At 40.6% G+C, this 72,089-nt stretch overlaps 2 protein-coding genes across 3 annotated transcripts; one reads left to right on the forward strand and one right to left on the reverse strand.

The window, feature by feature from the left end:
• The first annotated feature begins 12,552 nt into the window (after positions 1 to 12,552).
• On the forward strand, positions 12,553 to 26,926 carry LOC118801611. 2 transcript variants are annotated; one of them, XM_036561972.1, is made up of 8 exons: positions 12,553 to 12,779; positions 13,625 to 13,681; positions 16,557 to 17,536; positions 17,699 to 18,539; positions 20,947 to 21,046; positions 21,135 to 21,303; positions 23,193 to 23,337; positions 25,395 to 26,926. In XM_036561972.1, the coding sequence occupies exons 1-8, from the start codon at positions 12,755 to 12,757 to the stop codon at positions 25,406 to 25,408; spliced, it is 2,331 nt and encodes a 776-aa protein (XP_036417865.1). In that variant the 5' UTR covers positions 12,553 to 12,754; the 3' UTR covers positions 25,409 to 26,926. The 2 variants fall into 2 exon arrangements, with proteins under 2 accessions (XP_036417865.1, XP_036417864.1); XM_036561971.1 differs by having other exon boundaries at positions 16,557 to 18,539; positions 25,395 to 26,925.
• A 5,987-nt stretch (positions 26,927 to 32,913) lies between these two features.
• Positions 32,914 to 57,588, reverse strand: LOC118801610 (sperm flagellar protein 2-like). Its single transcript, XM_036561970.1, has 24 exons — positions 57,412 to 57,588; positions 55,261 to 55,433; positions 54,738 to 54,912; positions 52,404 to 52,626; positions 51,836 to 51,909; positions 50,445 to 50,545; positions 49,813 to 50,066; positions 49,531 to 49,660; positions 45,979 to 46,147; positions 44,481 to 44,618; positions 44,164 to 44,321; positions 43,214 to 43,297; positions 42,802 to 42,895; positions 42,397 to 42,529; positions 40,642 to 40,767; positions 40,053 to 40,191; positions 38,902 to 39,131; positions 37,353 to 37,459; positions 36,756 to 36,938; positions 36,490 to 36,582; positions 35,609 to 35,779; positions 35,297 to 35,470; positions 33,234 to 33,356; positions 32,914 to 33,044 (listed from the first exon to the last, which is right to left on the reverse strand). Exons 1-24 carry the CDS (start codon positions 57,586 to 57,588, stop codon positions 32,979 to 32,981), a joined length of 3,495 nt encoding a protein of 1,164 aa, XP_036417863.1. The 3' UTR covers positions 32,914 to 32,978.
• Between the last annotated feature and the right edge of the window lie 14,501 nt (positions 57,589 to 72,089).

Below are 72,089 nucleotides of genomic sequence, written 5' to 3' on the forward strand. Positions count from 1 at the left end.
GAGTAGAGATGGAACGATCGATTGGCTATTTATCGGTGCGGGCTGATTTCCAGCCCAAATTCGTGATCAGCAATCGGCCGATATTGCCCTAACTTAGCGGATCCTGAGAGCTGATTGGTGGTGTAAAACGTATGAGGTAAGGGCTGCTGCAGCCCTGCACGAGGCTCCTCCGTCACAGGACCCTACACTTCCTTGTTCAAACGCTAGATGGAAATACAGACCTTTTGACCATGGGACCTATTCACACCGACTTTCACACATGTAAAAAATGTACATCAAGTAATGTATATTAAAGCCACCTTTCACACTGAGTCCAAAACTGATGGACTGCGACAATGCATAACTTTTTTTTGAGATTTACTTTTTATTAAGTTTAAATTTGAATGATGCGTCATTTTTTTATTGGAACCTGCTCTATTTTCTGTACTATACAGATGCATTAAAATCAGGCTGACCAATTAGAGCTGCACTGTCATCACTGCAGCCCAAACAGATGTGTATCAGGATGGCGGCCCAACATAAGTTTATACAGCAAACAAAACGTACTTTGTAAATCAGTTAAGTAAATAATTTGAATCTAACACAATGTCAGCAACAATATTTTTCTATAAAATCATTTTACATCAGGCCTAGTTATTATTTTTTCTCTCTCAATTGTTTGCAATATTTCTCAAAGTTTATTTTCTAAAATAAAAAGTTCTGGGTATTATTGTTTTAGGAGATTAAAAAACAGTTACAGATTGTATGCAGGACAGTAATCTGGGTGGTCCGAGGGGGGACCAGCAATGAGAAAACAGACAGTGGGGTTCATGTGCTGGCTATCTACGAAACGAGTCATTTACAGCTCAAAACAGCACCAATGAACAAACGAGTCATTTACAGCTCAAAACAGCACCAATGAACAAACGAGTCATTTACAGCTCAATACAGCACTAATGAACAAACGAGTCATTTACAGCTCAATACAGCACTAATGAACAAACGAGTCATCCACAGATCCGCTACAGCACGAACCAACGAGTCATCCACAGATCTGGTACAGCACGAACGAACGAGTCATCCACAGATCCGCTACAGCACGAACGAACAAACGAGTCATTTACAGCTCAATACAGCACTAATGAACAAACGAGTCATTCACAGCTCAACTACAGCACGAACGAACGAGTCATCCACAGATCCGCTACAGCACGAACGAACGAGTCATCCACAGATCCGCCGCAGCACGAACGAACAAATGCGTCACCCAGCCGTTAGCATGTAGCTGTTAGCCGCTGGGTTCTGCCCATAGTAAAGTCAGTAAGAAGCGCCCATACTGACCTGTTCATAACCGAAGTGCGGTGATTTCCATAAACTAAAGGTTCTCCTCACCGAAAGAAGCTCTGAGGCTCCAAAAGCTCCAACATCTCTCTGGGTTTACTGGCTACCTGAGCGTTAGCTTAGCTTAGCTTCAGTTATCCGACTTTATCAAACAGAGCCTTTCAGCAGAACCTAAAGCAGAACCCAGCAGCTGTTCCTCTCAGATCAGTGTGGTTCTCCTTGTTCTCCTCAGTGAACTGTGAGTGTGGATGTTCAGTGATGACCTCTGAGCTTTTCTGTTTATGGTCTTCTCTCCGCCGAGCAGACGCGGCTCCGCTTTCACTTTCACTCTGAACCGGTTTGGACTGGATTAGTGCTCCGCCACAGAGGAAGCGCTGAGGGTGGAACAGGGTGGAGTCATGTGTAGCTCAGCCAATCAGAGCGCTCTCTTCACCGAGAGCAGCAGATATAAACATTCTGTTCTCAGTGAAACACAGCTTTGTTTACAGGGTGAAGTGAAGAGGCTTTTAAAGTCATTCCATCTGTATACAAGTACACAGTGGAGCGACATTACGAGGCAACATGGAACAAAACAGACTACAAAGTGCAAACATGCAGACATGAGTGTACAAAAAAAATTAGACTAGAAACAACACACTAAATATGATAAACAGACATTGGACAGTGCAGCACCGACACAACACTCATTTCTGAGCATGAGGTAGTGGAATAAGGTACTTAGGTATTAGGTATGACATGCTGTGATCTGAACGTTCCAGATAGTGTGTGTGTAGAATATGTGTGTAGAGTATGTGTGTGAGGGGGTGTTTCAGTTCAGTCCTTGTGAGTTTAGAAACCTGATCGTTTGAGGATCAAAGCTGTTGCAGAGTCTGGCAGTGATGGCACGGATGCTCTGGTACCTTCTGCCAGACGGCAGCAGTGAGAAAAGTCTGTGTGAGGGACGGATGGGGTCGTTCACGATGCTGGTGGCTTTTGTGGATGCAGCGTGTGGTGTAGATGTCCGTGATGGAGGGGAGAGAGACCCCAGTGATCTTCTCAGCTGTCCTCATTATTCGCTGTAGGGTCTTGCGGTCGGAGACGGTTGCCTCGCACTCTTCGGAGGTCAACAACCGTCTCCTTAGTTTTGTCCACATTCAGAGACAGGTTGTTGGTTCTGCACCAGTCTGTTAGCCGCTTCACCTCCTTTCTGTACGCTGACTCGTCGTTTTTGCTGATCAGACCCACCACAGTCGTGTCATCAGCAAACTTGATGATGTGGTTTGAGCTGTATGTTGCAGTACAGTCGTGAGTCAGCAGGGTGAACAGCAGCGGACTGAGCACACAACCCTGAGGGGCACCGGTGCTGAGTATGGTGGTGCTGGAGATGTTATTAACTATCCTAAAGTAAAAGCTGCTGATGCTGTAATAACAACTCAGTGTTTCTCAGTTCTTCCCAAAAGTTCAGTCAGTGGACCGACATATATGCTCGCTATCTAGTCCACTGATTTCAGTGTTTCATTATGTGAGTTTGAGTTCCACTGTATCTCTAAATAAACTGTCCCAGAGCTGAAGGAACGGATAGAGAACACTAAAGACCAGAGGAGGATGAGTTCCCCTTTTGAGTCTTGGTTCCTCTCAAAGTTTCTTCCTCTTAGGGAGTTTTTCCTTGCCACTGTCACCATTGGCGACGCTCATGGGGGCTTGGACCCGGATTAATCTGTAAGGATGCTTTGTGACAACACCTGTTGTAAAAGCCTGATTTGAAGTTCAGATCAAAGGTAGGAGCATCTGTTCATGAAATTCTTCAGTGTCACATCATTCTGAGCTGAACTCTGAGATTTAGGAGCCTCCATCAGATTCAAACACAGATCTGCAGACCACCAGAGATGGACTACTGGCTGGATTACTAACGCTCCAAAACCAGAGTTGGCCTAATTCTCACTTTATGATGCAGAGTTTATCAGCCTGGCTGATCTGAGCCTCTCTGTCAGCTTTTTAAGTTATACTTAGTTTAATGCAGTGGAGTGTGAGGTTTCAGTGTGATTCACCTGGGTGGAATTAACTTCTGAAGTTATAAGCTTCAGAAAATCCATCCATCCATCATCTAAACCGCATATCCTTCTGGGTCGCGGTGAGCTTCAGAAAATAAATCCCTGAATTGTGTTTTTTACTGCAGTTGATCACTTATTCAGTTTAATTTGCTCAGTTAAGCAGTTGAATTTGATCAGTTTTATAAATGTTGTTTCCTGAGTCTCATTAGAAGTTGTTTTTAGAGAGTTATCTTATTATCCTTTACAATCTAAGACAAGTCTGAAGCTGCTGTAACGAAATCTTTAAGAAGGTGTTTTTCACAGAACGGCTCTTGTTCTTAGTTTTGAACTGAATAGAAAAGCTCAGAAACAAAGAGAAATTCTTATTTATCTGAACTGTTTCCAAAGATGTTCTTTATTGATCTTTACTGATTGTGTGAATTTCTTAAAAGGGTTCATTTCAGTTCTAAGCAGTTCTCTGCTGAACTCATATGGTGCACTGGGAGGGTATTAGGCTCCCTGAAGTATCTGTGTGAGTTCTTGATGCTAAAATAGTGAAAGATCAGTTATCAGAGTCAAGGCCATGATATTGATGTAAATAATGAAATGTTTGTTCTCAAATGCGTCTTCAGTGTCCATATGTGGTGGGATAATGTGGTTGGAGGATGGGGTGGGCGATATGAGCTCAAATTTATATCATGGTATTTTCTACTATTTAGATGATGATGAAATCATGATATCACAAAAAAATGAAACAAATTACAATTGTAGTTAGTTATAATAACAATAGCATACCCTCATAATAATGATAATATAATAATAATAATAATAATAATAATAATAGTAATATACACTGCATGGATGGACAGGTGTTCAAATCTTGATGATTGACTACAAAGAGTTCCATGATGACTACTTGCATAAACCAGTACTAAACTATCCAATATTTTTGTCATTGTTTTATTTTACTAAATTGTGAAAATTACTAACACATATCTAGTAACATATATTATTGTTGTATAATCCTGAGTTACTGAGGTGAATCTAGGTAAGATTAGTTAATGTGGATACGTCCTATAGACTGAAGTGTCTTGTGACCAAAAAGCTTCTCTGCCTTTTTAGCAGTTTTGTTAGTTTCTGTTAAAAAAAAAGTTAATCTCTTTTTTTTCTAATGTATGAGTAATTTTCTTTACAAAAAAGGTTATTTTAGGGTCAGGCCATACTCGCATCTTAAATGAAGTATGCATTTTACATGTTGTTGGTATTCTCACCATCTGCACTGCAATGGACTGGCGACCTGTCCAGGGTGTTTCTCAGAGTGATAGCCTCAAGTGGATCAGACACAGCAGTGCTGCTGGAGTTTTTAAACACTGTGTCCACTCACTGTCCACTCTATTAGACACTCCTACCTTGTCGGTCCACCTTTTTTGATGTAAAGTCAGAGACGATAGCTCATCTGCTGCTGCACAGTTTGTGTTGGTCATCCTCTAGTCCTTCATCAGTGGTCACAGGACGCTGCCCACAGGACGCTGTTGGCTGGATATTTTTGGTTGGTGGACTATTCTCAGTCCAGCAGTGACACTGAGGTGTTTAAAAACTCCAGCAGCACTGCTGTGTCTGATCCACTCAGACCAGCGCAACACACACTAACACACCACCACCACGTCAGTGTTACTGCAGTGCTGAGAATGATTCACCACCCAAATAGTACCTGCTCTGTGAGGGTCCATGGGGGTCCTGACCACTGAAGAACAGGGTAAAAGGGGACTAACAAAGTATGCAGAGAAACAGATGGACTACAGTCTGTAACTGTAGAACTACAGAGTGCACCTATTTAGTAAGTGGAGCTGATAAAATGGACAATGAGTGTAATTTCAGTTGGGTTTTAGACCACATCATATAAATGAAGTTCTTTATATAGGAATAGAGCCTGTCTTTCATTTGAAAGTAGAAAGTTGTTCAAGCAGGAGGTTTTTGTTATGGTGATGTAATCTAAACGAATACAGCTCTTTTTTAATACTTATGTTTATTATACTGTCTATTACAATGCCCTTTTTTATTATTGGCAACAAACACATCACTGTGAGCTACACTGTAAAGCGGACTTGTCATCTTTATATTACAAATAATGCCTGGCTGGTGCTGAGGGTACCTATCTACCTATATCTTACCTTTTAGTCAGTCTAAAATGCTTTTAAATAATTTGATAGATGGGAGTTATAGGTGTAATATTGTGTAATTTCTGTTTGTTTATGAATATTTGTTCTATTTGATTAATTAATTTAGATATGTTATTATTTTTTTTTTGTTTATTTAATCTATTTTTGTAAAGTTTTATGTATGTTTTACGGGGCTCCACTGTAAAAAAGACTTACTTGTGGTCATAAAAAAAAAATAAACTTATCATAAAAAAAAGTAATAATAATAATAGACTATCAGAATTGGTATTGGTTCATACTCAGTATTACTGGAGTCCGACTGGAGGAAAAAAAAGAATTTAGATATATGTAATTAAATTGGATGATTACGCATAAACACCACTGAATTTAAAGGTTGTGTGCAGCAACTTTGTTACAAACAGACTATTCTCATCTACCTAAATATGAAGGCATCTTTGTAGACGATGTCCAATATACATTGTACCCTAGACTGATTCGGGGTTACAGTTTGTGGAGAATAGGTGTAATGTGTACAGAGTGTTTGGTGTTTGTTCAGTAGTGAGTGTTGAGTACAGATGGAGACAGTAATCAGTACGGTTTGTAGAGAATAGGTGTAATAGCTGTAATCAATCATTTCTCCTGTAATCAATCATTCTTTGTTCACTGATCAATATGTATATGGAAGAAAAAGGAAAATAACAGCTTGAAGAATTACATTACTAAAACAGCAGCTTAAAAGATGGTGAAGTAGCTACTTTGTTTTATGATTAGTAATTATTTATTGCGAATGCGTCCTACCTTCTTAGCTGCTGCTGTCTCTCTGCAGGGCTAAAGTTTGAGCTGATTATCTGGTATATTTTCTAAATACCCCAAAAGTAGTCTATCAGCCAGGACATGTTTGGAACTCACTATTTGATAAGAAACAAACCACTCTTGCCCTTTATAGTTATGTCATATGATTGCTTATTGATGATTTCAAGGTGTTTATCACCTAATCAATAACAATAACGAAACATAAATTAATTTTAAATTATTCATAAACTCTTCATTAGGGGAATCTCATTGTGAAGTGCTACTAAATTAATGTAAACTTTGGTGTCATCACATGTCATTTGATTAATAAAGAATTTTGCAAATGCATCCTGCCCCCTCAGCTGCTGCTCTCTCACTACAGGATCAAGGTTTGAGCTGATTGAGGTCAATTTCTATTATAAATGGATTTCTGCTATATTTTTTTGTTTACCCCCAAATTGTTCAATCATCCAGGATATATTTGCCACCATTTCACTGTTGCTCTTTTTATTTATGCTATAACATTTTTTTAAATGAATGTTTATGTCCTAATCCATAACCATTACAAACAGTTTCAAACCACTCATCCATTCATTTATGGGGTGATCTTATTCTGAAGTAATACTGATGAATGATAATCATCTTTAATTAGTTGTACTTGTAAAGTAGCTCACCTGAAAGAGCTGGACCTCAGTAAAAATGACCTGCAGGATTCAGGAGTGGATCAGTTCTTTGGTGGGCTGAAGAGTTCTTACCGTAAACTGGAGATTCTCAGGTGAACTTTTCTTTCTGAAAACAAGTTAAGCTGATAAAGCACAATAAGAATCAAAGATTTACAGCATTATATAGGTTCAAATTTTCCTGTTCCACCTTAAATAGTGCCCGAGGAGCCAGAATGTAAATGTTGCATGACTTTGTAGTGTTTGTCAGTTACTCATTACAGACTGAACATAGTAGGAAACCAGCTGGAGTGATTATAAATGCAAATACGTCCATTGTTCATCATAAATCTTTTACATTAAGCATTTAAGACCGTTTATTGTTAAAACTGTGTTAGAACAAACAGAGCTTTATAATTCTCTCAAACATCAAGTCATACTCTCTCAAACATACCATTATATTCTCTCACACACAATGCATAATATACTGATTTTATACTGTTCATAAACTCTACAATGAGATTACCTTCATAAAAAGTGCTAATAATTAATTATTAATAATATATATTTATAATTAATAATTGCAAGAAATAACAATCAGGTTTTATCACTGTATCAGAGAAGAGTATGCTCCACACAGCATTAGTACAGCACAAGCACTGCTCTGTAACTCTGCACAAATGGCAGAAATAAACTTAAGAGTAAAAATGTGGTTTACCTTTTGATGTACATAGGATGGGTCTAACAAAACTATTTTTAAAATGACGTGAAGGCATTAGTTTCCCTCATCGTTCCCCTTTTTAATTGTTAAATATTCAAATATATTCTTATCTTAAACACATTACTGTTCAGTACTGGGTGTTAAAAGATGGTAGTCACAAAGATACATTGGCCATTTCTGATGTATATTTCCAAATGAGTTTTCCAGAAAACCTCCCCTATTAATAACATACTCTTGGCGTGAGCTAAAACGCATGGTCGGATTTGTGAAAATGCGTGCATGGCAAGTGTAGATAATAGTGCTGTAACTGTTGCGCGTGGCTGCAGTAGCTGTGCAGCAGCTCTCAGCCAAGCAGCTGACCTCCTGACCAGGATTATACTGGGAGCCACAGCAGAGTGAGACTCAGGTATTAGCAAAATTAATCTCTGCTGTACGTCTATAAGTAGAGCTCCACATGAAAAATTTTGACCCACGGTGTCCACTTTAAATACAGCTCTCATTAGTAGAGCACTAGAGGTGTGTCTGATGTTTTATAGAAGCCATTTTCATTCTGACTTTATTTTCCCTTTGTGTTTTACAGAACCTAAAGCTTGAGATGAAACATCAGACGCTCCTGCAGCATGAAGTAGAACTGAATCCTGTTTACCTTTACAAGATTCATTCTGTTATCCATCTGTTCTTCATGGTTCTCTATGTCTCTACATCTGTTGATTAGCACATGCTGTTTACATGTATCTGTTATTTTGCTGAGATTATCTCATACTCAAATGTTGATCATTGTAGAATTGTATGTGTTTAAGGATCAGGGGCTCTCTCTCTTTCTTTGTGCCCAAAAAGTTATTAACTGTTCAAAAGGAATAGCATGTATCATCTTTCTAATGCATATAGAAGGTATAAAAAAAATACTTCAAGGTGATTGGGCAGTGGCTCACAGATGATGTAGGAGAGACAGGCTTAAAAATTCAGAGAGAGCAGCTGGATATTCTGGAGGTCAACAGTAGCAGGCAGCTGTGTCTTGAAAACAAAAAGAGAGAAAGAGAGAAAAAAGGGAGAGAGAGAGAGAGAGATAGAAAGATGCCTTAGTGTTGTAGCAATGCTGCTCTTGCCTTTTATTTGTTTATTCTTTCATTTTTTATTCTCCTTTTTTAACCAATCAATGATTTTTCTGCATGATCATAATTTTCTTCAAGCATCATAAAACTTGTTTTTGTCTGATGAATTCTTTGAATAAATCTGGTAAAGGCATTACTGACTGCACTATCACTTCATTTCTGCACCAATTCAACCCTTATTTACAGGCATTTCTGGATTCCTTGTGTTTATTCATCACTGATTAATCAATTACTCTATACTTTAACATGTAGCTAAATCTCCATCTCATCTGGCTTTACTTTAATCAGGAAATGTTATTTCTAGAACTCAAGACTTCAGGCTACAACATTGATATAACTCAGCTTTTACTTTTTACTGAACACATATTGAGCAGAGCTACTGACTGAAGGACAACATAACATTATATGAATGAGATGAATATTAACGAATCTTGATTGTTCAAAGCATTTGCACTGCAAAATGTTGTGTGCAATATTAATATCTCCTACTGGACTATCCAATTAAAGTGAAAATTATTAGCCTATAGAATATCTACTAAACATCTGTCATGGACTGGACTATCCAAATAAAGTGAAAGGTTAAAGGAGCAATAAGCAGTTTTATTCTTTGCCTTAATAAAACAAAATAAACAGTATGGCTATGCTGTATACTGACCCCTATTGGCGTGGGTGACACGGAGCATCTGTACCACCTCCAGTGTTGCGGAGAGACCGTCATCCTTTACACAACACTGGGAAATACCTGGAAAATTTCTGTCATTTTACAGTTGGTCTGTATTTAAAGAAATGTATATTTTCCTTAAATTTAAAGAAAAATTCTGTTTAAAAACAGAACACCACAAAGGTTGAAAATTCCATAAAAATATATATTAATTTATGAAAATATCTATTATTTTACAGTCAGTGAATTCTTTGATGGCTACAACATTCTGACTGGTTCTAACGTAGGAGGCATTGAGGCTGGATGTGAGTGTGAGTTGCTTTTATTTAAATGAGATTTAATGAGAGTCCAAAAACACAGTGGCAGAGGTGAGTGGACCAAATAAATCCATAAGACAAAACAAAGTAAATAGGGGTATAAATACCAACAGAGTAAACGAGAATCATCTGAGACCAATGAGAGGGCGGGGCTAGGAGACAAAGAACAGGTGAAGACAAGGCGGGACAGGGGAGGAGCTATCATAACAACAAAAGCACATGTCACAGGAAACCAAAGGCACATGGCAGATATACAAAAACACACAGACCTGGGAAACCAAGAAAAAGACAAAAACAGAGAAAAACCAGGACAAAGAGTGAACAGATGTTACACTGGAACAATATCCTGCCTTTACTGATACCTGTTTCTATATCCTGCAATATCCATTTAACTTAGAATGAAGACATATTAAACAGCTAATTAAGGTAAGGAACACATAAAACAAGTACTGTAGATGTACTCGCATTTATTCAAATTTATTGCAAAAAACTAGTTCAGGTCATTATAAAGTACAGAAAATTTAAGTACCAAATTGCGAAAGACATTCTTGTTCATACTGTAAACATTGGTTAAAATTATAATTTCATATCCATTCTGAATAAAAGCTTCAAAACTTCACAAATGTACTAATTCAGAACATACACAAATATGTTAAATGGGAATTCAACCATTTTCTCACAATCTATGCATAATTAATGGTTTAGATGTAGAAAAGAAAAAAAAAGTAATGCCAATTATGTCAAATTAAAAATTTTATTCATTGTGAAATATGTTACTCTTTTCAATAAATCCATTAAACACATCTGGCAAGATCTGGCAATAATAAGCAATTGCAGCCATTCAGCAAATTAAACGTACACAATTTTCCCCCAAATGTAATAGTACATTTATCAGTCCAAACATGTTTAACTTGATGCTTCAAAGCAACTGCACTTGAGCTTTAGGTCATGAACTGAAGGGCGGACATTCTCCTTCAGGATTTTCTGATAGAGAGCATAATTTGTGGTTTCATGAATTATGACAAGCTGTCCGGGTTCTCCAGAAGCAAAGCAGCCCCAGACCATCACGCTACCACCACCATGTTTCACTGTTGGTATGAAGTTCTTATGGTGGAATGCAGTGTTAGCTTTATGCCAGATGTAACTGGACCCACATCTTCCAGAAAGTTCCACATTTGACACATCAGTCCACAGAATATTATCCCAAAAGTCTTGGGGGTCATCTACATTCGTTTTGGCAAATGCAAGGCTTTGTGTTCTTTTTGGTCAGCAGTGGTTTGCACCGAGCAGCTCTCCCATGGATGCCATTTTTGCCCAGTGTCTTTCCTATAGTGAAATCATGTACATTGACCTCAACTGAGGCATGCAGCTCTTAAGATGTTTGTCCGGTATCTTTTATGACCTCCGATGCGCTCCTGGTGAAATTTTTGTTGGTTGGTCACTCCTGGGAAGGTTCACCACAGTCCTATGTTTTCTCCATGTGGGGATCATGGCTCTCACTGTGGTTCTCTGGGGTCCCAGATCCTCAGCAATGGCTTTGTAACCCTCAGTGACTTTGTTTCACATGTGTATTTGAATCTCTTTAGAACGTGGCATCATGTGCTGCTTCTTCAACCTTCTAGTCTGCTTCACACAGCCAGACAGGTTCTATTGAAGTGATGTTTAGATTCAGCAGGTCTGGCAGTGATCATGTTTGGGTGTAGCAGTAAAATTGAACCATATAGTCGATTGAATCGGGTCACCTGGTTGATTTAGTAGCACTGAGCAGCATTTTTCTTGCAATAAATGAAATCATTTAAAAACAGCATTTGGTCAAAGTCATAGCAGTCATGCGTGACACTTTCACACTCTACTCTCTGTGGCTCTTTCAGCAGTTCGTCTTTATCCGTTTTCATTGGGATGCCAAGGTCTGAAGGAATGACCTTTCTGACCCCTGACTGGGTGGTGTCATTAGGCTTTCACCATCTTCTTACTCTTCACAGTGGTGACCCTGACTATTAGAGCTGGGCCTTCGGTGTGGACCAATACTGTCAAAACGTGGTTACAAACCTAAAAGATAATCACACTGAAAATGTTTTGCTTAAAATGTGTACAAACAAACATGATTATGCTAAAAAATAATGAACTAAGAATTTCATTTGCTACATTTATGTTTTTGCATTTAGTGGTAGCTTCCATTAAGCACTATTTTACTGCATTTTTCCTTCTTATTCACAAACTGACTGATCACCATTAAACACATAAAAACAACGTTACTTTTTAATGGCACTGGTTTTCAGAGACCATTACGTTATTTTTTTGGACACAAACGTTTATATGACAAGATAATGTCAATGCAGAGTTTGCAATTCATGGATGGAATAATTGAGGTTGATGAATGAATTCTAAAATTGGGTGTAAACAGGTTACTTGGTACCATAGTGTTTTAAAATAATTCACTTTATCAATGTCTTTAAAATACTTATAACAAAACTAAATTGAATTGAATAATGAAATGTCACAGCCTAAAGGTCACTGATATTGATCGAGACTGATGTCTACATTTGGGAAATCAATCGATTGAAGACTTTAACCGTAGTAGACTAACAATCTTGCATACTGATACCCAAACACAATGATAATAATAATGCAAGACAGTTGGTATGACTTCCTCTGCTCGGTGTATGAATGATGAAGAAACAAAAATAAAGAGCTGCACTGCAGTAGCTGTAGATGCACTAGATGGCAGCACATTTGCTGCGTAGGTGTGTCTAGTAGTGGGAGTATCTTATAGTGGAAATGTCTTGTGGTGGGTGTGTCTTAAAGAGGTAGTCTTGTAGTGGGAGTACCTTGCAGTGGGAGTGCCTCCTTTTATTTAGCTTTATTTAGTGTATAATCACTTTATACAGGGTATCATTTGAAACTGCTGTTCATTGGTCAGTGAGGTCAGACTGTTAGGAAATTGTGCTGGGTGGTTCTGACTGTTCAAGTCCATTCAAGCTGCATTCCACAAGTTCCTGAGAACATGAGACCATCCACTTGCAAACAAGGTAAGTGAAATTTACTTACAATCATTAGATGTGTTTGTAGTAACTGCTGCAGTGAAACAAAGCAGATGTGGAGCTCAGTGTTTTACTGAACACTACAGCCATAATGGAACAACAGATTCAATGATTTTAGATCAACATGTAAAGATTAACTGCTCTGTGTGTTTGGGCTGTGAATTGATGTAAAACATTAGCTTTGCATTGTTTCATTTAAAGTATTTGAGTTTTAAACACTCTGATACATTTTGGTTACCACAGTAATACTTACAGTGCAGCAACATCATTTCAGTAAACTGCACTATAAAATATTTTTTGTTGACATCTGAACTATGCAGTTTTGATCTGCTGATGTTTAAAATCAATGATGTTACTGAAAGGTATTAAACAGTGTCTCCCAGTAAAAACAGCTCTGACGGGTTTTGGAGAAACAGGTTTCAAACTGATATTTTGATAGAACACATAGCTGTAAACTGTAAAGCGCATAAAAAAAAAAAAACAGTCTGTCTGTGTAGCTTCTGAACTGCAAACAGAAGATCTTAGCTGAAGAAGCTGTGGATGGGTCATGAGTCCATCTTTAGCTAAAGATTTATTTTCTGTTAAACCATTAGTGAGAGTTTTCACTGCTTTAACTCTGAGTTTAACATGAGCTCAAACTTTAATCATTCACTAAACTTCCCTCCTTTCACTGAACAGCAGGAACACCAGCAGAAATATCACGAGATGACTGTGTAGCTCAGCCACTCATTTTCAAAGAAGTCCTTTCAACATTAAAAGGCCTTAAAGGGAGGCTTTGACCGAGCTGAATTAAATGGTTATATTTTAAATGATCCTTATTTATTTACTTACAGCTGCTGTGAAGAACTTTAGTCTGGGAAACAATCCGCTGCAAATCATGGCCCAAAACGGTGAGTTGTCAAATACAATATACAAGTATTTACCATGTTTACAGGATTTGATGATGTAGATTAGATGTTCGGTAACTCTTTATGCAGAGTGTATTATTGTTTTGATTGAATATGTTTGTGATCTGCACTTTCCTTTTCAATGTTTATTGAGCTTCTGAAATTTGTTCACAAACTCAGAATGGATGTGAATATTGTTTCTAAGTGTGTGTTGCCGTGACCTTCAATCACTAATGTCGAAACAAAAAATGCATAGAGAGGGACCGACCGGACTCTGTGCTCCTGTGTCTGCTTCTAACACACACACCGTGACTTATACCTCATGACCTTAGAAGGCAATGGACAGAAAGTATGGACATATGTTACTCATTAAACCCAAACCCTCATGCAGGGCTTATGTTAGACTGCAGTTTCTTGGGAACACAGACAGCTCGTGGACTGATGAAAATGTGGTTCATTTGCAAATACAGAAGGTCATCAGAGAGAAAACCTTAAGCTCTGAAGCTGAGGAGCAACAAGTCCAGGCTTTATACAGACACAGATCTAACAAAGGCATCATGGATAGGTGTGAAGCCAAGGCCCCGACTGTCTAGATGATTTGACAGTGAATGTGGATTCAAAAAACTGTGATGTGAACATAAATGGCAAATTTCTCAATGGTGTATGGAGCTATTAGAATTACAGTATAGCACACTTTCCAAAACCAATGTCTAAATAACATATATCTAAATGACATATACAAAAATGTTTGCATGAGCCCAAAAACACAGAATCTAACACATACATTTATACATACCAAACCCTACTAATGAATAAGGGCCCATCAGTGGAGCCAGAACGTCTGTTCTGCTCCACAGGACAGAAATAGAGCATTGTGGTTGGTGGTGGTGGACGGTGGTTGATGGTGAAAGTGACAATATTGGTTATGAAGGGGTCCCAACTGGACATTAGGAATCAACAAAACAGTAGCCTAACTAGAATCTAACATTTAAGAAAACTGCTACGGCCATGAATACTGTGGCACTGTGCAGAAGAAGAGTCAGCTGGAAAAATGCTCTTTCATTAAAACAAGGCAAAAAAATGGCCCTGAAAAGCAACTGAAAATAGAAGTAGGTCATTCCTAGCCGTACTCTTTCCCTACTGGTTACCAGCACAAACCCACTCTAACTACCCCAAAGCTCTAGATCTACACTCTATTGGTCTGTACTGTCTCCAGATCTACTCTCTATTGGTCTGTACTATCTCCAGATCTACTCTCTATTGGTCTGTACTGTCTCCAGATCTACTCTCTATTGGTCTGTACTGCCTCCAGATCTACACTCTATTGGTCTGTACTGCCTCCAGATCTACACTCTATTGGTCTGTACTGTCTCCAGATCTACACTCTATTGGTCTGTACTGTCTCCAGATCTACTCTCTATTGGTCTGTACTGCCTCCAGATCTACACTCTATTGGTCTGTACTGTCTCCAGATCTACTCTCTATTGGTCTGTACTGTCTCTAGATCTACTCTCTATTGGTCTGTACTGTCTCCAAATCTACACTCTATTGGTCTGTACTGTCTCCAGATCTACTCTCTATTGGTCTGTACTGTCTCCAGATCTACTCTCTATTGGTCTGTACTGCCTCCAGATCTACACTCTATTGGTCTGTACTGTCTCCAGATCTACACTCTATTGGTCTGTACTGTCTCCAGATCTACACTCTATTGGTCTGTACTGTCTCCAGATCTACTCTCTATTGGTCTGTACTGCCTCCAGATCTACACTCTATTGGTCTGTACTGTCTCCAGATCTACTCTCTATTGGTCTGTACTGTCTCTAGATCTACTCTCTATTGGTCTGTACTGTCTCCAAATCTACACTCTATTAGTCTGTACTGTCTCCAGATCTACTCTCTATTGGTCTGTACTGTCTCCAGATCTACTCTCTATTGGTCTGTACTGTCTCCAAATCTATACTTTATTGGTCTGTACTGTCTCCAGATCTACTCTCTATTGGTCTGTACTGTCTCCAGATCTACTCTCTATTGGTCTGTACTGCCTCCAGATCTACACTCTATTGGTCTGTACTGTCTCCAGATCTACACTCTATTGGTCTGTACTGTCTCCAGATCTACACTCTATTGGTCTGTACTGTCTCCAGATCTACTCTCTATTGGTCTGTACTGCCTCCAGATCTACACTCTATTGGTCTGTACTGTCTCCAGATCTACTCTCTATTGGTCTGTACTGTCTCTAGATCTACTCTCTATTGGTCTGTACTGTCTCCAAATCTACACTCTATTAGTCTGTACTGTCTCCAGATCTACTCTCTATTGGTCTGTACTGTCTCCAGATCTACTCTCTATTGGTCTGTACTGTCTCCAAATCTATACTTTATTGGTCTGTACTGTCTCCAGATCTACTCTCTATTGGTCTGTACTGTCTCCAGATTTACACTCTACTGGTCTGCACTGTCTCCAGATCTACACTCTATCATTTACAGCAACACTGTCCAATTACATTAAATGCACAATAATGTTAGCGTGGGATGACATTCTTGTACAGAGCATCCTTTAGAAATTCATTTATCAGAATTCTTTCAGTTCACAAAGCTAACGCCTTTTAGATAGACTTGAAAAAACAGTGACTGACTGAACGAGTGTGACTGACCTTTGATAATGTTAACAGTGCACAAGTTAATCTACAAGTTATAATGAATATTTGTCCCTTAGATGCATAGAGCCATTTCCTTTCTAAGAAACATTACAAATGTGGTACATTTGCTTACAAATATTTTGATTCTACTCAGTAAGGCAATTATGACTTATATGATGAAGATTTAGTATTATGAAGAAGCTGACTGTAAACTAAAGTGCTATCTAATTTTCTTTACAGGAGCCACTGACTGTATTCCAAATTTTCAAAATATAAGCACCTCAGAGGCTGTGGACATTCTGTGCACTGAGTTTGGTTGTTTGTTGGAGCAGCTGAAGCAGCGAGAGAGTCTAACTGAAGACGCCGCAGTGCAGACATTCTTGAGAAAGAAGTACAATGAAAGTGCTCACAGCTTCTCTGAGATGAAGACGGTGAAACTCCTAACGAAGGTGTCTGACTCCGTCTGCCTGATCTGTGTAGAAGGTGCTGCAAGAGGAACCGGATTCCTGCTGTTTGACAGGTTCATCCTCACCAATGGTCATGTGATTGAACACAAATTTGACAAGGAGACACGGAAGCTGTACAACACTGTTACTGCTGTATTCGGCTTTGAAGATCAGGGCATGGGGAAGGAACTACAAGTGAAAGACCACATTGTTGCCTACTGTCATGGAAAGGATGATACAGGGAAACTTCTGGACTTCGCTCTGCTGGAACTGAGTGATGATGCAGAACTTCCTGTTTGTTGCTTATTGCTAAGCAGCTACAGTCCCCCTCCCACCAAGGGAGGGATCTGCATAGTTGGCCACCCTGATGGAGGGGTCAAACTAATGGATCCCTGTTTCATCATTGAGAAACATCCTGAGGAAACAGCTGAGAAAAAGTCTGAGAACATCCTTCATATAATGTCAAAGAAGTGCTTGGAGGAAATGAAGTCTGAGATCAACTACAGTTCTTGGTTCTTACATGGATCGTCTGGCTCACCAGTCTTTAACGTGTCATGTGAGCTAATCGGTGTTCACTCTGGTGGATATGCGTACAAAGACGAAAGAGGAGAAACCCAGAGGGTCGTGGAATACGCTCTCCCCATGCTGCCCATCCTGGCACACATCCTTAAACAAGTGAAGGAGAAAAGAAGAACGGATGTGGTGAAGTACTTTGAGTCTCAGACCAATATGGAAGATGTGCTTCAGGCAGCAGATCATCTGAAGGATCATCCAGCAGATGAAGAGCAGGAAGCTAGTGAAGTTTGTGATTCAGAAAAGATCAGTCCTAGACATTTAGAACAAACCCAATCTAAAATAACAAGAAGATCCTCACCTAATAACTTACTCAAAGTTCTGTATGCTGAGTTTGATTTGTTGCTCAAAGTGCTGAAAGAGCGAGAGAACCTAAGCAGTGACTCAGAAGTGCGTAGGTTTTTCAGAGAGGAGTACGATAAGAGTGTTGAGACTTTTAATGAGGTGCACAAAGTGAAGCAGCTGATGAAGCTCTCCAATTCTGTCTGTCTAATCTACAGTAAGGATTCAAAAGGAAATAAAACTCCACTAGGGACTGGTTTTCTGTTCACCAGAAACTGCATCCTCACCAACGCACATGTTATTGGGAACAATCCCCAAAGCACAATGAAACTATCACAGCCTATCACTGCTGTATTTGGTTATGAAGCACCAGACAGCGACATCACTGAAGTGCAAGTGAAGGAGAAAATTGTTGCTTTCTATCAGCACAAAAGGGATGGAGAAAACGGTAAACATGTGGACTTTGTCCTGCTGGAGCTGAGCAGAGGTGTTAAATATATTGAACTACTCCAGACCTGTGCTGGGGACACCTTCAGTAGCAATGTACCTGAGGTCTCAGGAGGAACCTGTATCATTGGGCACCCTGATGGTGGGATCAAGAAGCTGGACTTCAGTTTCATCATTCAAAAAGCGGAACGAGATCAAGCTGTTCAGAAGCACCTCGCTGAGAACCCAGATTATGTCCATATAATCACCCAGAAATCTATCACAGAGAAATGGCAATTCTATGACTCCCAGTTCACCTACGATTCCTGTTTATTCTATGGTTCTTCTGGCTCTCCAGTCTTTAACGAGTCCTGCGAGCTGATTGGTGTTCACACTGGTGGCTATGTTTACCCAGGTGATGGAGGGAAAACCAGGAGTGTCATAGAATACGGTCTCTCCATGAGGAGCATCCTCATACATCTTAGTGATTTGAAAGGTATGTTCTAAAATCTTACAAATCAGAAGAGGTACGCTCTTTTACATGCCCTCCAATTATAGCTATAAAGACCAAAAAAAAAAAGACAGAGGGGTGATGTATGGGGCGGTTCCTAGTTAACCTTCTGAACTCCCTGAAAGACGCAAAATCTCAGGTTGGTCCCTGAAAATAGACATATGGCACTGTCATTATGAATAAGTCAATCAACCAACTGTTATTTAAATTTTTGAGGCACACTGAAGGTGACCATCATTTACAACAGTGTCAAGCATCAGAACAAAGGACAAGGACTGAAAAATAAACTTTGACATAAACAGGTAAAACATACGAACATACACTATATTGCCAAAAGTATTCACTCACCCATCCAAATCATTGAATTCAGGTGTTCCAACCACTTCCGTGGCCACAGGTGTATAAAACCAAGCACCTAGGCCTGCAGACTGCTTCTACAGACATTAGTGAAAGAATGGGTCGCTCTCAGAGCTCAATGAATACCAGCATGGTACTGTGATAGGATGCCACCTGTGCAACAAGTCCAGTAAGGAAATTTCCTCTCTACTAAATATTCCACAGTCAACTGTCAGTGGTATTATAACAAAGTGGAAGCGATTGGTAACGACAGCAACTCAGCCACGAAGTGGTCGGCCACGTAAAATGACAGAGCAGGGTCAGCGGATGCTGAGGCGCATAGTGTGCAGAGGTCACCAACTTCCTGCAGAGTCAATCGCTACAGACCTCCAAACTTCATGTGGCCTTCAGATTAGCTCAAGCACAGCGTAGAGAGCTTCATGGAATGGGCTTCCATGGCTGAGCAGCTGCATCCAAGCCTTACATCACCAAGCACAATGCAAAGCGTCGAATGCAGTGGTGTAAAGCGCCGACACTGGACTCTACAGCAGTGGAGACATGTTCTCTGGAGTGTCCAATCACGCTTCTCCGTCTGGCAATCCGATGGACGAGTCTGGATTTGGCGGTTGCCAGGAGACGGTACTTGTCTGACTGCATTGTGCCAAGTGTAAAGTTTGGTGGAGGGGGATTATGGTGTGGGGTTGTTTTTCAGGAGTTGGGCTCGGCCCCTTAGTTCAAGTGAAAGGAGCTCTTAATGCTTCAGCACCAAGAGATTTTGGACAATTTCATGCTCCCAACTTTGTGGGAACAGTTTGGGTAGTTTTGACCCTTCCTGTTCCAACATGACTGCGCACCAGTGCACAAAGCAAGGACCATGAAGACATGGATGAGCGAGTTTGGTGTGGAAGAACTTGAGTGGCCTGCACAGAGTCCTGACCTCAACCCGATAGAACACCTTTGGGATGAATTAGAGCGGAGACTGCGAGCCAGGCCTTCTCGTCCAACATCAGTGTCTGACCTCACAAATGGGCTTCTGGAAGAATGGTCAGAAATTCCCATAAACACACTCCTAAACCTTGTGGAAAGCCTTCCCAGAAGAGTTGAAGCTGTTATAGCTGCAAAGGGTGGGCCGACATCATATTAAACCCTATGGATTAAGAATGGGATGTCACTCAAATTCATATCCGTGTGAAGCCAAACAAGCGAATAATTTTGGCAATATAATGTATCAAAACAGCAAAAAGATAAATTCCAGCTGGTTTTCACTCTGCAGCTAACAGTAGATTTTCGAAGTTCAGTAAAAGCTCTCAGCAACCTGTTTGATCATTTCTGTTATTTACAGTGAGCATTGATGTATAGTGGCATATGGCCAATAAGCACTTATAAATAAACAAAAGACAGTGTGTTTCCCAAAGCACTAAAATAAATAAATAAATAAATAATAATGTTATTTATATAGCATACATAAAAATCCAGCTCCTTCACAATGAAATTAAATAAAACATTAAAGTCAGTTATGGAAAATAGTAATTAGCAAAATAAAAACATCTGAAGCACATGTTTGATTAAAATATTTGTAATAATAATAAAGCGTTAACATTAATTCCTCAGCTGAATAAATGTAAGCCAGTGGTCTCTGTGCCCTGGTCTTCGGGGGGCCCAGGCTTCACTTCTTGCTTTAAGCAAAGAAGAAAGTTCAGAAATGATTTAGGGACTGGATTTTTCTTTCATGGAAATCCATGATGTGACCTGCCACGTTTAAGGGGAGTTGGTGGAAAATGATCCAGACACTTTAGTAACTGAAGGCTCAACTCAGAGCTCCAATAACTGGTTTTCTTTTTCCATTTTAACCTCACAAACATGAAAAGTAAAGATTACATTCAGTGACTGCTGAATGAGTGTCAGGTCAACTGTACTCAGCAACAAGTGTTAAATAAAGCCCAACATCATTATCTCTCCAGCTTTGGTAAGAGTGATGTGTGCAGCACACAGAGCAGGAAGAGCAGAACTCATCCTTTCATTTTCAACACTTTAGTCTCTCCTGCATTCTTTCTAGACTTCTTCCCAGAAGTTCCTTATAGGCAGGTTCTGCCTGAAGGACTCAAGGACCAAACACTGATCACTGTCTGCGGAGAGCCCAAACAAAATGCTGATAGGTAAGAGTATAATAAACAGTACACAGAGAAGGACACATCTAAAAATAAAATGGTTAAAGTGATTTTGTTTCATTTTCTCTCCCTTTAGATTTATGATTGACATCTGTAAAGGCACTGATATAGCCTTTCATTTCAACCCTCGCTTCAATGACAATGGGAAGCAGGTGATTGTGAGGAACAGCTGGATTAAAGGTGTTTGGGGTCCCGAGGAAAGACACCCTCCTTTCTTTCCTTTCACACCTGGAAAACCTTTTGAGGTGAGTGTTGTGAACAGACAGTCCTGCTCTGCTCATTTAAACACTTTCACTCTATATTAAGTGAGAGTCTGTTCACTGAGGGATCATGTTCACTAGTGAAAGCCACAGACAGAGATTCAGGAGACCAGGGTTTCCAGAAAATATGATTTTATTCAGAGTGCTCTGTACATGCTCTGTTCCAGTCTTCACCCAGTCTGAACAGTTATTATCCCTTGCCATCGACCCCCCTCAGGACCCTTACTCATAACACTAAATCAGGGGTGTCCAATCTTATCCACAAAGGGCGGGTGTGGCAGCAGGGTTTCACTCAAAACAAGCTGGAGCTCACCTGATTCCGCTTGTTTAATCAGTTGGTATTAGTCTTCTCACTGATGATCAGGTGATCTCCTGCTTTGCTGGAATAAAAACCTGCAGCCACACCTGGCCTCTGTGGATACGATTAGACACCCCTGCACTAGATGAAGAGAACCAAATGAAACTAATAACGCAAAGGTGTACAGTTTTTCTTTCATTTACTGAACTAAGTTATCTAACAATAAATTTCTTTATTGGCAAAAGTATGAGAACCTCTGCTTTCAGGAACTGGTTTGACCCCCTTGAGCAGCAATGACTTCAACCAACGGTTCTTATAAATGTTGTTCAGCCCTCACATTGACTTGGAGGACTCTGGGCCCGTTCCTCCTTACAGAACTGCGTTAACTCTGTTATGTTGGTGGGCTTTCTTGCATGCATGCACACCTCAGGTTCTGCCTCAACTTTTCTACTGGATTAGCTCTGGATTTTGATGAGCCATTCCAAATGCAACATTACTTCTGCTTCCACCATTCTTTGTACAATAATTGGTGTTTTTAGGTTCTTTGTTTTTCTGCAGGACCCACCTTCTGTTGAGGTAAAGTTCACGGATAGACAACCTAACATCCTCCTGTAGAATTTCTTGATACAATCAGAATTCATAACTCCATCAAATGATGGCAAGCTGTCCTGGTCCAATAGCAGCAAAATAGCTCCAAACAATGATGCTGCCACCACCATGTTTCAAAGTTGGAATGAGGTTTTTATTCTGGAATGCAGTGTTCAGTTCTGCCAAATATCTTGCATTTAAGCCATAAAGATCCTCAGAAGTTACCCTGGGGTTCCTTGTGCTCTCCCGGAATTTTTTAGGCCTTAATCTTGGAGTCATTTTTGTTGGAAGACCACTCCAAGGAAGGGTAACAATGGTGTTAAATCTGCCTGGTAGTGGACTGATGTAGTCCAAACTCAGTAGAAATAGTTGTGGGACTTTTTCCAGCATAATGAGAAATGACCTGAGAAATCTCCTTTGACTGAGACACAGCAGGCACTAACAAATGTTAATGTAAAGACAAGACTTTTATGGTAAATATTCAGGTTTAAGTTTTCTAAATGGAGCAGGTTCAGCTCCCCTCACGCCTGATTGTCAACCAATTGATTGAACATCCTGACCCTCATTATCCCCCTATATTAAACTGATAATTCTATAGGTTCACAAACGTTTGCCAACAGACAATTTAATGTTTAACTTTGTTCAATGAATAATAATAATATTTGTTTATTATTATTAATTATTGTTATGTTTATCTACTGTTTTGAGTTCAATGAAAATCTGATCATATTTTAAGTCACATTTTTGTAGAAATTCACAAAATGATAAACAGTTCACAAACGGTTCACAGCACTGTATAATGTAGCATAATGTAGTTACTGTAATTATAGTAGATACTCAGTACTGTAACTGAGCGTCTACTATGAGCTCCTCAGATTGTGCTATTGTGTTATTCAGTGAATCTAATGTGTTAGATCTGTAGAGAGAGTAAAGAACCGGACCCTCATACAGATCCTTACAGTTTGAGCTAACTTTTTCTGTTTTTCAGATCAAGATTTTGTGCACATCCTCTGAATACAGAGTTGAAGTTGATGATAGGCATGTGCTGAATTATTCACATCGTATGAAGGAGCTTGACCAGATAACACACCTCCTCATTCATCATGACGTTGTCCTCAAATATGTTCACATAGGTATGTAATTGTACACGGAACCTTGGTGCTTTCTTTGAATTCCATGTCTATAAGAAACTATGATCACTGTCCAAATTCACAGCAAACACACCACATCAGCATTAGGTGATTAGCAGTAAGCTGCCAAAGTGAAGCTCATGCTGTTTCCAATCCACACTGTCCCCAGTAGAGCCTTCCTAGGCAGGAATGTCAGCTTTTTTCATATTTCTTTTCTAAACAGTTTTATATCAGAGTCAAATTTGACAGCACAAACAACAAAACTCTCTGTCAAAAATAAATCACAGTCAAATTGTACCACTGCATCAGAGAAGAGTTTCCTCCACACAGCACTAGTACTGTTGAAGGGCTGATCTGTCACTCTGTAGAAATGGAAGAAACAGACTTGAAAATAAATGAATGTTGATGGACGTAGGGATGGGTCTATCACAGCCATGTTAAAATGAAGTGAAGGCATTTTGGTTCCATCATTGTTCTTCTTTTTTGTTGTTACCCTAAACGCAGCCAAAGCATCCTTTTTTCGTCGCTAATTGAGAATAACAAAAATAGTCCTAAGATCCCGTTCATAACTATATCCAAACTAACTGGTAATATTAAACATTTTGAAAACATTTTGAACAGCAATGATTTTAGCAGTTTCTTCAATGATCAAATAGAAAATATTAGACTACAAATCCAAAACCTGCCTATAGATCTATTACCACAACATGATGAGTGCCCTGCCAGCCCTAAAGTCCAGTTGCTTTTTTTGCTCTCTTTATCTTTTTTTCCTATCTAAACAAATGAATCAGTCACACTGATTAGCTCATCTAAATCATCAACATGCATTCTTGACCCAGTACCCACAAAACTGCTCAAACAGATCGTCCTCTTTGTTGTTAAACCTCTGCAGTCTATAATAAATATCCCTCAGTCTGGGTACCAAAATCATTAAAACTTGCAGTCGTTAAACCCCTACTTAAAAAGCCAGATCTTGATCCCAATGAACTCGCCAACTATAGACCAATTTCCAATCTCCCTTTCATTGCTAAGATCTTAGAAAAAGTGGTCTCACATCAACTGAGCTCCTACCTACAAGAACATCCTCTTCATGAGACATTTCAGTCTGGCTTTAGACCCTTTCATGGTACTGAAACAGCACTAACTACAGTAGTAAATGATCTCCTTGTGTCTCTCAATAATGGCCATATTTGCATACTAGTCCTTCTTGACGCAGTATTCGATACCATCGACCACAAGATCCTCCTTGATAGGCTGGAAAATCTGGTTTCAAAGGACAGGCTTTGTCCTGGTTCCGATTTTCTCTGGCAGACCGTTATCAATTTGTCAGTGTTAACAATAAACACTCTGATCACACATTAGTACAATATGGTGTCCCCCAAGGATCAGTGCTCGGGCCTCTGCTTTTCTCTCTTTACATGCAAACTCTTGGTAAAATAATTCACAGGTTCAGCATTAGTTTTCACTGCTATGCAGACGACACAAAACGTTACATATCTGCTAAACCAAATGAGGCTCTAAATCTAAATACTCTTGAAAAATGTGTTAAAAATATCAAAAGCTGGATGACCAATAATTTCCTTCTTCTTAATAACTGCAGTAAACGTAAATAAATTTGTAAATCTGGGTCTTGAGAGATGGTGGTCAAACATAAGATACATCTTTCACACTAGTTATCTATATCTCCCCTATCAATAACACACTCTTCGTATGAGCTAAACAAATGGCTGTGTTTGTGAAAAAGAGTAAGTAGTATCAACACTAGGGTAGATAATAAGGCTGTAACTGGTGCGACTGGCTGCAGTAGCTGTGCAGCAGCTCTCAGCCAAGCAGCTCACTTCCTGACTAGGATTATACTGGGAGCCACAGCAGAGTGAGACTCAGATATTAGCAAAATGAAACTCTGCTGCACGTCTATAAGTAGAGCTCCACTATGAAAAATCCTGACCTAAAGTGTTCATAGTTAATGTAGCTCTCGCTAGTAGAGCACTAGAGGTCTGTCTGATGTTTGTTTATAGGTGCCATTTTCCTTCTGACTTTATTTTCTCTGTGTTTTGCAGAATTTAAAGCTTGAGGTGAAACATCAGACGCTCCTGCAGCATGAAGGACTGAACTGAATCCTGTCTACCTTTACAAGATTCATTGTGTTATTCATCTGTTCTTCATGGTTCTCTATGTATCTGTTGATTTACTGATTAGTGTATACTGTATACTCATATCTGTTGATTTGCTATGATTAGTGTATACTGTATACTCATGTCTGTTGATTTGCTGTGATTAGTGTATACTGTATACTCATGTCTGTTGATTTGCTATGATTAGTGTATACTGTATACTCATGTCTGTTGATTTGCTGTGATTAGTGTATACTGTATACTCATATCTGTTGATTTGCTGTGATTATTGTATACTGTATACTCATATCTGTTGATTTGCTGTGATTAGTGTATACTGTATACTCATGTCTGTTGATTTGCTGTGATTAGTGTATACTGTATACTCATGTCTGTTGATTTGCTATGATTAGTGTATACTGTTTACTCATGTCTGTTGATTTGCTATGATTAGTGTATACTGTATACTCATATCTGTTGATTTGCTGTGATTAGTGTATACTGTATACTCATGTCTGTTGATTTGCTATGATTAGTGTATACTGTATACTCATATCTGTTGAATTGCTATGATTAGTGTATACTGTATACTCATGTCTGTTGATTTGCTGTGATTAGTGTATACTGTATACTCATATCTGTTGAATTGCTATGATTAGTGTATACTGTATACTCATGTCTGTTGATTTGCTATGATTATCTCATACTCAAGTGTTGATTGTTGTAGAATTGTATGTGTTTAAGGATCAGGGGCTCTCTCTCTTTCTCTGTGGCCAAAAAGTAGGTATAAAAAATACTTCAAGGTGATTGGACAGTGGCTCACAGATGATGTACGAGAGACAGGCATAAAATGTTCATAAGGGCAGCTGGATATTCTGGAGGTCAACAGTAGCAGGCAGCTGGTTTTTGAGAGAGAGACAGAGAGAGACAGAGAGAGAGAGAGAGAGAGAGAGACAGAGAGAAAGATAAAGAGAGAGAGACAGAGAGAGAAACACACAGAGAGAGAGAGAGAGAGAGAGAGAGAGAGAGAGAGAGAGAGAGAGAGAGAGAGAAGCCTTAGTTTTAGGGCAGTGCTGCTCTGGCCTTTTAATTGCTTTTATATTTCTTCATTCTTTCATTTTTTTTTTTAATTCTCCTTTTTACTTTTAGCCAATCAGTGATTTTTCTATATGATCATAATTTTCTTCAAGCATCATAAAACTTGTTTTTGTCTGATGAATTCTTTGAATAAATCTGGTAAAGGCATTGCTGACTGTGCTATGACTTCATTTCTGCACCAATTCAACCCTTATTTTACAGGCATTTCTGGATTACTTGTGTTTACTCATCACTGATTAATCAATCATTCTGTGATTTAACTTAATCTGCATCTAAATCTCCATCTAAATTCTCATCTGGCTTTACTTAAATCAGGAAATGTTATTTCTAGACTTCAGGCTACAACATTGATATAACTAACATTTTACTTTTTACTGAACATATATTTAGCAGAGCTACTGACTGAGGGACAAAATAACATTACAGAGCTGAATATTAACGAATCTTGATTGTTCAAAGCATTTGCATTGCAAAATGTTGTGTGCAATATTAATATCTCCTACACATCTATGACCATAGACTGGACTATCCAATTAAAGTGAAAATTGTTAGCCTATAGAATATTTACTAAACATCTACTGTCATGGACTGGACTGTCCAAATAAAGTGAAAGGTTAAAGGAGCAATAAGCAGTTTTATTCTTTGCCTTTTAAAATGAACAGTATTGCTATGCTGTATACTGACCCCTATTGGCGTGGGTGACACGGAGCATCTGTACCACCTCCAGTGTTGTGAAGAGGCATTCATCCTTTACACAACACTGGGAAATACCTGGAAAATTTCTGTCATTTTACAGTTGGTCTGTATTTAAAGAAATGTATATTTTCCTTAAATTTAAAGAAAAATTCTGTTTAAAAACAGAACACCACAAGGGTTGAAAATTCCATAAAAATATATATTAATTTATGAAAATTTCTATTATTTTACAATCAGTGAATTCTTTGATGGCTGCAACATTCTGACTGGTTCTAACGTAGGAGGCATTGAGGCCGGATGCAAGTGTGAGTTGCTTTTATTTAAATGAGATTTAATGAGAGTCCAAAAACACAGTGGCAGAGGTGAGTGGAACAGATACATCCAAAACAAGACAGAACAAAGTAAAACAGAACTAAACCAGGAACAGCAACTGGATATATAGACAAAGCAAGACAACAGGACTGAGCGACCACAGGGGTATAAATACCAACAGAGTAAACGAGAATCACCTGAGATCAATGAGAGGGCGGGGCTAGGAGACAAAGAACAGGTGAAGACAGGGCAGGACAGGGGAGGAGCTATCATAACAACAAAAGCACATGTTACAGGAAAACAAAGGCACATGGCAGATATACAAAAACACACAGACCTGGGAAACCAAGAAAAAGACAAAAACAGAGAAAAACCAGGACAAAGAGTGAACAGATGTTACACTGGAACAATATCCTGCCTTTACTGATACCTGTTTCTATATCCTGCAATATCCATTTAACGTAGAATGAAGACATATTAAACAGCTAATTAAGGTAAGGAACACATAAAACAAGTACTGTAGATTTATGCTCATTTATTCAAATTTATTGCAAATTTTGATTCAGAACATGAAAAATTCACTAGTTCAATTCATTATAAAGTACAGAAAATGTAAGTACCAAATTGAGAAAGACATTCTTGTTAATCCTGTAAACATTAGCTAAATTTTTAATATTTTATATCCATTCAAAATAAAAACTTCAGAACTTCAAAAATCTACCTATTCAGAACATACACAAATATGTTGAATGGGAAATTAGCCACTTTCTCACAATCTATGCATAATTAATGGTTTAGATGTAGAAAAAAAGTAATGCCAATTATGTCAAATTAAAGTCATTATGAAATATGTTACCCTTTTCTGGCAAGAATAAACAATTGCAGCAGTTCAGCAAATTAAATGTACACAATTTTCCCGCAAATGTAATAGTAAATGTATCAGTCCAAACATGCTTAGTGTCTAAAGTTTGCTTCCTTAGTTCCACAAAGGAACTAATGTAGCTTACAAGTAATGCCCCACCAAATAGCATGGTGCTAACTTGATGTTTCAAAACAAGTTGAATTCAGTCTCAAATAGACTCAAACATATGTGTAAATTTTTTCAATATCTGTATAAAACCACACAAAGTATGTCATTTTTGATAAAATGGTTTTAGAAAGTAAAAATAATGCTTTGATTGTGGGTGCAACCCAGAAAACATCTCAGATTAGTGAACTAACTAGTTTTGCTCTTTCAGTCCTAAATTAAAACGTACAATCGAACAGGAACTCCAGCAATTCAGTGTTCAGTGTGAATGCAGTCTGTATTTTTCCTTACAAAAAGCAAAAAATTACAAAAATACAACAAAAAGCAACTACAGTGCTGTGAAAAAGTATCATCCACTCCTAATTCCTTCTATTTCTGTCATGTTTAAATGTTTCAGATCATCCAACTAATTTTAATATAAGAAAAAGACAACATGAGTAAACACAAAACACAGCTTTTAAAAGATCGTTCCATTTACTGAAGATAAAGATTTGTTCAAAACCTGTCACCCATGTAAAAAAGTAATTGCTCACCTAATAACTGGTTATGCTGCCCTCAGCAGTAACAACTGCAATCAAACATCACTGTGGAGGAATTCTGGCCCTGCTCTTCTTTATAGAACTGTTTTAAAACGGCTACATTAGAGGGTTTTCAAGCTTGAACTGCCTGTTTAATGTCCTGCCACAGTGTCTCAATTGGGTTCAAGTCAGGACTTTGACTAGGCCACTCCAAAACCTTTGATTCATAACCCAACTGCACTTGAGCTTTAGGTCATGAACTGGACATTCTCCTTCAGGATTTTCTGATAGAGAGCAGAATTCATGGTTCCATCAATTATGACAAGGCGTCCAGGCCCTTCAGAAGCAAAGCAGCCCCAGACCATCACACTACCACCACCATGTTTCACTGTTGGTATGAAGTTCTTATGGTGGAATGCAGTGTTAGCTTTAGGCCAGATGTGACTGGACCCATGTCTTCCATAAAGTTCCACATTTGACAAATAAGTCCACAGAATATTATCCCAAAAGTCTTGGTGCACTCCTGGTAATATTTTTGGTGGTTGGCCGCTCCTGGGAAGGTTCACCACAGTCCCATGTTTTCTCCATGTGGGGATCATGGCTCTCACTGTGGTTCTCTGGGGTCCCAGATCCTCAGCAATGGCTCTGTAACCCTCAGTGACTTTGTTTCACATGTGTATTTGAATCTCTTTAGAACGTGGCATCATGTGCTGCTTCTTTCATCCTTCTAGTCTGCTTCACACAGCCAGACAGGTTCTATTGAAGTGATGTTTAGATTCAGCAGGTCTGGCAGTGATCATGTTTGGGTGTAGCAGTGAAATTGAACCATATAGTGGATTGAATCGGGTTACCTGGTTGATTTAGTAGCTAAGGGGGAGAATTACTTTTTCACAAAGGTCCAGGTAAGGCTGACCAGCACTTTTCCTACAATAAATGAAATCATCATTTAAAAACAGCATTTGGTCAAAGTCGTGGCAGTCATGTGTGTCACTTTCACACTCTACTCTCTGTGGCTCTTTCAGCAGTTCGTCTTTATTAGTTTTCATTGGGATGCTAAGGTCTGAAGGAATGACCTTTCTGACCACTGTCCAGGTGGTGTCATTAGGCTTTCACCATCTTCTTACACTTTACAGTGGTGACCCTGACTATTAGAGCTGGGCCTTCGGTGTGGACCAAAACTGTGGAAACGTGGTTACAAACCTAAAAGATAATCACACTGAAAATGCATAAAGAAGAAAAACGTCTGACTGTGTAGCTTCTGAACTGCTGACAATAAAATAAATAAATCTTAGCTGTGGATGGGTCATCAGAGTCCATCTTCTTTTCTGTTAAACTGCTTTAACTCTGAGTTTAACATGAGCTCAAACTAAATCCATCACTAAACTTCCCTCCTTTCACTGAACAGCAGAAACACCAGCAGAAATATCACAAGATGACTGTGTGGCTCAGGCATTCATTTTCAAAGAACTCCTTTCAGCATTAAAGGGCCTTAAGGGAAGCTTTGACCGAGCTGAATTAAATGGTTCTATTTTAAATTATCCTTTTTTTATTTACTTACAGCTGGTGAGAAGAACTTTAGTCTGGGAAATAATCCGCTGCAAATCATGGCAATAAACGGTACGTTGTAATATAAAATATGCAAGTATTTACCATGTTTACAGGATTTAATGATGTAGATTAGATGTTCGGTAACTCTTTATGCAGAGTGTATTATTGTTTTGATTGAATATGTTTGTGATCTGCACTTTCCTTTTCAACGTTTATTGAACTTCTGCTCTGAAATTTGGTCACAAACTCAGATTGGATGTGAATATTGTTGCAGATGCAGACGTTAATCAACAATGTATAATGTATATTTGTAGATTTAGTATCTTAAAGAAGCTGACTGTAAACTAAAGTGTTATCTAATTTTCTTTACAGAAGCCACTGACTGTATTCCAAGTTTTCAATATATCAGCACCTCAGAGGCTGTGGACATTCTGTGCACTGAGTTTGGTTGTTTGTTGGAGCAGCTGAAGCAGCGAGAGAGTCATGGAATCTCTGTTCAAGCTGCTGTAGCTCAGCTTCGTAAAGAAAAGTATGAAAAATGATTTCTCTCGAGGTTAAGTTTTATATCACCTTCTAAAAAATCAATAAGAACAGTGAAAAGCTGCTTTTTACAGTGGCAGGTTTGGTTCCATTGTTTGTCACTGAAATACATTGAAATACATTCAGTTCTTAACATTAGTCAACCTGTGATCACTGTAAACAGGTTGTGAGCTGTTTGTCCTTTGACCCTACCTTACTGTTTCAGAGATCAATCTTAGATGTGTTGATAGATGTTCTTTTATTGTAATCATGTACCTGACTTATTTGATTAACATCTGCATATTTGTATCTGTATATTTGTCCTGGGAGTGGAGCAAGAGAGAGAGAGAGAGACAGAGAGGGAAAGAAATAGAGAGAGAGAGAGAGAAAGTGGGTGTTCCCTCACCCACTTCCTCTCACCGCTCTGATGTGCATCACACCTGCCTTCCACAGGTGTCCACAGATGCAGAAGGGGAGGAGAGGTCAGTAACGCTGGGTCATGCCTGTAAGGCTGACATGATTCTTCAAGTAAATTTACAGTCTTACACTCTGACCTCTGACTCCTGGTCTTCTCTTTTTGCCTTTTTTATAGAAATGATAAGGAGGTACTTTTGTGTATTTCTGTGTTTTCACTTTTTCACTTTAACCACTCTTTTAAAATCTCTCTAGCTGTGATGTCACCCAACACTTTCAATCTAAGCTGCTGTGTGGACTGGATCTACACTCTGTCCTCCATTAAATCAGGGGGAAACGGGCCAGAGGACAGGTAATGACCCGTGTAAATTACAGGACGGGTTATATTTCCTGATGCTGGTATCACTGATAATGGATTTGTGTAATTTATATTCATTTTACTTCTACACAGTTTCACTTGTAAATCTAACTGCTTTGCGACTATCAGTGTTATTAAACTAGAGTAGAAATGTTTTACCATTTTTGTTTGATTGTAATTTTTTTTTATTTTATTTTATTACATTTTATCGTAACATTTTCATTTTCAACATTAAACACAGCAGTGATACTAATGTTGTCAGTAGGTTAAAACCAGCTGAATAATCAGGCTAATTCTGTGCTAACAGTAATAGCATACATTTTCCAGTGTACAATATATCAACTACAGACCAGATCAGAACACATGACAGATTGTTTATATTTTATAAGTTTACAGCTGTGTAGAGTACAGAGAATATTCATGTATACAGTTCAGTTCTATCTGTATGTTCAGTATTTGGCATCACTTTACTGTGTCTTTATCAGTAAAACCTAGAACCAGTTTAGCAACTGCAGATCCTGCTAGAACAGCTCCAGCTACAACTAGGTTACTGACTGAAGGCAAGAGCTGCACTTCTGAAATATAGAAATGACATATGTGTAGATAACCAAATACATATGAACAATTCAAATAAACAGAGGTTAGTGTTTTACTGAAGGACTGAAGGGTTTACTGAAGGGTTTTTGTTGTGTTGTTTCTGGTTCTCAGAATATGTAGGATCCACCACAAACCAGCAGAGAGGAATAACAGCAGAACCATATATTCAACTACTAATATTCTTTGGTAGAACATCTTACATCAGCACAGTTTACCACTAAAGATGGGTTTAGGAAATATGAACAATTGTTTTATATATAATAACATATTTAAGTAACATTACAGAGAGCATTACAGAGAAATTTGCAATTTGTAATTTTAATTCTACTGTAATTTGTGTAATTCATGTTTCTGTTTAGTGTGTGAGCTCCTGTGTTTGTGACTAATGGATTTGGAAGTCCTTTCTTTATCCTGAAGCTCTCTGTGTTCACGTGAATGCGAGTCTATGATGTGGTGAAGCTTGAAGGTTCTCCATCACTCTTCGGGATGTGTAGAAGTCTGTGAATATCCTGCAGGTAAACAGCAGCATCAAAAACTGTTCACAAAAACGCTTCATTCTAAAATATTTAAATGTATTATTAATGTAGCATGAAAAAATGAACTTAAAAGCAGACACAGTTAACTCAGTTTTTAATTTATTTTTATGAAGAACTGTATTTGTGTATCACTTTCAAGAGTCTGTGTGTTACAGCACTCACTGTTAGCAGATACTGTGAAGAGCCTTCCATCAGGTCTTGCAGGAACGGATGCTGGGATAGCATTGAGAATGGAATCTTCTCCTCCGCATCAAAGCCCAACTCCTTAAAGACCTTCACCAGATCCTAAACACACAATTACACCGAAACATCGGCTGTAGTTGGGTTCAGACTGAATTTTTGAGCTACAGTTGTATTCAGACTGAATTTTGTCAGTTCAGACTGAATTTTGTGAGCTACAGTCAGTTCAGACTGAACTTTGTCAGTTCAGACTGAATTTTGTGGGGCTACAGTCCGTTAAGACTGAATTTTGTCAGTTCAGACTGAATTTTGTCAGTTCAGACTGAATTTTGTGGGCTACAGTCCGTTAAGACTGAATTTTGTCAGTTCAGACTGAATTTTGTCAGTTCAGACTGAATTTTGTCAGTTCAGACTGAATTTTGTGGGCTACAGTCCGTTGAGACTGAATTTTGTGGGCTACAGTCAGTTCAGACTGAACTTTGTCAGTTCAGACTGAATTTTGTCAGTTCAGACTGAATTTTGTGGGCTACAGTCCGTTAAGACTGAATTTTGTCAGTTCAGACTGAATTTTGTGGGCTACAGTCCGTTGAGACTGAATTTTGTGGGCTACAGTCAGTTCAGACTGAACTTTGTCAGTTCAGACTGAATTTTGTCAGTTCAGACTGAATTTTGTGGGCTACAGTCCGTTGAGACTGAATTTTGTGGGCTACAGTCAGTTCAGACTGAACTTTGTCAGTTCAGACTGAATTTTGTGGGCTACAGTCCGTTTTTTGTCAGTTCAGACTGAATTTTGTGGGCTACAGTCCATTGAGACTGAATTTTGTGGGCTACAGTCAGTTCAGACTGAACTTTGTCAGTTCAGACTGAATTTTGTGGGGCTACAGTCCGTTAAGACTGAATTTTGTCAGTTCAGACTGAATTTTGTGGGCTACAGTCGGTTGAGACTGAATTTTGTGGGCTATAGTAAGTTGAGACTGAATTTTGTCAGTTCAGACTGAATTTTGTGGGGCTACAGTCGGTTGAGACTGAATTTTGTGGGGCTACAGTCAGTTGAGACTGAATTTTGTCAGTTCAGACTGAATTTTGTGGGGCTACAGTCGGTTAAGACTGAATTTTGTCAGTTCAGACTGAATTTTGTGGGCTACAGTCGGTTGAGACTGAATTTTGTGGGCTACAGTACGTTGAGACTGCATTTTGTCAGTTCAGACTGAATTTTGTGGGCTATAGTCAGTTCAGACTGAATTTTGTGGGCTACAGTCAGTTGAGACTGAACTTTGTCAGTTCAGACTGAATTTTGTGGGGCTACAGTCTGTTAAGACTGAACTTTGTCAGTTCAGACTGAATTTTGTGGGCTACAGTCGGTTCAGACTGAACTTTGTCAGTTCAGACTGAATTTTGTGGGCTACAGTCGGTTCAGACTGAATTTTGTCAGTTCAGACTGAATTTTGTCAGTTCAGACTGAATTTTGTGGGCTACAGTCGGTTCAGACTGAATTTTGTCAGTTCAGACTGAATTTTGTGGGCTACAGTCGGTTCAGACTGAATTTTGTCAGTTCAGACTGAATTTTGTGGGGCTACAGTCAGTTCAGACTGAATTTTGTGGGGCTACAGTCAGTTCAGACTGAATTTTTGAGCTACAGTTGTATTCAGACTGAATTTTGTCAGTTCAGACTGAATTTTGTCGGTTCAGACAGAATTTTGTCAGTTCAGACAGAATTTTGTCATTTCAGACTGAATTTTGTCGGTTCAGACTGAATTTTGTCAGTTCAGACTGAATTTTGTCGGTTCAGACTGAATTTTGTCAGTTCAGAGTGAATTTTGTCGGTTCAGACTGAATTTTGTCATTTCAGACTGAATTTTGTCGGTTCAGACTGAATTTTGTCAGTTCAGACTGAATTTTGTCGGTTCAGACTGAATTTTGTCAGTTCAGACTGAATTTTGTCATTTCAGACTGAATTTTGTCGGTTCAGACTGAATTGTGGGCTACAGTGAGGTTAGAATTGTAAACATTGGGTCAGTGAGTATAGCTGGATTATGAAGGTGTACCTGCTGTAACTCCTCTCTGCTGTTAGACTCTATGCGGTGGTGTGATGTCACTCGTGTTCCTCCGTGGCTCAGAACTCTAAGAAGCTCATCCACCAACACACCATCATCTTTACGCACAGACTCGTCCTCTTCCTCAGCTTCACACTCCTCAGCACCGTCCATGTAGGGCAGTGACTACAGAGACAGAGGCTGATCACTGCTGGGTGGTTTGGAGTCTTTAGCTAAGCTACAACTAGTGGTGTTGGTTACTGTCTACAGGTTTAGTGATGCTGTTATTTATTAGTGGTTAACATCTGATTAAATGTAGGGTACCTGCAGCAGGGGGCTGGTGTGTCTGTACTGATGTTTGTGCTGGGTCACTATGCTGAGTGCTCTGGTGAAGCCCTGCGCTGGATCAGGATGGCAGCAGAAGTACAGCAGCATGGTCAGATAGTCCAGAACAGCCGGGGATGAACCAGAGTCCGCAAACAGGGCAAAGAAAAACTGCACACATGAACACATAAAGTCCATACACATAAAAGAGGTCAGTATGGCTTTACACGAACCCAGCTCTCAACAAAATCTCAACAAATCTGTGGGCCAGATGTTTATTTTTACTTGACGTTTTTCGATGAACCCAACTGGCCACTGCTTATTAAAAATATGTCAAAACTACAAAGACAAAAAACAGGCACTGAATACTTAAATGATTCAAAAATCATTTGAAATCAAACCGAACTGTTTTATATAAAACAATAAATTATATTAGCTGCACAAATCTGTTAAACTTCTTTAAATGTCCCCAGTGTACAGTAGGTTGTTGTTGAGGGGGTGGGAGCACACATTATGTTGCAGTGCATGCTGGGAACTGTAGTACAGTTCATGGTGAAAAGGGCTAATATTAATAGAAAATTTAAATAATTTTGCGGGCCGAATAGGACTGTACCACGGGCTGGACTTGGCCCGCCGGCCCTGTGTTTGACACTTGGGACATAGACGCATCATATGAGTTTATGTCAAGTAATATCATGTTATCATTACAGCTGATTGACATTATACATGCCATTCTGTTTGAACTCGACTGTAGCTGGACAAATCATAAGACCATCTCCCATGACGTGTTTATGAGATGGTTATGCCAATGAGTGTTACTGAGATTTCTAACTCTGAGTAAGACTATCATAACATATCCGCACACACAGACTACGCAGTACCTCCTTGAGGTTGGCCAGCCGGTCGAATGGCAGAGGTTCAGTGGGGTCATCAGGAACAGGAACATCTCTCTGGCTGGAAAACCACAACTCAACCTGCACAACCACACACAACTCCTAATTACACAAAGCTCTCACTGACCCACTCACCCTGCCGATCACAGCAGCGTTTATCACCAAGTTACAGTCCATTCCTAGTGGTCCTCCAGTATCTGATGCCTTGTATCATGACGGAAGGTCTCAGAGCTGACCCCTCTGTGTGTTTATACCTGCTTGTATTGCTCCAGTGTAAGGACTCCGCTGGCCGCAGTGTCTCTCTCTCTGAAGCGTCTGAGTGTTTTCAGCAGTTGGTTCTGAGAGGGTAAAGGCCACGGCTGAGCCGCACTCAGTAAAAACTGACGCCAGTCCACTACCTCACGGTCCTGAGACAGCACACACACCAGCTCCTGGACCTACACACACACACAGCACCATAAAACACACCGTCCGACACACTGATATCTGTAAACATGCACTAAAGCACAGACGAAATTCAGGTTTCAGGAAAGCAAAATACGAATGTTCCGTTCCACCTTAAATACATGCAGCAGTTACATTGTGGCCATTTAAGGTGGAACAGATACTTCAAAGAAGAAGCTGCTGAATAGGAAGCCAACTTCACTAACATGTTTAAGCGAGTGATGAGTTAGGCATACCGTTAGCACCATGCTAATTGGTGGGATATAAGCTTCCATTACTTGTTAGCTCCAATGCTAAATTTCAGACACCTGATCAATTTGGATCAATTTGGAGTAAGGGGGATTTGGGGGGGGGTGATTTTTTCTTCAACTATTGCAGTGGTAAGATGTGCGAGGTCAGTGTTGCACCTGTGAGTCTGTGAGGTTCATCCAGGCTTCAGGTAGAGCATCAGAGCCCATAGTGAGTGAGGTCAGCTCCTGCAGGACCTTACAGAGCTCGGTACTGGACACCAGACCTACATAGAACAAGAAGAACACTCGGATTAGAGTCAGAAGGCTGAACGATTTGGGGAAAATGTCTAATTATGATTTCTCTGACTGCTATTGTGATATTGTGTATGATTTTTCTGACTGATATCTCTGACTGAGATTTAAACTGAGACTATTTTAATTGAGGTTCAGGCCTTCTACGTCTTTTCACCAAGAAGATCAGAATATCCACCTTTCCTGGTTTGAGGCTCGACCCCTCAATGTAGTGAGCCAGACAGCCAGAAAGTTGTGACTGTGATGTCTCAACACACGGAGGTTTGGCTGCCTCTGAGTGATCTAACTCTACAGGCAGTACACAGTGTTATTGTGTTAAATTGTGTTAAATCTGATCTAGTGTGACTTTTTCAGATAATTAGATAAATATTCGCCTGTGGTCACGTGTATAAAACGTGAAAATTTTGGCCTTAGGTTTTCACTTACACGTCCCATCACTGAAGGAAAAGTGGGGACAAAATATATACATACAAACATCATCTAAACCGCTTATCCTTCTGGGTCACGGTGGGGTGCTGGAGCCTATCCCAGCTGTCATTGGGCGGAAGCCAGGATACACCCTGGACAGGTCGCCAGTCCATCGCAGGGCAGACAGACAGACATACACAATCACACACACACTCATACCTAGGGGCAATTCAGCATGTCCAATTGGCCTGACTGCATGTCTTTGGACTGTGGGAGGAAACCGGAGTACCCGGAGGAAACCCACGCAGACACGGGGAGAACAGGCAAACTCCACACAGAAATGACCCTGGTCACCCGGCCGGGAATCGAACCCAGGCCATTCTCGCTGTGAGGCGACAGCGCTACCCACTGCTCCACCGTGCTGCCCGGGTCGAAATATTTACATCCAAATTTCATCTGAAGTTCAGACATTAAGTGTCTTTAAATAACTGTTTTAAAAAAACATGACATGTTAACATTTATATAAATACAACTTTAAACAAAGAAAACAGATGAATGTAACGGTTTTAATTACAGATCTTTTTTTTTTTATTAAAGATCTTTTTTCCTGTATTAAACATAAGGCTGGCTTCACACGGTAAAACTGTAAATATGCAAGTTTAGTTTGGAGCGATGCTAAAACCGACTACACTCTCAGCGGAATGAAGGATTTAAATACTCTTCGTCTTCTAGATGATGTATGTTCATATTTTCAGGTAAAGTGGTGTGGTGTGTGTTTTTTTAAACCGCTCATGAGTTTCACGTCTCCTTCTGTGAATTTATTGGCTGGTTGCAAACCAGAAATCTGATTACTGTCTGACTCATGTAGACCCGGAGTTTCCCCATTATCTGATTACTCAAGTGCATGTAAACACGTTGATCAGATTACTGACAAAATCTGATGTTCTGCAGTTATCAGATTATTAAGTGCATGTAAATGCGCTCAATGTTAGGAGCTCCTCCAGACCTGTGGGGGCGATCTTGTGCAGCTGGGCGTGCAGACCGTGCAGCTGCAGGATGGTGAGAGTGCTGTGATTGGTTTGTTCCAGCGGTGGTGGGCGGGGCGGAGTGGGCGGAGTGGGTAACACCCGCGTCTCCCCGTCTATGAAGAAGTCGGTGCAGTCCAGCACCAGCTGGTGAGGGACCTTCAGACTGTTCTCGATGTGGTGCTGAACCACCTCAGACAGCTGCTGTATACTGCACACACACACACACATACACAGTAACACACACACACACACACACACACACACACACACAGTAACACACACACACACACACACACACACAGTAACACACACACAGTAACACACACACACACACAAAAATACACATAAAAGACATAACACACACAGACAGTGCAGCTGTACACTAATACAGCTATATTCATATTCCAGTACAGTACAGACGCCCTCTGAGCCTCTACTCCTCTCCTCTGACCTAAAGCAGTGGTTTAACCGTGACTGTGGAGACGTGACCCACTGTGTCCAACTGAGTATTAATGAACTGTATTGAAGTGTTTATACTGAAGGTGTCTGAAAGTACAGATCAATGTCAGTGTTTGTGTAATAATAAATGTGTAGTGATGTTCGCTGCAGCTCTAGCTGGTTTAAAGAACAGTAATATGGAGTAAAAGTGGGATTAAAGGACTTTTTGTGGTTGTTTTACTGCTTTGAGGACCAAAACTACCTTTACACTCCAGCGCAAAACAAACAGGGCCCATCTCAAAAATTAAGCTTTTAGTGGTCTTATCAACAAATCATCAAACACAGATAAAGTGAGTTAATACACTTTAATTTCTTTAAGTGTTGGAGTTTAGTGTGTGAATGTTCAGACAGTCTTCTACAGAAAGAAGAGTCAGTACTGATCCACTCAGCACTGACGGCTCCACACAGCTGAAAAACACTGCAGAGCTGGTTTGAGTTGAATGTGAGACCAAATACTCACTATAGGGTTTAAATCTGGACTCTGACCAGCCAGAACCAGCAGTAAACAGCATTATATTTTGGGTTTGGCTCTTTTTTTTGGCACAAAGGTGTTTATGGGGGTCTGAAAAAGTTTGGCCTGTTGTAAACCCTCCTTTTTCTCTGTGTTACGTCTCTCTCTGTGTTTTCTGACCTGTCCATCTCGGAGGTGAAGCGGTGGTCCAGCCACTCCTGCATCTCTGTGTGGGTCTGTTCTGCTCTGTGCTGGACGCTGTGGACGAAGGACAAAGCGTGAAGCTTCACCAGCTCCAAACGCTGCCTCGCCGCCCCCTCTACACACACACACACACACACACACACACAGAGAAATGCTGACATATATATGTGTACTTTTTTAAAAATATAGATGAATCCAAATAGATAAGTGCACCTATATTTATATATGGTACTAATAGTATCTTAGTGTCATACTATTATTAGTGTCATACTGTATTGTTACTTATACATATAGAATATATGTTACTGTTACATATAGATATTTGCATATATACGTTCCATAAATGATCATATTATTATTATTACAATATTGTAGCTGTCACACAAAAAAATATTGTATCTCCGCTCTTTTTAAAATATTTTCCATAACTGAAAAACTCCAGTTCCATTTACATTAAGTTAACCTGTATTATGAGTTGAGCTGCTGTACAGTGTCTGATTGGAGATCTGAGGTTTTGATATGTTTATATAACACATACAGGACGTATGTATGTGTCTGTAAGTACCTTCATGCTGCAGTGCTCTGCTGTACTCCTGTCTGATTCTGCTCCTCACCGCTCTCCCCAGCACCTCCTCCGGGCTCTCCTCTATCAGAGGTGGAGGGGTGGGCTCCTGGGTCGGGGACGGGGGGCCTTTAGCACACACACACACACACACACACACACACGGCAGCAATGACAATGGAAGCAATAAAGAGTTTATTACTGGAAGTTTTCACAAAACAGGGCACATTAGTGCCTCCTAGTGGTTAAATGCACAAAGTACAGCTGTTATTGTGGAGCTTTAGGCTAAAACTGACCAAACAGTCTCTTCTACTGATCTGTTATTTGTTTTAAAATAATAAACTTAATTAGCAAAGTAAGAATGTCTTTGGGTGTTTTACATAATAAACGTAGCTCACCTGCTGAATCCACACAGATTATTATTCAGATTATTCACTATTCACAGTCAAGGTCTAAGCGTGCAGAACCAGGGAGGCCCTGCACGTCTCTGAAATCAGATTCTAAAGCGGTGACCTGGTCAGTGCTGAGTGAAAGCTGGGTTGTAGTAAAATAAAGCATCGATGCAGTGAAATAGACCCTGATCACACTTACAGATAAACATCTGTCTCAGTGATCTGAGTGGACAGTGAGACGTATAGCCGTTTATATCTGTTTACTATCAGACTGGGTGAGTGGAGGAGTTACCACATCAGTCTCTCTCTGTGTTTGTTATCAGACTGAAATGAGCTGTGGGTCCTTGTTCATGTAAACATACAGACTGTTAGACACATTTAGATCACAGGGAGCACTAATACAACTGATAAACGAACGTCCCTGACTGCCTTTATTTAAGTAATAATACATAACAGTGTGTTGGCATTTATCTAAACAAAGCATGGTGCACAGACTCCGTCGCTGATGATACCCACTGCTCTGCTGATCTGAAATTCCTGATTATTAAATGCAGACCCTTCTATCTTCCCTATCTTCTTTGTGCTGCCATTAGCAAACTGCAGACTGTGAACCTGGATGGAGGCTTTATTGTTGCCGGGGACTTTAATCACAGTAATCTGAGATCTGTACTTCCAAAGTTCCATCAGAATGTCTCCTGAACCACAAGGCGACAGAGATGTTTGGTTAATGTTAACACCTGTGTGGCTAACGCCTCCAAAGCCACACCCCTCTACCACCTGGGACAGTCTGACCACCTCTCTTTGGTCCCACCCCCAAGTCATCAGTGGTGTGAAACCCACAACGAGATCTGTGAAGATCTGGATGGAAGGGGCTGACTCCTCACACAGACTGTAGTGTGTCTGCAGCCCAGGCCACCACAGACTCCCTGAGGGTGTGACCCTGCTGACCTCCACACTGTGACTTTAACTGCTGAACTCCACACGGCCACTTTAACCTTTGCAGTCACTGCACTGTTACTGCTCTATTCATTTTTGCACCAACAGTTACGGTACGTTTACTCTGCATACTTATCTTTTACATATGCTGCTCTCACAGGACTTACTACCTCAGTGTACACTGTCCACTCACTCTGTAAAGATGTATATTATATGTATACTTGCATATCTATATATTGTTTTACCACTATACCACCCTTCTGCACCTTATATGTAAATAATACTGTATTGACAATAGTTGAATCTAATGAAATCTAATCTAATGTGGGGAAATATACTGCCCCCTACTGGATGACAGCTGGAAGTGTGTGTGTGTGTTTCATACTCTGGAAGAGTGTGTGTGTGTGTGTGTGTGTGTGTGTTTGTGTACCTTTCTTCTTGGCTGATTTCTTCTTGGCGGAGTTTGTGGCTGAAGCCTGAGAGAGTGCTTTCTCTCTCTCCATCTGCTGCTGCTGAACCTCCTGGTTCACCTCCATCTCCACCTGCTGAACCTCCACTGACGCCTAACACACACACACACACACACACACACACACACACACACACACACTAACGTCGCAGCTCTCGCTTTTATTACTAGTAATATGTATGTAATGGAAGTACATGCTGCTTTCAGTACTGCTTCCTCAGTTACACACTGGGACAGACATCAGTAATCAGTACTACTGTATTCAGAGACATCAGAGATGACAGTGAATGTTGGTCCAAACTGAGTCTCATAGAGAAGGTGTTTCAAACTGGTTCAGAAACAGAGGCTTCGAACTGTGTTTGTTACCATGTTGGTGATGGCAGTGAGGGCAGTTTGATGGATGTCCTGCAGGAGCCTGGAGGGGTCTGTAGAGGGCGACCTGCGTCCAATCAGAGGAACTCTGCACAAACAGAAACACAGCATGTATATGTATTTGTATTGTGGCTGTGCAAAAACTTAATATCTCTAAAGAAGTAAATTTACAGGAGAAATAAAGAACATTATTAACTTTCAACGTAAGTTAATGAAACAAAATTTATTTCTAAGTCATTTTAGACCATTTATGTTAGTTTGTTCATTATGAAATATTAACACAGTTTAAACAGCAGCAGGTAAAAATATATAAAAATTAGAGGTTTTGTTCTGGCAGTGACTATATATATATGCGTGTGTGTGTGTGTGTGTGTGTGTGTGTGTGTGTGTGTGTGTGTGTTCTTACACTTTGGTTTTCTTCTCCTCTGGCTCTGTGTTTTTTTTCCCAGCACTCTTTGTGAGTCTCTCTGAAGGGGCGGGGCCAGAAGGGCTGCAAGAACATACACACAATCTCTAACAACGTACATCAACACACTGAGCATTAAAGAACCTCATAACAATCCCCTACAGACCACCTCACACCTTCCCCTACGAGTTCCTCTATTCTTAACATCACTAATGAGGACACTATAGAGATGACATGATAACTGTCCTATCCAGACTCCACCCACAACATAAACCGAGTCTGTTCTACAGTTTCTCATTAGGCTGAATGAATAACTGACTCTAAATGTAGGTATTGTGATATAAACTGAGTCTGTTCTACAGTTTCTCATTAGGCTGAATGAATAACCGACTCTAAATGTAGGTATTGTGATATAAACTGAGTCTGTTCTACAGTTTCTCATTAGGCTGAATGAATAACCGACTCTAAATGTAGGTATTGTGATATAAACTGAGTCTGTTCTACAGTTTCTCGTTAGGCTGAATGAATAACCGACTCTAAATGTAGGTATTGTGATATAAACTGAGTCTGTTCTACAGTTTCTCATTAGGCTGAATGAATAACCGACTCTAAATGTAGGTATTGTGATATAAACTGAGTCTGTTCTACAGTTTCTCATTAGGCTGAATGAATAACTGACTCTAAATGTAGGTATTGTGATATAAACTGAGCCTGTTCTACAGTTTCTCATTAGGCTGAATGAATAACTGACTCTAAATGTAGGTATTGTGATATAAACTGAGTCTGTTCTACAGTTTCTCATTAGGCTGAATGAATAACTGACTCTAAATGTAGGTATTGTGATATAAACTGAGCCTGTTCTACAGTGGTAGCATTGAATAATATGGGATGTGCAGTGTACTATTATGGGATGTTTAGTGTAATATTATGGGATATGTAGAGTAATTCACCTTTTGGTCCTGTCCGGCTGGCTGCCGTTGTTGTTGGTGATGTCCAGCAGTGGGAGGCAGGTGAAGTCCTGAGGTGCTTCAGGTAACACACTCCTGTACATACCTGTGTAATAATCTCTCAGCACACGCAGAGTGTCCTGAAACCTGTCCACCTCCACCTGCACACACACCAGACGTCCTCACATCATCTCTCAGCTTCAGGGAACCTGTGTCTGTACCAGACTGTATGATCTCCCAGAGAGTATTATATGAGTGTGTGTGTGTGTGTGTGTGTGTGTGTGGGTGTGTGTGGGTGTGTATGTGGGTGTGTGTTTGACCTGCATTAGAGTGGAGTAGTGGTTGATCAGCAGGGCAGTGTGATCCTTCAGCCAGCCGTCTCCTATAACTCCAGCTCTCTCCTCCATCGCCTCCTCCCTTCTCTTATCACAGATATCCCACAGACGCTCCCGCAACTCCTATATATAATGGTAGCTGTATGTAACATTAACACGTCTCATGCATTATGTATATACATATATATTATGTTCCATATGTGTTGTGAATATGTAAATTTACTTATAATAATTTGCTGCGTGTTTTGTAGGCTAAGCTGACTGAATTCATCTGATGCTCTGGTTAAATATGGTCATACAGTGAGAAGTGAGAAGTGAGAATAAGCCCTGAAAATTAAATTAATTACAGATACCATCAAAAATTCAACATTTGCGACTGGTTGAATTTTCCCATAGTGTTCATTCATAGACAAAAAATTAGGGCCACGCTCACTTTTTAAAGCCTCCATATTTCTGAATAATGAAGATAGAAAGCCTAAATTTTACACACTATCAGTTCGGCACAATGACGTTATTTCCTGAGAATATGAAGCAAATCAAACACAGTCAGTCAGGAGGTTTGGAGTGATTTCACATGTGCCGATACAGCTGACACAGGATACGAGACTCTGGTACAGTCTGTCAACAGCGGTGACAAAAAAGTGTGGATTATACAACACTTAGCTCCGCCCACTCAATCAGATTGATAGAAAAGTGTTTTGTTTGTCTTGTTTTATCTGATAACAGCAGTTTTTTCATCAATTTTATGTATATGACCAAATGTCGTCAGGCAGTAACAATGCTTGTGGTGCTGGTAATGTGGCAGTGTGAGCGCTACAGCCCGAACGTGCTGGCCTTTCATACATACAGGGTTTGTTCTGCGGACCAGAGCGTCAAGAAAGTTAAACAGACCTTCCATTTTCCAGATAAATCATCAGTCTGCTCAATAAAATATCATTTATAATAGTGCACGGTATGTTTGTTTACCCTCAACAGCATTTTGACTTGTGATTAAGTAAAAGTTTCATGCCTCATGGACCAACCGGGAAATCTGTTTGCAACACTGAATGTTTAACTAGTATTTCATCAAACAGTAAAAAATATGAATTTAAAAATAGGGTTTTATTTTCATTAATTTAATGGCTAATTTCAGTATATTTTGCTGTGTGAAGTCCACAGCACACTGAAAAAAACACAGCATGTATGAAAGCGCTGATTAACATGTGCGCTGAAATGAAAAGCAAGACTTTCCGCGTTGCTCACGCCTCACAGATGCAGTATGTGTTAATCAGGCCTAAGTTGCTGGAACTACATTTAATTGGTGGAATATAAGTACCAATATTAAAAGTGTGAAACGATATGCAAAGCTACACCACACAGCTGTCACCAAACCACAGGACCTGTAAAAGATACTGTAGAGTAGCCTATCATTAATACAGCTGTACGGTAAGTGTATTGAATGATGTGGCTGTAAAGAAAGTGTGTTGGTGGGTTTGTGTCTCACGTCCAGTCTGTGGTGAAGCTCAGCTTTGGTCTCCTCATCCTGCCTCATGTCATCAGGAACGCTGTTAAAGTCTCGCTGCCACACGGACACGAACTCCTGCTTTAGATCAGGCCTCCGCAGATACTGCTTAAAGTCCTCCCTGAAAAACACACAAACTCCTGCTTTAGATCAGACCTCTGCAGATACTGCTTAAAGTCCTCCCTGAAAAACACACAAACTCCTGCTTTAGATCAGACCTCTGCAGATACTGCTTAAAGTCCTCCCTGAAAAACACACAAACTCCTGCTTTAGATCAGACCTCTGCAGATACTGCTTAAAGTCCTCCCTGAAAAACACACAAACTCCTGCTTTAGATCAGACTTCTGCAGATACTGCTTAAAGTCCTCCCTGAAAAACACACAAACTCCTGCTTTAGATCAGACCTCTGCAGATACTGCTTAAAGTCCTCCCTGAAAAACACACAAACTCCTGCTTTAGATCAGACCTCTGCAGATACTGCTTAAAGTCCTCCCTGAAAAACACACAAACTCCTGCTTTAGATCAGACCTCTGCAGATACTGCTTAAAGTCCTCCCTGAAAAACACACAAACTCCTGCTTTAGATCAGACCTCTGCAGATACTGCTTAAAGTCCTCCCTGAAAAACACACACAACTCCTGCTTTAGATCAGACCTCTGCAGATACTGCTTAAAGTCCTCCCTGAAAAACACACACAAACTCCTGCTTTAGATCAGACCTCTGCAGATACTGCTTAAAGTCCTCCCTGAAAAACACACACAAACTCCTGCTTTAGATCAGACCTCTGCAGATACTGCTTAAAGTCCTCCCTGAAAAACACACAAACTCCTGCTTTAGATCAGACCTCTGCAGATACTGCTTAAAGTCCTCCCTGAAAAACACACACAAACTCCTGCTTTAGATCAGACTCTGCAGATACTGCTTAAAGTCCTCCCTGAAAAACACACACAAACTCCTGCTTTAGATCAGACCTCTGCAGATACTGCTTAAAGTCCTCCCTGAAAAACACACACAAACTCCTGCTTTAGATCAGACCTCTGCAGATACTGCTTAAAGTCCTCCCTGAAAAACACACACAAACTCCTGCTTTAGATCAGACCTCTGCAGATACTGCTTAAAGTCCTCCCTGAAAAACACACACAAACTCCTGCTTTAGATCAGACTTCTGCAGATACTGCTTAAAGTCCTCCCTGAAAAACACACACAAACTCCTGCTTTAGATCAGACTTCTGCAGATACTGCTTAAAGTCCTCCCTGAAAAACACACAAACTCCTGCTTTAGATCAGACCTCTGCAGATACTGCTTAAAGTCCTCCCTGAAAAACACACAAACTCCTGCTTTAGATCAGACCTCTGCAGATACTGCTTAAAGTCCTCCCTGAAAAACACACAAACTCCTGCTTTAGATCAGACTCTGCAGATACTGCTTAAAGTCCTCCCTGAAAAACACACACAAACTCCTGCTTTAGATCAGACCTCTGCAGATACTGCTTAAAGTCCTCCCTGAAAAACACACAAACTCCTGCTTTAGATCAGACCTCTGCAGATACTGCTTAAAGTCCTCCCTGAAAAACACACACAAACTCCTGCTTTAGATCAGACCTCTGCAGATACTGCTTAAAGTCCTCCCTGAAAAACACACAAACTCCTGCTTTAGATCAGACCTCTGCAGATACTGCTTAAAGTCCTCCCTGAAAAACACACAAACTCCTGCTTTAGATCAGACTTCTGCAGATACTGCTTAAAGTCCTCCCTGAAAAACACACACAAACTCCTGCTTTAGATCAGACCTCTGCAGATACTGCTTAAAGTCCTCCCTGAAAAACACACACAAACTCCTGCTTTAGATCAGACTTCTGCAGATACTGCTTAAAGTCCTCCCTGAAAAACACACACAAACTCCTGCTTTAGATCAGACCTCTGCAGATACTGCTTAAAGTCCTCCCTGAAAAACACACAAACTCCTGCTTTAGATCAGACTTCTGCAGATACTGCTTAAAGTCCTCCCTGAAAAACACACACAAACTCCTGCTTTAGATCAGACCTCTGCAGATACTGCTTAAAGTCCTCCCTGAAAAACACACAAACTCCTGCTTTAGATCAGACCTCTGCAGATACTGCTTAAAGTCCTCCCTGAAAAACACACACAAACTCCTGCTTTAGATCAGACCTCTGCAGATACTGCTTAAAGTCCTCCCTGAAAAACACACAAACTCCTGCTTTAGATCAGACCTCTGCAGATACTGCTTAAAGTCCTCCCTGAAAAACACACAAACTCCTGCTTTAGATCAGACCTCTGCAGATACTGCTTAAAGTCCTCCCTGAAAAACACACAAACTCCTGCTTTAGATCAGACCTCTGCAGATACTGCTTAAAGTCCTCCCTGAAAAACACACAAACTCCTGCTTTAGATCAGACCTCTGCAGATACTGCTTAAAGTCCTCCCTGAAAAACACACAAACTCCTGCTTTAGATCAGACCTCTGCAGATATTGCTTAAAGTCCTCCCTGAAAAACACACACAAACTCCTGCTTTAGATCAGACTTCTGCAGATACTGCTTTAAGTCCTCCCTGAAAATCAAACTTTTGCTTTAGATCAGACTTCTGCAGATATTGCTTAAAATCCCCCTGAAAATCTGAGGTGCCCTTTAGACCAGGATATCAGTTCAGCTCTGGGTTCCTGTAAGTCTGTTTTTGTTGTAGCACCACAAAACTACCAGCATCAAAACAGCACTGTATTTCATAGGGCAGGATTACTGCATAAACTGGATAACTTAATCCCAAGTGGAGGGTTGTCCGACAGGAACGACTAGGTTGCCTGAGAAATGCTGCTTTGTGAAATGACCCCCAGTGCTTCATATGAGCTCTTAGATCATGGGTGTCAAACTGGGTTCCTTCCAGGCCACAGCTCTGCGCAGATTAGCGCTTTCCCTCTTCCAGCACTCAGAATTCAGTTCATGAAGGCCTTGGTAATTACCTGACGAGGCATGATGATTATTGACCATGTTAAGCGACGAAACCCACCAGAATATCTTAATAACAGTCGCTTGAGAACACTAATATACACAAACCACTAGTGGAAAACCTGTCCTTTAATGTCCATTAGGCTCCATACAGTAGAACTGGGGAAGTATGAGGCAAAATCCAAATAAAAATATAATAGCTCAGTGGTTCCTAATATCAGTCATGGGGACCCCATGCTTTGCACATTCCTGTGTTTTCCCTACTCTAACACACCTGACCAGCACACGAGGAATGACTTCATTAATTAATTAATGTGTGCTAGAACAGGGGAACACAACAATGTGTGTGGTGTGGGATCTCCAGGACTGGGAAGAGGACCCCTTTTCTCTCTTGACCAAGGATTTGAGACAATTATGATACAGCAAAGTAGAGCCAGTCAGTATTTACCATAATGAATCAAGTTAGAAGCTGGTAGAAGTTTGTAAATGAAACTGAAATGTTCCTAATTTCCATTACACCATCAGCAGAAACAGGGCAGGTCTGGGCGTTGGCTGTTATTGATGAACTCTACCTGTGCTGGATGTGTGTGTGGTCTCCAGCAGGGGGAGCACTCTGTTGTGTATGTTCCGGAGGAAGTATTTGGTCCTGCGTCTTTGGCAGAGTGTCATCGGTCTTATTAGCGTTCTCCTCTCTCACCTGCTCTGCTGGGAAACATTTAAATAAAACTTAATCAGTGTATCTTTAGCTTTTAAAGCTTTTAAAGCTCAGAGAAACTCAGGACTGAACAGGTACACTCATACCTGAAATGACTACAACACAGATCAGAAGGCAGAATCTAAAACTGTGGACTCACGACTCTGGTGGAGAGCCCGGTCCAGCACCTGCTCGTCTGAGACCTCAAGCAGCACGGCCAGGTGCAGTGCAGGTAAAGGAGGGGGCGGGGCTTTGGGGGCATTCTTGTCTTCCACCAGGTTAGGCTTCTTGTTCCGCCTCTTCCTGTCAGCCTGGTCCGGGTCGGCTCCGCTCAGGGCCTTCTCCAGCAGCCGGGCCTGAGACACGTTTGTTGGGAACCCATCCAGAACCCAACCACGGCCCTCTGGAACCTGCCTGCAGCACACACCAGGGGGCGCCAGAGAGGCCAGAACAGATGAGGCATTTTTAACAGATGTTTCAGTCAGGTATAAGAGGCAGGTGCATCAGTCAGGTGTAAGGGACAGATGTAAGAGGCAGGTATATGAGGCAGAGGTATCAGTTAGGAGTCTCAGTCAAGTGTAAGAGCCAGAAATAGAAGGTGTATAAGGCAGGTACATGAGGCAGATGTGTCACACAGACGTGTCAGTCAGGTGTAAGAGGCAGATGTAAGAGGCAGGTATATGAGACAGGTGTATCAGTTAGGTGTCTCAGTCAAGTGTAAGAGCCAGAAGTAGAAGGTGTATGAGGCAGGTGTGTCACACAGATGTGTCAGGCAGGTGCCCAGGTGTGTACCTGACTGCATGTATGAAGATGTCAATGAGGAGCTCATCAGGAATGGCTCCACCCCTCCTCAGCGCCTTCTCCACTGCTGCACCATGCTGCGCCCGCAAAGACTGCTGGGTAAACAGCAACACACAACATCTCACTGACTGCCACTAAGTGTGAACAGCACCAGTCAAAGTGTAAGACAGGTATATTTGTCTTAGAAACAGATGTTAAGCTTTTAAGTAGATGCCTTTAGATCAAAATGTCTCTAAGGTCATTAAGAATGAGAGTCTGTCTGAGAACATTACTGTGACTACTGTAAATCTCTGCAGTGCTTACTTTAGTCTTGCTGTCTTTTTTAGGCAGGTCTTTGGACACAGGACCTGGGGAAAAATGTAATAATATGACCAGTGATTCCGATAATTTGAATGTTAGCGTATGTATTGTCATTATTGCATGTCTTCCTTTTGGTTATTACAGTAATGGATATACATACCTGAGTCTGCAGCAGTAGATGACTCCTCCTCTCTCTGCTCAGCTTCCTGAGTATCAGATCCACAGCTTTCCGCACTCGTCTACACCACAGAGCAAACAGTACAGCTCAAACAGACAGATTCAAGCAAGAGTTCAGCAGAAAGATTTTCCCTCCATCACTCCAAATGCAGTCGATCAGCCAAGACACATTTGGTGTCTGAAGTTTGCTTTTAGTTTTAGTACTGGAGCTATGAGGCTAATGTGGCTAACAAGTAATAGAAGCCTCACTAATTAGCATGGTGCTAACTGCATGCTTAAATCCTCACACACTTGCATGACATGTTGGTGAAGAAGATCTTCTATGTACCAGCTTCTTATTGGAATTGTCCCTTCCGTAACGTCTGTGCTATTTGAGGTGGAAAGGAAAATTGTGACTGTGTGGTTGGTATAGTGTAGTGGGTAACACCACTGCCCTCTATGCTGTAGACTGGGGTTTGAACACTGGCCTGGGTGAGCACCCTACACTATACCAATAAAAGCCCTTGGGCAAGACTCCTAACACTACCTTTTCCCTTTACCTGTGTTAAAAAAAAGTCACTCTGGATAAGAGCGTCTGCCAAATGCCGTAAATGTGTGATGATTAAAACCAAAATTAGAATAAGATGCTGGCAAATAGGAGGCCGAATTCAGCTTTTTGCCTCAAACGGTGTGGAGTTGATTATGTGGTGTCTGATACTGTTATGACTCACTGTTATCTATGAAAATCGACTAAAGTACATTACCATAGCTTTCATAAAGAACTCTCAGCTGATTGAGTACTGACAATTAGATTTTTCTGTTTTTTGTTAAGAATTCTCAGCTGATCGAGTACTGCAAATATGATTTTTTCATGAGAACATTGTGGTAGTCGGTACCTCAAGCTCTGGGCTGTGGTCACTCAGGACCTGTTCTCCAGCTTGGCGGGCAGCCAGCGCCTCCTGGATCAGTATATCAGCTGAAAGAATGTGGATGCCATGTACTGCATGGAAGGCAGTGAGTTAATCAGTAAATTCAGCAGAATAAACACTAAATTTGTAAAGATACTAAAAAGCTGTAAGAAACCTTAAAGCAATAGTTTAACAAATAATCAACTTTGCAGTTTCCTCTTTCACCCCAAATGCAGTTAAGACATTAGACTTCACACAGTGAAAAACTTTACTACCTTAAAAACTTACATCAACTAAATTTCACCTGAGGTGCACAAAGCATTATCACTTGAAACTCAGCCTTAACAGTTGTAATCGTCTCTTCATGAAATAACCAATAAAAACATCACGTGATCATGTCAAACAACATCATGTTAGAGCCTCCTGATGGACTTTATGTAAAGCTGGTAGTTTTCCATTTTGCCAGTTACCTGACAAACAAAAAAATGAACTTGAGACACCAAACGTGTCATGGCTGATCGGCTGTATTTGAGGTAAGAGGGGAAACTGAAACTGAGGGCAAGTCTCATTGTGTAGGTTGGAGTACCCTCGCTGATCCTTGTGAGGCAGGTGGTCTTGCCAGAGCACACCTTTCCCAGCACACATGCTCTGAGAGAGAAATTTGGGAATTGTGGTGAAGGGTCATTCAGGCAAGGGGGATTAACAATGCTCTGCAGACGAGCAACAACATGGCCCAGAATATCATTATTGGTGGGCGGAGCTCTGCTCTCTCCTTCTTCTTCAGGCCACGTCCATTCACCCGTCATATTCTGCAACAAACACCACAAACAAATTTTTGTAACCTTTTTGATTTCAAACAACCATTAAATTAACTAAAATCAAAGACAATCTAATTAACAGTAAAATAGCAAACTCAAAGAAATTAAGAAATGAATTTTCTAAGAAACTAAAAATTAAGCAGTACACTCGCAAAAAACACTAATATACCACATCCCCCAGATTCCTGCGCAACAATCTCTCCAGTTCCCTGCTCAACTTTACTCCATGTCCAGGTTCAACAGTCCTTATAGTTCCCTGATCAACTTTACTCCGTGTCCAGATTCAACAGTCCATCTAGTTCCGTGATGAACTTTACCCCATGTCTGGGTTCAGCAGTCCTCCTACTTCCCTGCTTAACTTTATCCCATGTCCAGCTTCAACAGTTCTTCCATGCTCAACAGTTCCCCATATCCTTGTTTGACAGTCCCTCCAGTTCGCCCAGTTCTCTGCAAAACAGTCCCCTCAGTTCCTTTCAAAAGTCCCCCCAAGTTCCCTATTTCACATTTTCCCCAGTTTCCTATTCTATAATCCCCCATGTCAATGCTCGATAGTCACTCTAGTTCTGTGCATGACAGACAGTGAAATTCCCTGCTCAACAGTTCCCACAAGTTCCCTGTTTCAAAGTTTCTCCAGTTTCCCATGTCCATGCTTGATAGTCCCTCCGGTTCTCTACCTGTCTCCCAAATTCCCTGTTCAACAGTCCCCTCCAGCTCCCTGTTCATCAGACCTTCATGATCATGGTCAAAAATCCCTCCAGTTCTCTGCTCAACACTCCCCCAGTTTCCTGTTCCACAGTTTCCCATGTCCATGCTCGATAGTCCCTCCAGTTCCCTACCTGTCTCCCAAATTCCCTGTTCAACAGTCCCCTCCAGCTCCTTGTTTATCAGACCTTCATGACGATGGTCAAAAGTCCCTCTGGTTCTCTGCTCAACACTTCCCCAGTTTCCTGTTTGACAGGATCCCCGGTTGCATATTCTGCAGCCCCCCTATGTTCCTGCTCAACAGTCTCCCCAATTCCCTGTTTGAGAGCCCCCCCACTTCCCTGCTCAACAGTTCCACCATATTCCCTGCCTGTCCAGCCCCCTAGCTTCCTGCTTGGCAGTCCCCCCATGCCTCTGCTTGACAAGGCTCCCCACTTCTCTGCTTGACTGACCCTGAGTTACCTGTTTCACAGTCTCCAGTTTTCTGCTCTGCCCTTCACCACTCTCATCTTTTTTCTAGTGACCGTGTTGGTCCCAGTTCCACACCCTGTATGTTTTTCTGTCCTCCATCCTACTATGAATTTCCTGCTTCTGTACCCAGTTGCATCTCTTAGCATTTATGTCTTGAGGGAAGATCTGTCATGGACTCCACCCTCTCCAGTCCCCTCACTAGCCCTGCCTTGTTAGTGTTTTGTCCTACGTCTCAATATTTCTCCTTTGTGACACTCTTTTCATTGTTGTTGTTATTTAAGTATAAATTATACATTATATATATAATTCAAGTGTCACGCATTCGGTCAACTCTCTGGAAGACACGGACTTCATCTCCCAGAATCCTCTGGGAGATCAGATGACTGAACATCTGCACTCGGAATCCAGCTCCGGAGAGAACTCCATTGCCCAGAATTCAATGGGATCTCATGTGACTTTGGACTTTCACCGGCGAACCTATCAGCGCTCTCAATCCCCTGAGTACTAACTATGTTCATCTGTGCATATGATCATATGACAGATAGTTAGCAGTATTTAAGCCCGGGCTTTAGTCTGAATGTTTGCGAGGTATTGTTTCCTAGAAACCTACTGAGCATTATTTGCCTGATTGATTATACTCTGTGTTTTGACCTTTGCTTCGTTTGTTCTGTTTTTGACTTTTTGCCTCTTCCCTTGGTACTTTCGCTGTTCTGACAGATCTGTGCTTTGAATTTTGGCCTGTGTTTTTGACTTCGATTTGAGCTTTGCCCTTTTTGCTTACGGTTGGTTTGGTGTTAATAAACCACCTTCATTTTTACATCTGCAAGCGTCTGATTTTCTGTCACCACGTCACATCATGAAATTACAAACACACTAATGTTTTTAAACTAACTCATTATGAAACTATTAGACTAACAGACTCTACTCACTGTGTACTCATCATAGTCCTGCTGGTTGAGGATGTTTAGTTTCTCCAGCTGGATTGTTTGTTCTGGGCTGGGCTCTGCAGGCTCTGCCCCTAACTCCAGCTCAGACACTTCATACAGCGGCTTACCACTGAAATACATCTCCTTCCACTCCCTCATCAACTTCAGAGGAATATCACTACAATGGAGAGAAATACAGAGAGAAAAACATAAAAAGTTTATTTATTTATAAGGTGATCCTCACCATTCCCTTCAAACATTGCTCCAAATATATTAGGTTGGACATGGAAAGATGTCCATTTTGGATGGAAAGATGTCCATCCAAAATGGACATCTTTCCATTTCAGTAGGCACAGCAATCCTTCTGATGTTTGTCTGAAAGTTCTAGTTGCTGGGACAGAGCTAATCCACCAGACTGTTTAGTGCAAGGTATCGTCAGTTATCGCTGTGTTTGAATTGATTTACTGATATCTGAGTAAATAGGGCCAATAAATCATATTCCGTGTGTAAAGGTCTTAAATCGTACTTGGCCGTGAGCAGGCGGTACTCCCCACTCTTGGTTGCCAGATCTACGATCTGCTCCGGAATCTCCCTGCAGATGTTGAAGTGTTTTTGGTGTTTGGACTGAGTGCACTCAGCAGCCAGACGAGCGTGAAACTCTCGGTCCTTACGTATCTCCTCCTGATGCCCCACGCGATCCTGCTGGAGAAGAGCGTGAAACACACATACACGTATCATCAACTATAGGTAGGGCTAGAGGTGGGCGATATGGTAAAAATATAATATCACAATACTTCAAGAAATGTTCATGATACACAATGTCACAATATTTATTTTCGCAGAGAGCTGAGCAGATGGAACAGAGACAAAAGAACCAGCAGTGCTACATTTAAAAAAAATATCAGAAACTGTGAACACAATTATTTTTATTCAGTATTTGGCACTAAATCCAGTTAAATGGACTAATTTTGGTCTCTTTATAATGAAACATGCAGTTGGTCAGTGTTCTACATTTTCTCCCAGTAAAATCTTCATTTCCTCTGAGTCGGTCAGTTTGGGGAAGGAGGGGGTTTTATTAGTAAATTTTGTCAGAAAAGAGTCTCTGATGGTTTTATATTCTGAACATGAAAGAAGGAAGTGATTCTCAGTTTCTGTCTCTCCTGATGGGCAGTGGGTGCAGATCCTGTTCTCTCTGTCCAGCCTGCTTTTTCTGTGCCTCCCTGTTTCAATGGCCAGTTTATGGTCACTCAGTCTGTATTTCGTTAGTTTGGCTAATGAGTATTTCCGATCAAGCATTTCGTAACGTGAGTTTGTGTTGGTGAGTGATCTGGTTTCTCCAGTAGAGGCTGTGATCTGCTCTGCTATCATCCTCAGCCTCTCTCAGTGTGGAGCGCTTAGGTTGGCCTCTAAGTTCTTTATCCTGGCGAGCTGGTTTAGTGGGTGGTTTGGGTCTGTCTTGTTGCTGATGAAGACTTTATAGTGAAGGGAGTTTGGATCTGACTGGGTCAGGTGGTACCAGAATTTACAGCATCTTTTCTGGATGTCCAGAATCAGTGGAAACCTGCCCAGCTCTGCTCTGCAGGCCAGATTAGAGACACCTCTGTTCATCTGCAGGACGTCTTTGCAGAATTCAAGATGGAATTGTCCCAAATTTCGTAATTTTAAGATGAAATTACAAAATTTGTTACAAAACTTATTTTTTTCTCATGTAGTAAGATCTGCGAGCTTTTTCCGTCAGTGCTGCAATCGCTGATTTAAAATTTCCTGCTGAATTTAATATCACACCTAAATAAGAAAAGTTGGTGGTGTGTGATATTACTGTGTCTTCGAAAGTAAACTGGTATTTCTTCTCCTGTAATCTGGCTTTATTTTGAGAAAACATTATTTTTGTTTTGTCCATATTTACTGTAAGGGCCCAATCTTTACAGTAAGTCTCCAGTATTGACAGGTTCTGCTGGTCAGCGTCTTTTGTTGGTGCTAATATTACCAGATCATCTGCGTACATTAGGTGTTTTATTTCCTGGTCTTCTGAGAGTCCAGGATCGGTTGAATTTAGTGGCCAATTCATTTATATATACATTAAACAAGGTGGGACTCAAGCTGCAGCCTTGTTTTACTCTCTTGCTTTGTTTAAAATATGCTGTTCTCTTTGTGTCGATCTCTACGCAGCACTGTGTGTTACTGTATATGGTTTTTATTATATTGTATATTTGACCTCCAACACCACTTTGTATTAGTTTGTAAAATAGTACTTTGTGCCACACAGAGTCAAAAGCAAAAAGTCCACAAAGCAGGCGAAGGTTTTTCCTTGTGGTTTGTTGTGGACGTGGTTGTTCATTAGGGTTTGGAGGGTGTACAGATGATCTGCTGTTCTATGTTTTGGTAAGAAGCCAATTTGAGATTTATTGATTATCTTGTTTGTATTTAGAAATGTTTGGTGGTGGTGTAGTGGGTAACACCTCTGCCTTCTACACTGTAGACTGGGGTTCAAACCCCACCTTGGTAAATACCCTACACTATACCAATAAGAGTCCTTAGGCAAGACTCCTAACACTACCTTTGCCTCTGTAAAATTACTGTAAGTTGCTCTGGATAAGAGCGTCTGCCAAAATGCCGTAAATGTTTGAATCCTGGTGTTAATTATACTACGGAAGACCTTTCCTAATACGCTACTCACACAGATTCCTCTGTAGTTTGAAGGCTGTAGTTTATCTCCACTTTTGAAGATCAGGGTGATGAAGCCCTTGTTCCAGATTTCAGGGAATTCACCAGTATTTAAAATCAGGTTGAACAGTTTCAGCACTGCCATCTGAAGCTTAGGGCTGCTGTATTTGAGCATTTCTGGTCTGATCATGTCGGGTCCAGAGGCTTTGTTTACCTTTAGTTTGTGAATTTGGTCTTTGAGTTCTGTGATTGTTATAGGTGTGTCCAGTTGGGTTAGTTTGTTTTTTACAGATTCCTCTATGTATTCCTCTATATTTCTTCTATGGTTCTTTGTGTCTGTGTTTAGTTGAGACCTTTGTGTCATGGGTTCTCATACAAGGATTCAAAATGTGTTTTCCAGATGTTGCCATTTTGGATTGGTATGCATTCTTTGTTTTGTTTTATTTAATGATTTCCACATATCCCAGAATGTGTTTTCAACTGCTTGTTCAGTTTCTGATAATCGAGTGGACATACATTTGGTCGTTTTGTCATGCAGTAGTTTTTTGTGTTTTTTCAGTTCAGATAAATACTGTAGGCTGAGTTCTTGGTCTGTAGGGTTTCTATGTTTCTGGTTTGAAAGTTTTCTAAGGAAGTTTCTTGATGTTGCACATTCACTGTCAAACCATCTTTCTTTGCAGGCTTTATTTGAATTTGTTCTTTTTTATCAGTTCTTTTGAGATCTGAAATAACTGCCAGAGTATTAAATATATCATTTAATGTTTTGGTTGCCATTTGGACATTTTTGTCATAAGATGAGTCAAGAAATGTGTCTAACATAAGGTTTATTTCCTTATTTCTAAGAGCTGCTTCAAATCTGACAGTGCTACTGTTTGTCCATTTGAAAGTGGTGCGTAAATTAAACAGATTGTTCTCTTTGCCTTCAATCAAATATGGCTCTTTATGTTTCTTTCGGTACAGCATTATAGGGCAAACCAAAAATGTGCTTTACCCCTTTTAACAGGAGATATATATTTTTCTAAATCTCCTGATTTCCTTCCACTCTTTATTTGGGGATGTTTTACCGAGGGAACAATAAGTTCTCTGAAATTACTGGGACAATATGTAAATAAATCTTTGATACACCATGTTTCAAGTAGAATAACAATATCCATGTTTCTAATAGTGTGTATAAAGTCAGGGTTTGCACTCTTCAATCCAAATGTTGAAGAGTTCAGGCCCTGTATATTCCAACTGTTAATACGAAGGGATGACATTTAAACTGATATAAATTTCTGGTTAAACTAAATAAAATTCAATTCAGTTACTTTTGTATCTGTTGTATTTACATAGTTGTTGTTTTTTAATTTTTATTTATTTATTTTACATCTTTATGTTCACATTTGTGTGTATTTAGCTATCATTCATATTTACATATACATGCAGACACTTTCACACTCATACCTATATGAGTGTTGTCATACCTATGATCAGTTTAGGTCAGTTCAGGTGTTTTGAGCAGATGAGTGCCAGCATGTCTCTGATTTGGCTGTATGTGTTCTGCTCCGCTGTTTGTTTTGAAGCTACTGCAGTGTAACTTTCTGTTTGCACTCCTGTTTGTTGTGCCTGGCTGGATGTTCTTCCTCTGTGGGCGGGGACCTTGCTGTTGTGCGATGCTGGAGTAGAGTGAGTGTCTGGCCGATAGATAGCTGGTGTAGGATATCTTGCTGCATCATAAACCCTTATAGCGATGTAAGGGTTTACAGCGCTGTTCCACCTCTGAGTTGATGCCATTGATGACCTGCTGGGGCACATCTTTTCTGGGCAGCAGTGTGGACAGGGTCACTCTGGCTGTAGGCAGCTTTCTCGAAGCTTTCAGGGTGATGAGGTGAAGTGCCCTGGCCACATCTGTCCTTCCTGCTGATAGATCATTGGTCCCAGTGTGTATGAGGATGTGTGATGTGTCCTGGAGTCTCTTGTCCTCTAGCAGATCAAGGGCTCACTGGATTGTTGGGCCGCACAGTTTAATGGCTCTTTTTCCAGGGAAAATCGATTGATATTTAGAAATTTCACGTTTGAGTCACATATTAAGGCAAATTCAGGATTTTGGAGTGGAGTGTGTTTTGAGTCTTTGGTGTGGGGTTCTGGGATTTCACAGTTTTGTTGATGAGATGGCTCTGATCTTATTTGTGTGCTGGTTTCTGGTGATGGAGTAGAGGAAGATGGTGGTGCAGCAGTCCTGCTGGATTGTGCGTACAGTTTAGCTTTTAGCTCCTGGACTTCTTTCTGAAGACTGAGCAAGAGGCTGTGATGTTCAGGTGTGACTGTGGAAACCTCCTTCTTCAGGGCCTCATTGTCCTCCTCTAGGTCTCTCACCACGGACTGGAGTTGTTTTATGTGTTCTGCCTGTTGATGAGTCAGTCTAGGCATGTTCTCGTTGTCAGAGGTAGACTCTTTGAGCTCAATAAGCTCTCTTTCTAACACTGACAGACCCCGCCTCAGTGATCCTATCTGCTGAGATACTTTCGGAGGTAGAGTCCTGATGAGGTGTGGAGCTGCCGTCCCTGAGTGGAGACACGTCCAGTTGCTGAATGTCTGGCTCTGTTTTCAGCTCATTTGTTAGGTCCTTTAGTTCGTGGTAATTTTGTTGGATTTTTTCAGACTGTTTACGGACCCCTGCACCATGACAGTACCATTGTGGTAAAGGTTAAAGGTTAGGGTGATGCTGTCTGATGTGTTTTCCTCATGAGCTGTAATCTTCCTTTACAGATGCCATTCTTTTTTTACATTTGTGTAGGTTTGGCATAGAGCTTTGTGCCAGGCTGAAGTGAATTCTGTATGAAAAATGAAGTTGGATTTTTTCTTGACACCGTTCTCTGTTATGTAGTCGATGCTGTACATTTCTGGGTTTTCTTTTAAAACTTTCATTTTAAAGCATCCCTTTGCTTTTGAGGACTGCATTTCTGCTGGGTATTGTATCTCCAGGGGGAGCATCCTGCACAAAGTTTCACTGTTCTTGAGTTTTTGGCTAGCAAAACCAAGAGAAGGATCTGGTGCAAGTTCTTGTTCTAGCATTTTTCTATGAAACAAATCAGTTGCTCTTCAGACATTTTACAGTTGAACAACCCAAAAAGTGTCAGAAACGTAGCAGTTCATTTCTTGTCTTGTTTTTCTCTGGATGGAAATACACTTAATTTTCCTCGTCTTCTTTTTTTGAGCTTTTAATTCAGTTATTACTGGCCTGTTGGCTTTGTATCTTAAACAATGCAGAGTGTTGCTATGGTAACAGCAGATGCTTAACTGACAGTTAACAGTTAGCTCCTTAGCAAAGTGGTCTAAAACCACTTTTTCTGAAGTTCTTACTCTGTTTTTTGAGGTTCAGGACGGTCTCTGGGTGCTCCAGTTTGCTTGTCCACCTTTTCCTTATCCGTGTTCTATTTTCTGGAAAAAGTATTGAATTTCTTTGTCCTTGTTTGGGAGCTCAACTGATTTGCTGCTGCTGCTGCTCAGAACTCTGAACTCTCTGTCTCTCTCTCTCTTTTCTCTCTCAGAGCATGGCCACATACAGATGGAGGGTGCTGTACAAACTCCCAGTCCCCAAGAGGTCGGGAGACCTGCAGTGACGTATAATACATGCAGCAATAGCCACAAACCAGTGCACTGCACACTTTGCTCAGGGAGTGGACTGTCCCTTCTGCTCCAAACCCGAGACTGTGGAACATCTGTCTGCAGAATGCTCACGGCTGAATGTCATATTTGGTGCTTTACACAGACTATGTCTGAATCTTGACATGACTTTCACTTACGGTCTGTTCATACTGGGTCCAAAGTACACTCGTTCACAGCTGACCAAATGCTGTCTGTTAAACTTTGTATTTGGCCAAGCCAAACTGGCCATATGGCTGACCAGGAGAAACAAAATAAAGGGACAAGGCCTTACAGACTCTGATGTGATGCTTTACAAGAGTTTTATTAGAGCACATGTGAAAGTGGACTTCGCTTACTACAATGCGATGAATGACTTGGTAACGTTTCAGAATATGTGGTGTGTTGCTGAGGCACTGTGCTGTGTAGAGAATGGAGAGCTTACGATGTGTATGTGAGGTGTTGTCTTGTGTGAAGTGTAACAGGTGGGAGGTACGGGTGGTGGGGTTTTGTCCGATCGTGAGGTGTAATTTTGCACACTGTTGACAATAAAAGCAAAGTAAAAGTTTCTGTTCTCTGTCTCTCCCTCTCTGCCTCTCTCTCTCTCTCTCTCTCTCTCTCTCTCTCTCTCTCAATTCAATTCAAATTCAAAGTAGCTTTATTGGCAGGACTGTTTTGAGTACAATGTTGCCAAAGCATATAAAATTCAACTCAAAGCGGAACATATTTTGAAGAACTAAAAACAACAACGATAAACAATGATAATAGTCATATTGAAATAACAGCAACAATGTTAAAATAAATAAAGTAAATAAATTAAATAAGACAATATAATAAATGTTGTAAAACTTGGTAATTAATTAAATAAATAAATGAAATAAGAAAACATTATATAATAAAAATAATAACTGACAGTGTATTTGACCTATCTACAGTGAAGGGTTTGGGGGGTCAGTGAGGTGGGGGTGTGGAGTGTGTTACTGTCCCTCAGGCCATGACATGTTGCCACACATTTCACAGCGAGAGTTGCTGAGCTGCCCTCACCAAGGAAGATTGGTAGCTTTTCAGATTCTATTAGAATTTCAAAGTTTGGAAGGGTGCTTTTTAATTTTGTTATGAAATTTTCTCGCGCCAATTTGAATTTTGCTCTGTCTCGACCTCATCGCTCTCACAGTCACTGAGCCTGTACTGGGTCAGGATCTGTCTCTGCTGTGGGTCTCTAAGCCTGTAATGGGTCAGGATATGTCTCTTCTGTGGTCACTGAGTCTTTACTGGGTCAGGATATGTCTCTGCAGTGGGTCTCCAAGCCTGTACTTGGTCAGGATATGTCTCTGCTGTGGTCACTGAGTCTTTACTGGGTCAGGATGTGTCTCTGCTGTGGGTCTCTAAGCCTGTACTGGGTCAGGATATGTCTCTTCTGTGGTCAATGAGTCTTTACTGGGTCAGGATATGTCTCTGCTGTGGGTCTCTAAGCCTGTAATGGGTCAGGATATGTCTGTGCTGTGGGTCTCTAAGCCTGTACTGGGTCAGGATTTGTCTCTGCTGTGGGTCTCTGAGCCTGTACTTGGTCAGGATGTGTCTCTGCTGTGGTCACTGAGTCTGTACTGGGTCAGGATGTGTCTCTGCTGTGGTCACTGTGTCTTTACTGGGTCAGGATCTGTCTCTGCTGTGGGTCTCTGAGCCTGTACTGGGTCAGGATCTGTCTCTGCTGTGGGTCTCTAAGCCTGTACTGGGTCAGGATATGTCTCTGCTGTGGTCACTGTGTCTGTACTGGATCAAGATCTGTCTCTGCTGTGGTCACTGTGTCTGTACTGGGTCAGGATCTGTCTCTGCTGTGGTCACTGAGCCTGTACTGGGTCAGGATATGTCTCTGCTGTGGGTCACTGTGTCTGTTCTTGGTCTGCATCTGTCTCTGCTGTGGTCACTGAGTCTGTACTGGGTCAGGATCTATCTCTGCTGTGGTCATTGAGTATTTACTGGGTCAGGATCTGCCTCTGCTGTGGTCACGGAGCCTGTACTGGGTCAGGATCTGTCTCTGCTGTGGGTCTCTGAGCCTGTACTGGGTCAGGATATGTCTCTTCTGTGGTCACTGAGTCTTTACTGGGTCAGGATTTGTCTCTGCAGTGGGTCTCTGAGCCTGTACTGGGTCAGGATCTGTCTCTGCTGTGGGTCTCTGACGGTGAAGAGATACTCTGCCAGTTCAGACTCTCTGTTTAGGGCCTGATAGTTCTATAATTTAGACTGAGTTCTGGTTTCGCTGTCCCAATGTTCCAGGAAGGTGTTTTTACTGTGTCTGATCATTTGGTTTACTCTGATTGGACTTTGGTCAGCAGTGCTGGACTGAGGCTGCTGTGTGTTAGGGGTCAGTGGGTTAGTTAGTCTCAGAACCAGCTGACAGAGGGGACTGGGTTTGGGGCTGAGCTCTTGGGTTTTAAGTGCTTTATACTGTAGTGAGTTTGTATTACTGAATTTTAGATGCTGCCAGAATTTTAAAGCTCTTTTCTGAACAGGTATAATCAGTGGAAATCGGCCTAATTCTGCCCTGCATGCATTTGTTGGTGTTTTTCGTTGAACTGTTAATATATTTTTGCAGAATTCTGCATGAAGGGACTCTGTGGGATGCTTGTCCCATCTAGTGTACTGTTCCCTCTGTGTTCTCTCTCTATTTCTCTCTCTCTCTTTCTGTTCTTTCTCTCTTTCCCTCTCTGTCTCTGTGCTCTCTCTCTCTCTGTCTCTCTCTCTACCCCTCTCTCTCTCTCTCTCTCTCTCTCTCTCTCTCTCTTAGTCATGGGAAACCGTTTGGGAAACTGAAACTAAGAGCCATTCAGACCGAAGAGAGCGAGAACTGGCTGGGCTGGTGTTTCAGCCAATCAGATTGCAGAGTAGTGTGTGCCCGTCACTCTAGCTAATCAGAGTGAGGAGCGGGGGTGTCAGGTCTCCCGCACTTTTTTGGAGTAGTTTTCACTGCACAGCTCAAACCTGAGAGAAAAAAACCCAGACGGTAAAAATAACCGAGATAAAGCTTCATTCTCACCTGGAAGGCAAAGCCAGCGACTCCACCTTGGGTAGGCTGATGTTTCTGAAGATAAAGAACCTTTTAATTCATGTGTGAAAGAACCAAATATGGCTTTTTTGGGAAAGCTAACTAAAGCCACCGTTCGAACCACTCTCCAGTAATCTAAACTAAACTGACCCAGTCCGCTAAAGCCACTGTTCGAACCACTCTCTGGTAATTTAAAATGAGCTGACCCAGTCCGCTAAAGCCACCATTCAAGCCACTCTTCGGTAATGTAAACTGAGCTGACCCAGTCCGCTAAAAGCACCGTTCGAATCACTCTCCGGTAATCTAAACTAAACTGACCCAGTCCACTAAAACCACTGTTCCAACCACTATCCAGTTACTAGAGAGCAGTTCCAATGGTAGCTTTAGCAGACTGGGTTAGCCTACTTTAGCCTACTGGAGATTGGTTCCAATGGTAGCTTTAGCAGACTGGGTTAGCCTACGTTAGATTACTAGAGAGCGGTTCCAATGGTAGCTTTAGCAGACTGGGTTAGCCTACTTTAGCTTACTGGAGAGCGGTTCCAATGGTAGCTTTAGCAGACTGGGTTAGCCTACTTTAGCCTACTGGAGATAGGTTCCAATGGTAGCTTTAGCAGACTGGGTTAGCCTACATTAGATTACTAGAGAGTGGTTCCAATGGTAGCTTTAGCAGACTGGGTTAGCCTACTTTAGCCTACTGGAGATAGGTTCCAATGGTAGCTTTAGCAGACTGGGTTAGCCTACATTAGATTACTAGAGAGTGGTTCCAATGGTAGCTTTAGCAGACTGGGTTAGCCTACTTTAGCTTACTGGAGATCGGTTCCAATGGTCGCTTTAGCAGACTGGGTTAGCCTATTTTAGCTTACTGGAGAGCCACCTACAGGTCTGTGGTATTTGTAGTTGCAGGATCTCAGGTGCAAATGGACCTCTCCACCACATCCCATAAATGCTCCACTGGGCTCATGTCAGGCAAACATCAAATCAAATCAAATCAAATTTATTTGTATAGCGCTTTTTACAACTGATGTTGTCACAAAGCAGCTTCACAGAAATCCGTTTAGAACAAAGTTTCAACATGAAATGTAAATCCTCCAGGTGAGCAAGCCAGGGGCGACAGTGGCAAGGAAAAACTCCCTCAGTTGAGGAAGAAACCTTGGGAGGAACCAAGGCTCACATGGGGGGACCCATCCTCCTCTAGTCAAACTACCTACAAAATTATTATACTACTAATATTAATAGTAGTAGTAGTAATAGTTAGGAGGTAGTAATAGTTAGGAGGTAGTAATAGTTAGGAGACTTCAGTGTAGAGTGGGCAGCCAGTCCAAGGCAGGTGGCGGTGACTGGGTTGTGGGTAACTGGTCTGAAGCGGGTAGCCGGAGAGCTCTACAAACAATCATCCAGCAGTGTCCGGCCGGACAGGTGGGCAGTCGTTTTCTCGGAAGAAAGGTAGGGAAATGGAGTTAGTTTAGTTCTGTATGGGTGTATGTATAGTAGTATGTAAAACATTTCCAGAGTGTGGCTAACGACTCCGGCAGATCTGACTATAACAGCTTAACTAAAAGGAGAGAACCAAAAGGGCACACAGACACGGGAGCACCCTGAGACAATCTGGCATCCCTCCGCTCCACCGTCCACAAACCTGAGTGACCGCGTGTGAGCGGCAGGACGACAGCACCAGCGTCTCAGTTTACTATAATTCCCTGCGTCCATGGACCCCTGGATCTGCTGCCTTTATCCAAGGGGAAACATTAGCTACCAAAAGCTAAACTAAACAAGTGAGTTTTCAGCCTAGATTTGAAGATTGCGACTGAGTCTGAGTCCCGAACATTTTCTGGAAGATCATTCCAGAGTTTGGGGGCTTTATAAGAAAAGGCTCTTCCCCCAGATGAAACCTTCTGAATTCTGGGAACTATTAAAAAGCCAGCACTCTGTGATCTGAGTAATCGTGGTGGCTCATAATGGGAAATAAGGTCTTGCAGGTACTCAGGAGCCCATGTAGGGCTTTATACATCAATAAAAGAATTTTGTAATCTATACGGAATTTAACAGGCAGCCAGTGGAGTGATGATAGAACTGGACTGATATGATCAAATTTTCAAGATTAGTGAGAACCCTGGCTGCAGCATTTTGTACTAGTTGAAGTTTACTTGAATTCTTATTGGTGCATCCTGACAGTAGTGCGTTACAATAGTCTAGCCCTGAAGTAATAAAGGCATGTACTAATGTTTCTGCATCGTGCAGCGATAAGGCATTTCTTATTCTGGCGATGTTGTGAAGATGTAAAAAAGCTGTCCTAGTGATGCTGCCTATGTGTTGATCAAATGATAAATCTGGATCAATTATGACACCAAGATTTTTTGCTGCTGAACCAGTAGTAGATAGTTCATAGTAGATGTTGAATAAATTTTAGTAATTATAATGTGCAGACACATTCGCTATTCCGACCGTTCATTTGTGGACATTGGTACTCCAACCCCTAACCTTAACCTCAACCAAAAACATAATCCTAACCATAATCTTAACCCAAAACCTAAGACTAAGCCTCACCCTCACCCTGTTACATGTTCAGTTCTTCTCATGTTAAACATCTACAGATATGAACTTGGACTTGGAAAGTGAAAAACAACTGAATTCAGCAGATTGTAAACAAATCTTATTTACACAGTTAAAAGTCTCTTGATAATCTGTTGAATATTCTGCTGCTACATTATTGATATGTAGTTGATGTCACTGAAAGTCTGCTGACAGTTAATTTCATCTTAAAATGATCACCTAAAATAATGTCACCCAATGAATTATTAAGCATTTCCTGCAAATTATTAATTACCTACTATGAATTTTGGACAATCTGTTATGAATTATTCAGTAACTAATATGAACTATTTACATACAATTACATGTAGTGAGAGCTATAATGTATTAAGTATCTACTAAGAACTCTTCAGATTCTGCAATGAATTCCTCAGTGAAATTAATGTCAGATCTGTAGAGAGACTAAGGAACTGGACTGTGGACCCTCATACAGATCCTTAACCTGAGTTAACTCTTCGTTTTTTTTCTGTTTTCCAGATCAAGATTTTTTTCACCTTCTCTGGATTCAGAGTGGAAGTTGACAGCCATCATGTGCCGAATTACGCACATCGCATCAAGGAGCTTGACCAGATAACACACATCCAGATTCATCAAGATATTGACCTCAATCGTGTTCACATAGGTATGTAATTGAACACAGAAACGTAATAACATTTTCTATGAATACCATGTTTCTATGAATAAAAATATTCTGAAAGGTCCCAGTTCTGAGCTCCAGGACAAAGAGTACAGTGTTTCTTTGTTCCTCTGGACTCTGATACCGCACCATGATGGTCTCACACTAATGAAGAAAACAAAGCCACAACTTGGATTATGCTGTAGATATGCAGTGCAAAAATTCTGCATGTAGTCTGTGTACAGTTAGTAGATGGTCCTGTGTACAGTTAGTAGATGGTCCTGTGTACAGTCAGTAGATGATCCTGTGTACAGTTAGTAGATGGTCCTGTGTACAGTTAGTAGATGGTCCTGTGTACAGTTTGTAGATGACAGTGTACAGTTAGTAGATGGTCCTGTGTACAGTTAGTAGATGGTCCTGTGTACAGTTTGTAGATGACAGTGTACAGTTAGTAGGAGGTCCTGTGTACAGTTAGATGTTCATGTGTACACTTAGAAAATGACCCTGTGCACAGTTATTAAATTATTCTGCTTTACTTATCTAGTTATGCTCCAGCCTTATTCTAATGGTAATATCTTATGGATTTTGGATACATATTATGTTTCAGTCATGGTCCATCTTGCCTGATGCATGAGACGCAATATGCATATTGCCCTGAGAGAGGCACAATGCCATACACCCCTAAGTGTAGATAAGCTGTGCAGCAGCTCTTAGCCAAGCAGCTGAACTCCTGGCCCAGAATGAACTTTTTTTTCAAATAAAATACTTAGTTTGAAAATTGATTGAAAGATAACCTTTGAAAATATGAGATCAGCTCAGTTCAGTCTCTTTTTCAATTATTCAAACTGAATAATTATTCTAGCACAGCTTTGACATTTTGCATGGTTGCATTAATGACGCAGGCTGCTTGAAGGAGTGTCAACTGGACACTTAAAAGAAAGCCCATTGTCATTATCTATCCAGCTTTGGTAAGAGAGATGTGTGCAGCTCACAGAGCAGGAAGAGCAGAACTCATCCTTTCATTTTCAACACCTTACTCTCTTCTGCTTTCTTTCTCAGAACTTCACTATGTACGGGTCCTGCCTAGAGGACTCAGAAGGATAAGAGGTTTAGATGATATGTGTGTGACTTTACCATTCATATTTTAATAATTAATCAAACTCCTCATTTGGCTAATTAAAACAATAAAAAGAGAAACAGACATCAACAGCACTGAGGAGGGTCTGCTGTTCCAAAGCTGCTCATTTATATCAACAGTATACTGACATTCCCAGTTCTGAGCTCCAAGACAAAGAGTACAGTGTTCTTCTGTTCCTCTGGACTCTGATACTGGACCATGGCGGTCTCACACTAATGAAAAAAACAAAGCCACAAAATCTGCAGGTAGTCTTTGTTAAACCTGTGTACAGTTAGTAGATGGTCCTGTGTACAGTCAGTAGATGATCCTGTGTACAGTTAGTAGATGGTCCTGTATACAGTCAGTAGATGATCCTGTGTACAGTTAGTAGATGATCCTGAGTAAAGTCAGTAGATGATCCTGTGTACAGTCAGTAGATGATCCTGTGTACAGTTAGTAGATGATCCTGAGTACAGTTAGTAGATGGTCCTGTGTGCAGTCAGTAGATGATCCTGTGTACAGTCTGTAGATGATCCTGAGTACAGTTAATAGATGGTCCTGTGTACAGTTAGTAGATGGTCCTGTGTACAGTCTGTAGATGATCCTGAGTACAGTTAGTAGATGGTCCTCTGTACAGTCAGTAGATGGTCCTGAGTACAGTTAGTAGATGGTCCTGTATACAGTCAGTAGATGATCCTGTATACAGTCAGTAGATGATCCTGAGTACAGTCAGTAGATGATCCTGTGTACAGTTACTAGATGATCCTGTGTACAGTTAGTAGGAGGTTCTGTGTGCAGTCAGTAGATGATCCTGAGTACAGTCAGTAGATGATCCTGTGTACAGTTAGTATGAGGTTCTTTGTGCAGTCAGTAGATGATCCTGTGTACAGTTAGTAGATGATCCTGTGTGCAGTCAGTAGATGATCCTGTGTACAGTCTGTAGATGGTCCTGAGTACAGTTAGTAGATGATCCTGTGTACAGTTAGTAGATGATCCTGTGTACAGTCTGTAGATGATCCTGAGTACGAGTTAGTAGATGGTCCCCTGTGTAGCAGTCAGTAGATGATCCTGTGTACAGTCTGTAGATGATCCTGAGTACAGTTAATAGATGGTCCTGTGTACAGTTAGTAGATGGTCCTGTGTACAGTTAGTAGATGGTCCTGTGTACAGTCTGTAGATGATCCTGAGTACAGTTAATAGATGGTCCTGTGTACAGTTAGTAGATGTCCTGTGTACAGTCTGTAATGATCCTGATACAGTTAGTAGATGGTCCTGTGTACAGTTAGTAGATGGTCCTGTGTACAGTCTGTAGATGATCCTGAGTACAGTTAGTAGATGGTCCTGTGTACAGTTAGTAGATGGTCCTGTGTACAGTCTGTAGATGATCCTGAGTACAGTTAGTAGATGGTCCTGTGTACAGTTAGTAGGAGGTTCTGTGTACAGTCAGTAGATGATCCTATATACACTTAATACATACAGTTATGCTGCAGCCTTATTTTTAAGGTAATTTCTAATGCATTTTGGATGCATGTTGTGTTTGCATCATGCAAAAGTAGATAAGCTGTGCAGCATCTCTTAGCCAAGCTGTTGAACTCCTGGCCCAGAATGTACATATTTCATAAAACTACAAAAACTACCTAAAGTTTGAAAAGTGATTGAAAAATATATGAGATCAACTCAGTTCAGTCACCTGATAAGTCAAGTAAAAAAATCCTAACTAAAATAATTAATGAAAAAGCTTGATTTTGCTTGATTTTTCTTTCATGGACATTTACAATGTGACCGGCCAGGTTTTGGGGACGTTGGTGGAACTTCAGTTTACTTTAGTAACTGAAAGCTCAACTCAGCTTCAATCAATGTTTCTCTTTTTTCATTAAAACTTGAAGAAAAACAAGTAAAGATTTGACAATTTGAAGTGTCAACTGGACTGTATTAAGCAACAAGAAGTGTTACAGAAAGCCCAATGTTATTATCCATCGCGCCAGCTTGTCTAAGCGTGGTGGGTGCAGCTCACCGAGCAGAAGAGCAGTACTCATACCTTTCCAACGCTTTACAAAAATCTCTCTCCGTGACTTTCCTTTAGGAGACACTTCCTAAGAGATCCATATGTGCAGATTTTGCTGAGGAGTCATCGACCCAAATGCTCCTCACTGTCCATGGCGCGCCTAAACAAGGTGTTGAACGAGTAAGAGTCTAGCAACATAATCACATAGAAGGATGAGATCCAAAAATAAAATGGTTAAGAAAACTCAATTGTTTCTATCGCATTAGATTTGACATTAACATCTGTAAAGGCTTTGATGTAGCCTTTCAATTCAACCCTCGCTTCAATGAGAATGGCAGGCAGGCGATTGTGCGGACCACCAGAATTGATGGTATTTGGGGCTTTGAGGAAAGACACTTTCCTTTCTTCCCTTTCAGACCTGAACAACCTTTTGAGGTGAGTGTTGCTTTGTGAAACAGACAGTCCTGACTCTGCTCATTTTACACACTTTCACATGCTATTGAGTGAGTACGGTTCAGCTGAGGGATCTATGTTTACACCTGAAGTGCTTCCGTTCTTCTATTTCAGCTTCAGACTCAGTAAATGTTACTAATACTGGTGTGTTCGACACCAAAGAGATGATGACTATTAAAGTTAATCCTAACCAGCAGGATGACTCTGAATGAAATGTACATAGTGTGATCAAAAAACTGAGATTACACCTCAACCTGCAGTCTGCCTATCTGTAACTACTATTATTTGTTATGTAACTACTATGACTTATTCAATAACTCTTATGAAGTACTCATGAGTATTCAGTAACTACTATAATGTATTGAGTATTATAAGAGCTCTTCAGATTCTACTATGAATTCCCCAGTGAAACTTGTGTCAGATATGTTGAAACTAAGGAACTGAACTGTGGACCCTTCAGTTTGAATTAACTCTCATGGTTTTTTCTGTTTGTCAGATCAAGATTTTGTGCACAGCCTCTGGATACATGGTTAAAACTGACACCGATCTTGCGCTGCATTATGCACATCGCATCTGGCAGCTTAAGGAAATGACACACATCTTAATTGTAGGAGTTGACCTCAAAAATGTTCACATAGGTATGTAATCGTACAAAAAACCTAGGTAACAGTTTCTGTGAATAACGTATGTACAAAACTCTAAACACATTCATGACATTATAATGCATTAATAAATGTTTATAATAACCCATTACATTTTATAATCAGTTTTGTTCTGCATTATGCATTATTAACACATTATAAGTGTTTGTACACTCTAGAAAATGCTGTACTGAAGACTACCCATCCTGGAATAGTTGGCAACCCAGCGCTGGGTAAATACTCTAAATTTACTGTTGTGATGGTCTGTTCTGATGACCAAGATCTATAATACAAGTTTTATATTGTTTGATTTTACTGTTTTAATTTTAATGTTTGATATAAATTTTACTATGTATATTTTAATAGTTATTCAAACTCCTCATTCGTCTAATTAAAACAATAAAAAGATGTGAAACAGACATCAACAGCACTGAGGAGGGTCTGCTGTTTCAAAGCTGCTCATTTATATCAACAATATACTGACATTCCCAGTTCTGAGCTCCAAGACAAAGAGCACAGTGTTGTTCTGTTCCTCTGGACTCTGATACTGGACCATGATGGTCTCGCACTAATAAAAAAAACAAAGCCACAAAATCTGCAGGT

The sequence above is a fragment of the Colossoma macropomum genome, unplaced genomic scaffold, assembly GCF_904425465.1.
Source record: "Colossoma macropomum unplaced genomic scaffold, Colossoma_macropomum, whole genome shotgun sequence".
Classification (NCBI taxonomy): domain Eukaryota; kingdom Metazoa; phylum Chordata; class Actinopteri; order Characiformes; family Serrasalmidae; genus Colossoma; species Colossoma macropomum.

Excerpts from the sequence above, each read along its gene's own strand:
- LOC118801611 (XM_036561971.1), top strand. The coding sequence starts at position 12,755 with ATGAGACCATCCACTTGCAAACAAG. Across the intron at positions 12,780-13,624 it reads ACCATCCACTTGCAAACAAG|CTGCTGTGAAGAACTTTAGT; the intron begins GTAAGTGAAATT and ends ATTTACTTACAG. Across the intron at positions 13,682-16,556 it reads GCAAATCATGGCCCAAAACG|GAGCCACTGACTGTATTCCA; the intron begins GTGAGTTGTCAA and ends TTTTCTTTACAG.
- LOC118801610 (XM_036561970.1), bottom strand. The coding sequence starts at position 57,588 with ATGATCAGACCAGAAATGCTCAAATACAGCAGCCCTAAGCTTCAGATG. Across the intron at positions 40,192-40,641 it reads CAGAGCACTGCAGCATGAAG|AGGGGGCGGCGAGGCAGCGT; the intron begins GTACTTACAGAC and ends GTGTGTGTGTAG. Across the intron at positions 35,780-36,489 it reads GGCTGGCCAACCTCAAGGAG|TTTTTCTTTGCCCTGTTTGC; the intron begins GTACTGCGTAGT and ends TCATGTGTGCAG.